At 41.9% G+C, this 62,770-nt stretch overlaps 3 protein-coding genes across 3 annotated transcripts; 1 reads left to right on the forward strand and 2 right to left on the reverse strand.

Annotated features, from left to right (window-relative positions):
* Positions 1–1,447: 1,447 nt before the first annotated feature.
* On the reverse strand, positions 1,448–8,223 carry LOC110519734 (protein ANKUB1-like). Its single transcript, XM_090182725.1, has 5 exons — positions 8,155–8,223; positions 6,005–6,148; positions 2,788–3,017; positions 1,876–2,173; positions 1,448–1,549 (listed from the first exon to the last, which is right to left on the reverse strand). The coding sequence occupies exons 1-5, from the start codon at positions 8,221–8,223 to the stop codon at positions 1,448–1,450; spliced, it is 843 nt and encodes a 280-aa protein (XP_090038851.1).
* Positions 8,224–19,268: 11,045 nt separating this feature from the next.
* On the reverse strand, positions 19,269–46,033 carry LOC110515169 (protein ANKUB1-like). The gene is made up of 8 exons (XM_090182731.1): positions 46,010–46,033; positions 45,383–45,526; positions 32,371–32,898; positions 31,997–32,082; positions 26,626–26,812; positions 20,996–21,206; positions 20,738–20,852; positions 19,269–20,290 (listed from the first exon to the last, which is right to left on the reverse strand). The coding sequence occupies exons 1-8, from the start codon at positions 46,031–46,033 to the stop codon at positions 19,351–19,353; spliced, it is 2,235 nt and encodes a 744-aa protein (XP_090038857.1). The 3' UTR covers positions 19,269–19,350.
* A 3,832-nt stretch (positions 46,034–49,865) lies between these two features.
* LOC118936861 (uncharacterized) lies at positions 49,866–56,646 on the forward strand. The gene is made up of 6 exons (XM_090239364.1): positions 49,866–49,979; positions 50,208–50,244; positions 50,376–50,776; positions 52,225–55,864; positions 56,025–56,112; positions 56,453–56,646. The coding sequence occupies exons 1-6, from the start codon at positions 49,900–49,902 to the stop codon at positions 56,626–56,628; spliced, it is 4,422 nt and encodes a 1,473-aa protein (XP_090095490.1). The 5' UTR covers positions 49,866–49,899; the 3' UTR covers positions 56,629–56,646.
* The last annotated feature ends 6,124 nt before the right edge of the window (positions 56,647–62,770 follow it).

A 62,770-nucleotide genomic window follows, 5' to 3' on the forward strand; every position in this document is an offset into this window, starting at 1 on the left:
TAAACTTTCTGCACACAAATCAAACACAGTACTGACTATATCTATAAGCCTCATCCAAAGGAACAAAATTCTAAGTCGTCCGCATTGTTTCAGGCATCATCCGTTCCAAAGTCTCATCTTGTTCACTGTAAAAAATAAAAACTCAAATAAGAGTTCCTTTTTGGACAATTCCAGGTTGTCCCTCCTTGTTTCAGTATGTTTAATCTGCCTAATGACCAGGATCCTGGTGTCTACCCAATGTGCTGAGCACTCCTCCTGGACAGAGTCCGCGCTACATTCAGCTGCTGCAACCATGGTCTCTGTGTGAAGGCACTGTTAGAGAGTCAATCAACCAGAACAAGGTTAGGAGACCAAATCTGTGTCCTAGCATTGTGAAATACTGTATATGTAATGGCCTCAATACATTAATGAAGCGCCCTTACATTCTATCCTCTCCCCATACTGAAACAACTTGTTAGGGTGAACCAATAAGACTGACACTATATACCTTCTAAGCATGATAGTTGGCTCATTTTTTTATTTATTTTTATTTTATTTAACTAGGCAAGTCAGTTAAGAACAAATTCTTATTTTCAATGACAGCCTAGGAACAGTGGGTTAACTGCCTGTTCAGGGGCAGAACGACAGATTTGTACCTTGTCAGCTCGGGATTTGAACTTGCAACCTTCCGGTTACTAGTCCAACGCTCTAACCCTGCCGCCCCATGATTTGTTTCAGGACTTGTTAGGGTAAACCTATAACAGCTTCTAACCCCAAGTCATAAGACTGCTGAACAGCTTCTACCCCCAAGTCATAAGACTGACACTATATACCTTCTAAGCATGATAGTTGGCTCATGATTTGTTTCAGGACTTGTTAGGGTAAACCTATAACAGCTTCTAACCCCAAGTCATAAGACTGCTGAACAATTAATCAAATGGCCACTGGACAAGTTCAACTGTTTTATTATTTGTTACTTTAGTTTATTGGGTAAATATTCTCTTCAACTCCTCTTGAACTGCACTGTTTGTTAAGGGCTTGTAAGTAAAGTATTTCACGGAAAGATCTACACTTGTTGTATTCAGCGCATGTGACAAATAATGTTTGATTTGATTTGATTTGACTATATACCTTCGAAGCATGATGGTTGGCTCATGATTTGTTTGTACTGAAATCTATTCAGGGAGGATAAGGGTATATCATAGGCAGTGATGTAGTGGTAAAACCATTGACTGGTAAATGCTGATTGCCGTTCAGGATTAAAGAAGTAACGCTCCCTCTACTTTCAATGCATCTTCCACAAAAGGTGGGTAAATGCTTGAACAAAATAAAATAAAAAGTGTGTAAACAGCTTTTACATGTGTTCCCCCCCCCCACCACCACTGATTATAGGAGGCTTCTTCTGACAGTATTCACACCTTTCATAAGAAACCTCCAGAGAAATATTCATATTCACCGTAGCTGTCATTTAAACTTGGACTAACCTGGCCAAGGCCAAACAGTATATGGCGTTTTCTCTGGGTGTGCGGTCGCAGTGGGGAGAAAAGGCCTCCAGTGAGGTGGTGAGTATCTGGGCGGAATTTGGCGAGGCAAACACAGGTCTGAGATTGGTGTCTCTGGAAATGGGCGGGAGCGGGACTCTGCTCCTCCATTGGTTGCTGTTCTGATCCCCACTCTCATCCTCCTCACATCCCTTCCCATCCCCTCTTCTCTCTTTCATCCCTCGTGGCCACAGGGTGTAACTTCGGTAGTTGAAGAGGTTTATCCTGGGATGCCAGGGCGCGGAGCGGGCAGGATACATGAGATGGGCAGTTGATGGGGGTCAAACGTCGAGAGGCTTTGGACATCACCCTGATACCTTTATCTGGAGGTATGTCCGCATGGGCAGGGCCATACCTGGGAGGACCACCACAGAGCACAGCTTGGTGGCCAGGTGACGCACACACTTCCCCGACAGGCAAGGGTCAGAACGCTGATGGCGAAAAAGAGTTTGAGGATGGTGAGCTGGCCGCGCTCGATGGAGGCAACAGCGGGACACTTGGCGACGTCGGGGTGGGCCGTCTGGTGGCACCACTCACGGTAAGGGTGAACCCCCACCGGCTCAATGACACGCACCCCCCTCTCCAGCAGCCAGCCGGCCAGGTCCAAGTGGCCCAGAGAAGCAGCGATGTAGAGTGCCACCCGGAGCTGGAACCTGGAATAATACAGAATCAATGTATTTATAACACGTTTCAAGTTTTTTTTGTCAAGTTCACAAGATACAGTGGGTTATAAAACAGTACAGTAAAATGCTTTCTTGCAAGCTCTTTCCCACAATGCAGTTTTAAATATCAGGGTAAGAGAAAAATTGTATGAAGGAAAAAAACACGAGAATATAAGCTATATACAGGGTCAGTACTATCATTATAAGCTATCATACTATCATTGTAAGCTAAATACAAGGTCAGTACTATCATTGTAAGCTATATACAGGGTCAGTACTATCATTGTAAGCTATATAAAGGTTCAGTACCATCACTGTTGATAGTAAGTCTATCATACAGTTCAGTGTGTAGATGTGTATTCTGATCTCATCACAGGTCTCTCCCTAGACAGGTGTCGTTGGACGGTCAGTCTGTGTCCAAGGAAGCAGCCTCTGAGGAACTCCGCCCACCCATCCCAGGTGTCCAACCGTAGAGTAGCCCCTGGGAGACAGAGACACATGCAGGTTGTCCTCCTGGTTTCCATGAACCAAGAATGTGTTCCATACAGTCCATTTGTCTCTATGTTACATCCATAAGGTGTTGAGCCAGAGGACCATTGATCTACTGCACAAGGAAGGCCATACCCAGGTCAATGGCGTAGTCGTGCAGCCGGTTGCAGTCGTAGAGTTGCAGGCCGGTGGGAGAGCTCAGTCTGAAGGAGCTGACGGGAAGCCCACACTGCTGGGACACCAGGGTCATGAGCCTGGCCACAGACGTACTCAGGAGAAACACAGTGCCCAAGACTGAGAGGGTCTCCCCCGTCACGGCACTGAACACACGCACCACCGGCTCCCGCTGAAGTATAAGACCATGGACATTCAGTAAATTCACTTGTTTTACATAAATACCTATGTTGTGTTTATACACCGAGTAAACAAAACATTATGAACACCTGTTCTTTCCATGACAAAGACTGACCAGGTGAATCCAGGTGAAAGCTATGATCCCTTAATGATGTCACTTGTTAAATCCACTTCAGTGTAGATGAAGGGGAGCAGACAGGTTAAAGAATAATTTTTAAGCCTTGAGACAATTGAGGCATAGATTGTGTATGTGTGCCATTCAGAGGGTGAATGGGCAAGACAAAATATTTAAGTGCCTTTGAACGGGGTAGTAGTTGCCAGGTGCACCGGTTTGTGTCAAGACCTGCAATGCTGCTGGGGTTTTTCACACTCAACAGTTTCCTGTGTGTATCATGAATGGTCCACCACCCAAAGAACATCCAGCCAACTCGGCACAACTGTTCGAAGCATTGGAGTCAACATGGGCCAGCATCCCTGGGGAACGCTTTCAAACACCTTGTAGAGTCCATGCCCCAACAAATTGAGGCTGTTCTGATGGCAGAAGGCGGGGTGCAACTCAATATTAGGAAGGTGTTTCTAATGTTTGGTACACTCAGTATATATAAGTTAGGAGTCATATAATTACAGGGGTAAGATGAAGTGGCTCCTTTGCACTAATCTTAGGTCTGGTTTGTGTTTTTACTGCTAATGGTAAAGGTTAGGATTTGGTGAGAGTAAACTGATCCTAGATCTGTGCCCAAGGGCAATTTCTATCCAGAGACAAATCAAAGGTCCATGCTATTTAAATTTATAATCTACCACCATCTCGTGGCTCAAACTTGTAACAACATTTTCTAATTAATGTGCTGTACTGAGTTTTGTTCTATCACATCGAACACTAATCTGGGTGCAGATTAAATTGAACACTAATCTGGGTGAAAATGAAATTGAACACTAATCTGGGTGCAGATTAAATTGAACACTAATCTGGGTGAAAATGAAATTGAACACTAATCTGGGTGAAAATTAAATTGAACACTAATCTGGGTGAAAATGAAATTGAACACTAATCTGGGTGAAAATGAAATTGAACACTAATCTGGGTGAAAATTAAATTGAACACTAATCTGGGTGAAAATTAAATTGAACACTAATCTGGGTGAAAATTAAATTGAACACTAATCTGGGTGAAAATTAAATTGAACACTAATCTGGGTGAAAATTAAATTGAACACTAATCTGGGTGAAAATTTAATTGAACACTAATCTGGGTGAAAATTTAATTGAACACTAATCTGGGTGAAAATTAAATTGAACACTAATCTGGGTGAAAATTAAATTGAACACTAATCTGGGTGCAGATTAAATTGAACACTAATCTGGGTGTAAATTAAATTGAACACTAATCTGGGTGAAAATTAAATTGAACACTAATCTGGGTGCAGATTAAATTGAACACTAATCTGGGTGCAGATTAAATTGAACACTAATCTGGGTGTAAATTAAATTGAACACTAATCTGGGTGAAAATTAAATTGAAGACTAATCTGGGTGCAGATTAAATTGTTAACAGAAATATTATGAATATGTATTTCAATGAACCCAAAGGGCCTCTTCTTCTCCTACTATACGGCCTGCTGTGCTCTGTAGTCTGCTGTACTCTGCTGTGCTCTACTGTACTCTGCTGTACTCTGCTGTACTCTGCTGTAGTCTGCTGTGCTCTACTGTAGTCTGCTGTGCTCTACTGTACTATACTGTGCTCTGCTGTACTCTGCTGTACTATACACCACTGGGTAAACAGACTCTTCAGATACTGTTAGCGAACACCAGACTGAGGTCGAGGCGATTACATGGGGAAAAGGTTTATGACTGTAAGGGTGTTTGGTACAAAGGCAACACTACATCGGGCCACATTTCAGCTCTATCCCAGGTCAACCATACAATACTATAGATTTCCACTCTAGTCAACCAGCAAGAAGGAGAGACAGACAGAAGGTCTGGCTTTGACTATGTCAATGATGGAATGTGTAAGTAAGGAGTAAGGAACACAAATAAACATTATTCTGATGGTTACATTTGTACTTAGATACATAACCACTCTCCTCTGTTAGCAAATCTTCCACAGAACTTTGTGGAACAGAGTGAGTTCTGTCCCTGTCTGGCTCTGGACATGTACCCAGGGAGCTCTGTACAACAACACTTCACACTCACAAAGCAGTGTCCTTACTAACCAATCACTACCATAACCATGGTCTTGGTTGAGCAAGGGCAATATTACTTTAAGTCTCAAGCAGGGTGACCTCAACATACTATATATCACCATACTATATACCACCACACTATACAGTGGGGCAAAAAAGTATTTAGTCAGCCACCAATTGTGCAAGTTCTCCTACTTAAAAAGATGAGAGAGGCCTGTAATTTTCATCATAGGTACACTTCAACTATGACAGACAAAATTAGAAAAAAAAATCCAGAAAAATCACATTGTAGGATTTTTAATGAATTTATTTGCAAATTATGGTGGAAAATAAGTATTTGGTCACCTACAACTATTTTATTTTACCTTTCGGCAAGTCAGTTAAGAACAAATTCTTATTTTCAATGACGGCCAAGGAACAGTGGGCCTGTTCAGGGGCAGAACGACAGAACGACCTTGTCTGTTCAGGGATTTGAACTTGCAACCTTCCGGTTACTAGTCCACCGCTCTAACCACTAGGCTACCCTGCCGCCCCATATAACCATACTATATAATCATACTATATAACCATACTATATATTACCACACTCTATATCACCATAATATATATAATCATACTATATAATCATACTATATAACCATACTATTTAACCATACTATATAACCATACTATATATTACCACACTATATCTGAAACACTTTATGTTAATGATAGTATGAAGCTGTTTCAAGCAATAGCCAGCTCACTTTGATATGCATTTTCAAGCACGGGTAGAAACAGCTAGGTGTTCGGCTGGTACCTTCAGCAGGCAGCAGATGGCACTGCTAGGGGTGATGCCAACGTCTGTCAGGACCCAGCTGTCCCGAAGGATGGCACCAGCATAGCTCAGCTCCAGGAAGTGCCTCACCTGCTTGTCGTCTGACAGTTGCACGTGGAAGTAATCCTGCCAGAGGAAGAAAATTGGAAACACAAGGAGCCGTAATTGAGTGTCCCATACAATAAGAATGAGAGGGCTCAACACTGATGGAGCCGTAATGGAGGGTGTCCCACACAGACACCCATTATGGAAGGTGTTCCACCCAGACAGATGTCAATGTTTACCATACAATAATTGTAAGTGTCCAATTGTGTACAATTAAGAAAATAGGCCCAAGGAGGTGTGGTATATGGCCAATATACCACGGCCAAGGGCTGTTCTTAGGCACAACGCAACGCGGAGGTATATTGGCCATATACCACAAACCCCCAAGGTGACTTCTTTTTTCTTCTTCTCCAATTTAGTGGTATCCAATTGGTAGTTACAGTCTTGTCCCATTGCTACAACTCCCATATGGACTTGGGTGCACACATATAGAAGGTGCACACATGGGGAACATTTTTAGTAGCCTAGGGTCCGGGAAAGTGTTGGCCTTTTTAAAACCGCATTTCGTGCAATTCTACATCCTTTTACATGACTGGAGACTTTGGCATTATCTTTTTTTAATCCGCACAAATGATCGAAATGGCAGGCTACTTTGACACTGACAAACTTAGTATCTGAGATCAATAAAAACGACCTTGTCTTGAATCCATCAATAGCCTATAGGCCTAGGTTTGTGGAGAAACATATAGTAGGCTACAATATGAGGAGGAAATTAGTCCTAAAAATGCTTTCCAGTTTCACTGACTCACCCAATGATGCGCAGCTCACTCGCTGGAGATTGTCGATGCGCTCGTGTCAAAAGCCTATCTCTCCCTCTCTCTGTTTTGTAAAACAATGTTTGGGAGTTGATCAAATATTTTGGTAGTCTACAGCATAGTCTTATCTTTTCAGCAAGAGTCATTGCTTTTCAACCTGTGTTTTCCCTCGATTGTATTTGAAATATTGCAAAAGGCCTGTTTTGTCTGCCTGCTGTTTTTTCACTGACAGATTTGCCTCGCGTTCCCGACTGTAGGCTATTCTTTGTTATTGGGCTACAATCCGCAGCTAGGCTATTTAAAAAAGAAGCTATTGGTCCTCTGTAGCTAAATTATAGGGTTTCTCATGACGTATTAGGCTATTCTGAATGATTTAATTTATTTCTGAACAGACAGCAGTATTTCCTTAACTTGACTCAGTAAATTGCTAGCTAGTACTGGCGGGAATTCTCTACAACAAAATGCACAACAAATATTCTCCAAAAACCGCTGCATCTTATGTGTGATGTTCGAATAACATTTACAAACAATTTGATATAAATTTAACATTTAAATCACCTGAAAGTATAAAAATCACTTTTGATGTACAGTGCTTTGCAACCAACAACTTACCGCTGGTTTGGTGCTTGTTCACTGGGACGATTTTAACTGGAACATCACCCCTCGTAAGCAGCTATTCAAACCAGCCAATAAGATGCCACGTTGAGTAGGTGAAGGCAAGACAAACTCAAACCAAAAACCCATTGGCTTAACAATAAAGTGGCAAGGGGAATCACCAATATAACCCTGTTACAGAGGCAACTCGAATGAACATTGATCGCTTTTATTATAATTGTTAAATAGCAAAAAGTGAAAATGATTTTTCATGGCACGAGAGGTACCGGATTCGGCCAAATAGGTTCCGGAACAAAACAGTCCAGAACGGAACGGTGCCGGATCCTGTTCTGGCATGATCCTGCTCAAATTAAGCACTGATTTGAAGTACCTAGGCCTCTACCTGCTGAGTATAAAGATTATTAAACTAGATTCAGTGGGCTTGTCATTCACAGTACTGATGAAAAATCAAGTACAGTTGATCTAAATGTGGATATACGAGGACATCTAGTGGTCACCGGATTTTTTAAAAATCCATGCAAGCTATCTTTGCACTAGCATGCGATGCCATATATTTGACACAGGTATTTATTTTTCAACATGTATTGTCATTGACTGGAACAAAATATAATTGTATGAGCTATGCCTCTGTGTCCCGGCGTTGTTGCACCCCTCTACTATCTGGCTTGGTGGGGCGATCTCGTTCTGCATGCCTGCTTCACTGAGATACAAAGTGTCGTCATGCATTTGTGCATGCACGCTGTTAACGGTCATACCCGTCTTGCTAGCTAATTTAGCTAGCTCATCAACCAGTATTTTATTCGCTTTTTCTACATGAAGACAGTGGTTAGATTCTGCCATTGGGACTGCTCTGATGTTTCCATTCTCTCCTGGTTATGACCATAGAGCCTTGTCCCAGTCTCTAGACCTGCCTGTCTGTGTGATGGATGACCACCTAACCTCTGAAGCTGTCAATGAGATGGTAAGTTGACCTTGTCATTTCATATTACAACATTAATCCAATAAAATGTTATAGTGATGCTATCATTGGCAATGTTGACGTACCACAACCATCTCTGTTGTGTTGCAGTTGTTTAATTGGCCCAACGTTGCCAATGCTCCTCCACTCTTTAACAGTTAATAATTATTTCAGTATGATATTTGTTGTTTATTAAGTTTGATTATTTGCAATATAATTACATCTCTACCAGGAGCAGAGCAATTGTACCAGGAGCAGAGCAACCTCAGTGATGGAAACCACAGAAGAGGGAAAGCTCAACAATGTGGAACATCTGACACTTATGGACTTCCTTCAAAACCTAACTGAGAAGTATGTTCTGTTTTCTTTGGTACTATCACACCTTCAAGAAAATAGGATCAAATTAGAAACTGATCAATCTGAAAAAAATGTTCAGTGCTAGAAAAGTTGTCACATTGCAATTTTGCCAAAACAACTGACACAAAGCAGGTATAACTTCACGATCAGGCAAATAATTAAATAAAAACAATTCTGCCACGCATCCTGATATGACAACATTTATAACAATATTGTTTTCAGGCAATGGAGGGGGATTCGTGAGGGCATGTTTGACCCGGTAAGATCATGTTACTGACAATTTAATCAGATTACCATGAAAACTCTGCCTAATGTTTAACCTTGTTCATAAGCTTTTGAAAGACGCACTATGCAACATTTTAAAACACTTCTTCTGTTTCTGGAATACAGCTGACAAAACAACAGCTTGCCGGCTTGTGTCTGAGGATTGTCCAGTTTTTATCGGACAAGCTGATGCAGATCATCATCCCAGGTCTTTACGAACTACTGGGCATCCAAGATGCTGCCTCTTCTCCATTGTCACAGAGATCTCTCACAGCGTCACTCACCAGTCTGTTAGACGATAAGACTAACACCAAGTCCCGCGTGAGATTCACTGAGGCTGGTGTACCTAAGAGGCCAGGCAGTCGAAAGTCTTACAATAGCTTTCGCATCCCGACTCCCTACCCTTCCTCCAACTGTATGGAGCAGGAAGAGGAAGAAGAGCAGGAATCACAACTTAAGTTCAAGGAGATTTACCTGACTAAGGGCAGTCTGGGCAGTGGAAGCTACCTGCCCAAGGGGGCCATGAGGTATGTTCTTAAAGGGAAATTTAACCACTTCATATTCATCTCCAGCATCACCATATGTGAAAATTACACATTTCCATGCTTTGTAGTAAAAAAAATATAGAGGGACGTAACTGTTTTCAATAGTGCTGAGAAATTAGTGCTTTTTGAGGTTGGTTTGGTTTCCATTCAAATATTTAAAAAATAATCACGGTTTTGGATTTCAATACTTTTTTTAGACATTGAATGCACTATGGATTATGTGTGTTGAATGCTGTAACAACACATAATAAAACAATGAATAAAAGTCCCATGATGGTAGTGACTGTCCATTACTGTTTATGACTTATCAACCATCATTTACTTTCTCATATAAAATATTTATTTGATGACTTTATTATTTCATTCCAAGTCATCAACTCATCTCTATAGAGCTGCTGCTTATCCTGTCTGACAAAATCACTATTTTAGTAGTTCTTCTAAGTAAATAAGACCTACTTTTATGACCGCTGAACACCAACTGTCAATCACTTAGATCATGTATTTCCAGGTAGAGGATCCTCGCAACGCAACTGCTTTTTATCTCTCTCATGCATTCTCTTGTCTCTCCGTCTCAGTCAATGAGGTTTCCGTATCTGCTCCACACAGAGTGGACAAGCAAGTGGGCGTGCAATGGATTATGGGAATTAATTGCCGTATTTTCTGTGCTAAACTATGTAGAATATTGGCCTGTTGGAAACTACAACTCCCTACTACATTGCATAGTTCGTGCTTGATCTGATTTATCTCTACAGAAACTGAGCATCGAGCTCACAGAAGAAGAAAAAAATTAACTATATGGAATTCAAATAATTGAGCCGACGTCGGTCTAGTTAAATGCTCAGCTCTAGATTCTAATGACATCATCAGTGTGCATCGTGTGATTTTAACCAATTATGAGTAGGCATTGCCTACTAATTGGTTGATGATGTCATAGAAAACACTTATCTTCCTCTTTCTTTTTTTACTACAAAACATAGAAATTACAATTTTTCACATATGCTGATGTTGGGGTGGTGCTGGAGATGATGAATATGAAGTTGAAACATTTAGAAATTTCCCTTTAACATTTCTTCAAACTGCCTTGTATTTATGATTGTCCTTGAAGTTATTAGAAGTTACAGTATTTGAAGTTTATAGCAATTTGGATTTTTGTAGAGGATAGATATTGCCAGGATAGATAGATATCTACAGGCCAGTTTCAATACAAATGACTTATACAAAATACACTTTATTGGGCTTTAGAAATTAAGCAGTTAGGCTGACATCACACTAAGGTTTTTTCTCAGAGAAACAGCAGCGTTTTCCTCATTGTTTTCAATGGTGCAGATGTATTTGACACACTGAATGTGCATCACAGCCTTACATATTATTTGTTTGACTTTGATGATTTCTGCGTTTTTTTCCCCAAGGACTCTAACCTCTCTGTCTGATGTGCAGAAGAAAACAACCAACTCTGAGACGCTACAAGTCCTCTTAGGTGTCTCAGAGGACACCCTTGTCACCTGTGTACAGGACAGCCTGCAAGGTTCTCTCTCCAAACTTGCATGCATGTCCAATTCTCCATCTGGAAGTGCAGGCTCTATGATGCTAACCCCTGCTGTAATGGCAGAGTTGGCTAAAGATGTCAAGTCGGCCTTATCAGTGGTCGTTAAGAGTGCCTCCGCTAGCCAAACCTCTGTAGTGACACCGGTAAGGGGAGACTCACAGACCAAGGTGACTGAGAGCATGGTGAGAGAGCTGGCTGCTAAACTTGAAAAAGTTGACCAAGAGAGCAAGAGTCTAACAGGGCAAGTCATGACCATGATCTCTGACACAATGGTGGCTTTTGTTGACGAGAACAAACAGAATTTGCTGGAAGATCTGAAGGACAAGATCACGTTTTTGGCATCGCATGTTGGCTTCATTGAAGATCTTGATGCCCTGATAAGCAAATACGAGAGCAGCTACAATATTAGTCAATCTGGTTCCTCCTGCACGCTCACATCTAAGAGCATCCAAAAACTCTCTAGCCGGGAGTTTCAAACATCAGCAATACAAGCAGTGAGTGGAGTTCTTGACAAAAAAGTCAGTAGTTTGAGCTTTCCTAGTTCAGTCATTCAGTCTGAGTTAACAGGTGCTGTATCAGGTCAAACATTGTCTGGCATTGTAAAGACAGAGTCAATTCACCCAGTGGGCTCAGCAGCGTCAGTAGTTGTTAAGACTTTCGTGTCAGATATGAAGTCCTTGGCTGAATCTGAAGAGAGTCCCCAACAGAAGAGTGCCTGGTCTGCTGCTGTTCACATTTACCACAGCATCCAAAACAACTTGAAAGATTATTTCAGCAAGCTTCAGCGATGTGCCTTAAAGAGCATTGTCACATCTGATGACAACATCACAAATGCTGAGTTTAAGGAGACAGTTCCACTTCCTTGCTTAAACATGAAATATAGGCCCAGTAAGAGTGAGCCTCAGTTGCCAGAGTCCACTGGTGCAGTTACTTTACAAAGAGGCCTAAGTGAGAGCTCAAAACTTATTTGGGCAAAAACTGAGTCAGAAGAAAGCAAGCTCCTTCTGACAACTTGCACCAAAGAAGTCATCTCAGAGCTTCTGGTCTTGTACAAGACTGAAATGTCAAAGGAGGACGCCCTGTACACTGTTGGAGAAAAAGGATCAGGCTTCTCTATTGAGAGAGAGAAATTTGTAGAGGGTGTTCTGGCTCAGCTTGGGGATATTGCCCATTCCAGGGCCTCATCACCAATAGTATGTGAGTTCCCCTGTCAAATTGAGGACAGCAGAAGTAAGGCCACAGCTTCTTTGACCAGTCTGTTAGATTGTATTAGAAAACTCTCAAGTGAGGAATTTAAGAGAAATGCCACTCAAGCAGTGAGTGAGTTCCTAGTTAAAAAGTCCACCAGTAGCTTAACTAGTGCACAGCCTGCTTATTCTGTAGCATCCAGGTCTTGTTCCATTCAAAACCAGTACACATGGTCAAAGGATATTTGTGCGGATTCTGCTGCCTTTGGCATCATTGAAACATTTGTGGAAGACCTGCAGAGCTTGGCGCAACCTGCAGAAGTAGAGGAGAGAGAACCTGACCTCCAGGAAAATGCACAAAAGCTACAGAGCAGGATCTGGTCTGCTACCACTAGTTTATATAACAATATTCAGAAGACATTAAAGGACTTCATTATTCATCAGCGGAGGTCAGACATGCTGAGCAGAATGTCTAGTCATATACCCACAGAGGACTCTGGACATCTTGGGACTAAGGAGCACATTTGTTTGGCAAGCCAGGACTTGAGGCAAGCTAGTAAGAGTGTGCCTCACTTGCACAGTTTGAACCTTGAAGTGGCTCTACACAGGGGTGTCAGCGAGAGTTCAAAACTTCTCTGGACTGAAACAGACGAGGCTCTACTGACCAATAGTACCAAAGAGGTCATTTCAACAATCTTGACCTCATGCGAGGATCAGGCATCAAATGCACCTTGCTTCTCCACAGTAGGAAAGAAAATATCTGATATGTCCCTTGAGGTCAACATGTTGGTAGGTGGTGTTCTGTCTCAGCTGAAGGACATCTCCTTGTCAAGGTCCCCAACACCATGTGAAGACATGTTTGAACGTCTCCAAGGTTCTCCTGAGCGAACCTCTCCAGTAAGTCTAGATTGCAGCACGGCTGCCTCCAAAGGCATTGCATCTTCCCACAGTCTTTCAACAAAGAGCCTCCAAAAACGCTCTAGTCATGAGTTCCAAACCAAAGCTGAGAAAGGAGTGAGTGAGGTCCTCTCTAGATCATTTAACATTGTGGAGGAAGGTACAACAGATAAGTACCTCCAGTCTGTATCTACATCCACCACATCTACTGATATTATACAAACCATGGTGAAAGACCAGCAGGAGCTCACCCAGACCACCCAATCATCTGACATGGTATCTGGAACCTCCCTGCTCACCACTGGACAGGTTTCTGAGAAAAGAATCTGGTCTGTTGCTCGTAACATCTACAACAGTCTGCAAAGTAAGATTATGGAGTTTCTCAGAAAAGATCTTCAAAGATCAGACACAACACTTGGTTCAATCCAAATATTTACATATCAAAGCAGTCCTGCTTCACAAAGAGCAAGTCTCGGCCATCTTGAGGTCAACCAGAGCAGTGTTACACCTGGTGGAAACGATGCCTGTGTGGACATTCCTCACAAATTACTACCTAAAACCACTGAGCTCTCAGGATCCATGCTGGAGGATACTGACACGATCCGTTGTAGGAGTGCTGACAGCCAAAATACAAGAAATACCTCTTCTTCACGCTCCTCCATCTCTCTAACACCTACTTCAAAATTAAGGCAGTCGAAATGGCACTTTGCTTTACCCGGGACTCCCATCCCCACTGAGTTTCCTGCTCAGATTGACTTTCCCATTGTTAGAAACACAATCATTGAGGACTTCTTTCACACAGAGGACTTACTTCCTGTAACCTTTGTGGACAAAGTCAGGCAAGCTGCTGGGGTGGTAGTGGACATTATGGTGGAAAGTGTTGAGAACACACAGGAAGATGGACAGGGTGCTTCACATCTTGACGACCTCCGATCTGCTGTTAGGAAATTGAGAAAAATCATTTCCACTTGGACCATCCACATTTTCAGCCATGAATTGGTGGATAAAGTGATAGCCCTTCAGGACAGCCACAGCACTCCACAGGTCTTAACATTGGCAGCAGCCAGAAGTGCTTCAGACTCCATTCTTTCAAGGCTGAAATGGGGAAAGGAACAATGTGCCATATCCAAGGAGCTCTCCTCTCAGCTTCTCCAGATATTTGCTGAAGAGACAGTGAAGGGCTTCCTGAGACAGTGGTCAGATGAGTATGAAAACATAAACTTTGATGTTTCAGTCCAGAACGATCCAAAGACTTCTACTTGCATGGTCATTCTTCAAATGATCACCAAAGCCACTGCTAAATGTTATTTTGAGTCCGCTACCAGCGTGGCCACCAGTGACATTGTAGAAGGCGTGTTTGATTTGGAAAGGGATACCATCAGCAGTACTGGAGAGCAGGTCCTCACCTTCAATACAAAGGTATAGTACACATACATCTTTCATGAATAACACTGCTGTTGACCTTTTATATGATTCTTTGTGTCATGGCATTGCACTGCTTCTTTGCAGTTGATATGCTGTACTTTAAGATATCGAAAACATTTCAGTTTGCTTTAATGTGCCTTTTCCCACCAACCAGGGTTCCAAGAATGTTAGTAAGAACCTCTGTCCTCAAGAGTCTCTGGAGTACCAGCCTCAGAACATTTCCCCTACTGTGTACTTTACAGGTAAGCCCTGCTGCTGTTTAGGCTGCTGCTCAGTCAAGACTGAGACATTATCCCTTTACCATTCCACTAATTCATTTGGAAAGATGTTGTACTCCTCTGAGTTGTTACCTATGACATACTGTACTGTGGGCTGGGTGGTAGCCTAGTGGGTTAAGAGGTTGGGCCAGTAACCGATAGGTTGCTGGTTCAGAATCCCTGAGTTCACGAGGCAAAATCTGTCAATGTGCTCTTGAGCTAGGCACTTCATCCTAATTGCTCCTTGTAAGTCTCTCTGGATAAGAGTGTCTGATAAATGAGTTAAAATGTAAATTGATGGCATGCTGGATGGTCTTTCGTTGCAGAGACGATGACAACATCTCATGGCTCCTTTTCTCCAGAGGGAATTTATGATATCGCATCGTCCTTCCCACTTGAAGAGAAGAGTCGCAAACCCTCCCTTTTCACCAGATTGTCTAGATCCATCACGAAAGGCTTTCTCAGCCCATTCAAATCTTCAAGGAAAACCAAATTATTTAAATAAATTCCTCATTATAACAACGAGAGCATTCATTTGTTCAGTTGAGAATCTAATCGTATTGGTCACATACGCCGAAAACAACTGTGAGATGCTTTATTACGAGCCCATTCCCAACAATGCAGAGTTAAAAATTAAGAAAATATTTTCTAAATAGTAACACAATAACAATAACAAGGCTATATACAAGGAGTACCAGTACCGAGTCAATGTGCATGGGTGCGAGGTAGTTGAGGTAATACAGTATGTACATCTAGGTAAGGGTAAAAGTGACTAGGCAATCAGGATAGATAATAAACACAGTAGCAGCAGCTAGTGTGAAAGTCGGTCAGTGTCACAGTGAATGTGTGGGTAGAGTGTAGTGAGTGTGCATCGAGCCAATTCAAGAGAGTCAGTGGAAAACAATTAGAAAAATACATCAATAACAAAGGGGGTCAATGCAAATAGTGCAGGTGGCCATTTAATTAACGTTCATCAGTCTGATGACTTGGGGGTAGAAGCTGTTCAGCAGTCTAATGACTTGGGGGTAGAAGCTGTTCAGCAGTCTAATGACTTGGGGGTAGAAGCTGTTCAGCAGTCTAATGACTTGGGGGTAGAAGCTGTTCAGCAGTCTAATGACTTGGGGGTAGAAGCTGTTCAGCAGTCTAATGACTTGGGGGTAGAAGCTGTTCAGCAGTCTAATGACTTGGGGGTAGAAGCTGTTCAGCAGTCTAATGAGTTGGGGGTGGAAGCTGTTCAGCAGTCTAATGACTTGGGGGTAGAAGCTGTTCAGCAGTCTAATGACTTGGGGGTAGAAGCTGTTCAGCAGTCTAATGACTTGGGGGTAGAAGCTGTTCAGCAGTCTAATGACTTGAGGGTAGAAGCTGTTCAGCAGTCTAATGACTTGGGGTAGAAGCTGTTCAGCAGTCTAATGACTTGGGGGTAGAAGCTGTTCAGCAGTCTAATGACTTGGGGGTAGAAGCTGTTCAGCAGTCTAATGACTTTGGGGTAAAAGCTGTTCAGCAGTCTAATGACTTGGGGGTAAAAGCTGTTCAGCAGTCTAATGACTTGGGTGGAAGCTGTTCAGCAGTCTAATGACTTGGGGGTAGAAGCTGTTCAGCAGTCTTATGGCTTTGGGGTAGAAGCTGTTCAGCAGTCTAATGACTTGGGGGTAGAAGCTGTTCATCAGTCTGGTGGCTTGGGGGTAGAAGCTGTTCAGCAGTCTAATGGCTTGGAGGTAGAAGCTGTTCAGCAGTCTAATGGCTTGGGTGTAGAAGCTGTTGAGGAGCCTTTTGTCCCAGACTTCGTGCTCTCGTATCGCTTGCCATGTGGTAGCAGAGTGAACAGTCTATGATTTGGGTGGTTGTAGCCTTTTGCCAATCATTTACATATCACTTATTTTATTTTTATTTGATTTGATGTCATATTGTAAACGTATGTATCTGTTTTGCTGAAAATATGATTTTGAAAACAATGAATGTCTACAAGTGCTTCATAAAACAGTTATATTTATTTTTGTATTTTCAAAAGACAGCAAATAGCCAATCAAGTATCAACATAAGTGAAATGAAAGACAGATTTAATTTTCAGTGAATAATTGTCTTGTCCAGTGAGCAACTCAATGACAGCGATTCAATGACATCATTAGATCACCTCCAAGAAGCATTTTCAACGTTCACCTGACAACCCATTGGATAAGACACATACACTAACCAAGTGTTTCTTACCTGTCAAGAAGGTTGAGATCAGAAGCTTCTTCAATACCCCAGAAATGGAAAGGCTTTGAGACAAAGACAATCAACTGTCCAGATAATGCACATACACTAACCCGGACGTTCTACTTGCCCCACTGAGTTACAGTAAAGTTATCATTTATGCATGGGTCCACGATCCACTCATAGCTCTCACAGCTATCTGACAGTTCTCAGAATACTAAGGAAGAAGTGTGTGATATTGGATTTGGTATCCTTCCCACTCCCAAGTGATTGGGAGTCCCATATTGTGCCGCATAATTGGCCCAGCGTCGTCCGGGTTTGGCCATCATTGTAAATAAGAATTTGTTCTTAACTGACTTGTCTAGTGAAATAAAGGTTAAATAAAAATAAACTATTTAAGCTGTCTGCTATGTTGCTGTGTAAATCCACACACTGCAGGGGAATGATGACACATGCTGTGCTAACACATCGTCACAGTAGTTGTCAGTTTTGTAACGTAAATAAAGAGTTTGTCAAATACTCTATGTGAAATACAGTATGTATTATTTTCCCATAATGCCATTATTTCATGTCTTGTGGTATTTTTAGCATTTTTTCCCCCCTTATGTATCAGGTGTATTATTTTGACACTGCACAGACTCATTTAAATGAGCAATAATGATCCACATCTTAATAAAAGAGTTTTAAGGCAGCAGTGTTCATACTGTATTTTACATTGATTTCAACCACTATAGGTCTTCATCAGCAAGTGAGGATTTCTATGGATAAAAACTAGTGTTAAGTGTGGGGGGGGGCCTCAATTAGACCCATGTCAAACACTTACAATCACGTATAGTACAACCACATTCAGTACAATCACATAGTCACATTCAGTACAATCACATACAGCACAACCACATAGTCACATTCAGTACAACCACATAGTCACATACAGCACAACCACATAGTCACATACAGCACAACCACAGTCACATTCAGTCAACTGAATGATTCTAGAATAATAATAATTCCATTCACATTTGGCTACTACAAATAGCCAGTGAAATATGATACGTTTTTTGTTCCTTGAGAGGAATGACTGAGAATCCACTGCCTGCCGTTGTAAACTTTCTGCACACAAATCAAACACAGTACTGACTATATCTATAAGCCTCATCCAAAGGAACGAAATTCTAAGTTGTCCGCATTGTTTCAGGCATCATCCGTTCCAAAGTCTCATCTTGTTCACTGTAAAAAATAAAAATAAAAACTCAAATAAGAGTTCCTTTTTGGACAATTCCAAGTTGTCCCTCCTTGTTTCAGTATGTTTAATCTGCCTAATGACCAGGATCCTGGTGTCTACCCAATGTGCTGAGCACTCCTCCTGGACAGAGTCCGCGCTACATTCAGCTGCTGCAACCATGGTCTCTGTGTGAAGGCACTGTTAGAGAGTCAATCAACCAGAACAAGGTTAGGAGACCAAATCTGTGTCCTAGCATTGTGAAATACTGTATATGTAATGGCCTCAATACATTAATGAAGCGCCCTTACATCCTATCCTCTCCCCATACTGAAACAACTTGTTAGGGTGAACCAATAAGACTGACACTATATACCTTCTAAGCATGATAGTTGGCTCATGATTTGTTTCAGGACTTGTTAGGGTAAACCTATAACAGCTTCTAACCCCAAGTCATAAGACTGCTGAACAATTAATCAAATGGCCACCGGACAAGTTCAAATGTTTTATTATTTGTTACTTTAGTTTATTGGGTAAATATTCTCTTCAACTCTTCTTGAACTGCACTGTTTGTTAAGGGCCTGTAAGTAAAGTATTTCACGGAAAGATCTACACTTGTTGTATTCAGCGCATGTGACAAATAAAGTTTGAGTTGATTTGATTATGTACCTTCTAAGCATGATGGTTGGCTCATGATTTGTTTGTACTGAAATCTATTCAGGGAGGATAAGGGTATATCATAGGCAGTGATGTAGTGGTAAAACCATTGACTGGTAAATGCTGATTGCCGTTCAGGATTAAAGAAGTAACGCTCCCTCTACTTTCAATGCATCTTCCACAAAAGGTGGGTAAATGCTTGCACAAAATAAAATAAAAAGTGTGTAAACAGCTTTTACATGTGTTCCCCCCCCCCCCCCCACTGATTATAGGAGGCTTCTTCTGACAGTATTCACACCTTTCATAAGAAACCTCCAGAGAAATATTCATATTCACCGTAGCTGTCATTTAAACTTGGACTAACCTGGCCAAGGCCAAACAGTATATGGCGTTTTCTCTGGGTGTGCGGTCGCAGTGGAGAGAAAAGGCCTCCAGTGAGGTGGTGAGTATCTGGGCGGAGTTTGGCGAGGCAAACACAGGTCTGAGATTGGTGTCTCTGGAAATGGGCGGGAGCGGGACTCTGCTCCTCCATTGGTTGCTGTTCTGATCCCCACTCTCATCCTCCTCACATCCCTTCCCTCCACATCCCCTCTTCTTCTCTCTTTCATCACTCGTGGCCACAGGGTGTTGCTTCGGTAGTTGAAGAGGTTTATCCTGGGATGCCAGGGCGCGGAGCTGGCAGGTTACATGAGATGGGCAGTTGATGGGGGTCAAACTTTGAGAGGCTGTGGACATCACCCTGATACCCGCCTTGGCCTCACTCCTCCTGGGCTTGGAAGACATCTTGGGGAGGGTGAAGCCGTCCACCAGGACCGTGTCGCCCACCCTGGTCCTGAACGGAGCCCTGTTGAGGCCCATGCAGTGCCTGGATGCTGCCCTCCTCTGCCCCAGCCTCACCCAGCCCTTTATCTGGAGGTATGTCCGCATGGGCAGGGCCATACCTGGGAGGACCACCACAGAGCACAGCTTGGTGGCCAGGTGACTCACACACTCCCTGTGGCCGTACTGAAGGGCGATCCTCAGGGGGTCACGACCCTGGGGATCCTGACAGGCAAGGGTCAGAACGCTGCTGGCGATACAGAGTTTGAGGATGGTGAGCTGGCCGAGCTCGATGGAGGCGACAGCGGGACACTTGGCGACGTCGGGGTGGGCCGTCTGGTGGCACCACTCACGGTAAGGGTGAACCCCCACCGGCTCAATGACACGCACCCCCCTCTCCAGCAGCCAGCCGGCCAGGTCCAGGTGGCCCAGAGAAGCAGCGATGTAGAGTGCCACCCGGAGCTGGAACCTGGAATAATACAGAATCAATGTATTTATAACACGTTTCAAGTTTTTTTTGTCAAGTTCACAAGATACAGTGGGTTATAAAACAGTACAGTAAAATGCTTACTTGCAAGCTCTTTCCCACAATGCAGTATTAAATATCAGGGTAAGAGAAAAAACATATGAAGGAAAAAAACACGAGAATATAAGCTATATACAGGGTCAGTACTATCATTATAAGCTATATACAGGGTCAGTACTATCATTGTAAGCTAAATACAGGGTCAGTACCATTATTGTAAGCTATATACAGGGTCAGTACTATCATTGTAAGCTATATACAGGGTCAGTACTATCATTGTAAGCTATATACAGGGTCAGTACTATTATTGTAAGCTATATAAAGGTTCAGTACCATCACTGTTGATAGTAAGTCTATCATACAGTTCAGTGTGTAGATGTGTATTCTGACCTCATCACAGGTCTCTCCCTAGACAGGTGTCGTTGGACTGTCAGTCTGTGTCCCAGGAAGCAGCCTCTGAGGAACTCCGCCCACCCATCCCAGGTGTCCAACCGTAGAGTAGCCCCTGAGAGACAGAGACACATGCAGGTTGTCCTCCTGGTTTCCATGAACCAAGAATGTGTTCCATACAGTCCATTTGTCTCTGTGTTACATCCATAAGGTGTTGAGCCAGAGGACCATTGATCTACTGCACAAGGAAGGCCATACCCAGGTCAATGGCGTAGTCGTGCAGCCAGTTGCAGTCGTAGAGTTGCAGGCTGGTGGGAGAGCTCAGTCTGAAGGAGCTGACGGGAAGCCCACACTGCTGGGACACCAGGGTCATGAGCCTGGCCACAGACGTACTCAGGAGAAACACAGTGCCCAAGACTGAGAGGGTCTCCCCCGTCACGGCACTGAACACACGCACCACCGGCTCCCGCTGAAGTATAAGACCATGGACATTCAGTAAATTCACTTGTTTTACATAAATACCTATGTTGTGTTTATACACCGAGTAAACAAAACATTATGAACACCGGTTCTTTCCATGACAAAGACTGACCAGGTGAATCCAGGTGAAAGCTATGATCCCTTAATGATGTCACTTGTTAAATCCACTTCAGTGTAGATGAAGGGGAGCGGACAGGTTAAAGAAGGATTTTTAAGCCTTGAGACAATTGAGACATGGATTGTGTATGTGTGCCATTCAGAGGGTGAATGGGCAAGACAAAATATTTAAGTGCCTTTGAACGGGGTAGTAGGTGCCAGATGCACCGGTTTGTGTCAAGAACTGCAATGCTGCTGGGGTTTTTCACACTCAACAGTTTCCTGTGTGGTCCACCACCCAAAGAACATCCAGCCAACTTGGCACAACTGTTGGAAGCATTGGAGTCAACATGGGCCAGCATCCCTGTGGAACGCTTTCAAACACCTTGTAGAGTCCATGCCCCAACGAATTGAGGCTGTTCTGATGGCAAAAGGCGGGGTGCAACTCAATATTAGGAAGGTGTTTCTAATGTTTGGTACACTCAGTATATATAAGTTAGGAGTCATATAATTACAGGGTTAAGATGAACTGGCTCCTTTGCACTGCTCTTAGGTCTGGTTTGTGTTTTTACTGTTAATGGTAAAGGTTAGGATTTGGTGAGAGTATGCTGATCCTAGATCTGTGCCCAAGGGCAATTTCTATCCAGAGACAAATCAAAGGTCCATGCTATTTAAACTTATAATCTACCACCATCTCGTGGCTCAAACTTGTAACAACATTTTCTAATTCATGTGCTGTACTGAGTTTTGTTCTATCACATTGAACACTAATCTGGGTGCAGATTAAATTGTTAACAGAAATATTATGAATATGTATTTCAATGAACCCTAAGGGCCTCTTCTTCTCCTACTATACGGCCTGCTGTGCTCTACTGTACTCTGCTGTACTTTGCTGTACTCTGTCTGCTGTACTCTACTGTACTCTGCTGTGCTCTACTGTACTCTGCTGTACTCTGCTGTGCTCTACTGTACTCTGCTGTGCTCTACTGTACTATAAACCACTGGGTATACAGACTCTTCAGATACTGTTAGCGAACACCAGACTGAGGTCGAGGCGATTACATGGGGAAAAGGTTTATGACTGTACGGGTGTTTGGTACAAAGGCAACACTACATCGGGCCACATTTCAGCTCTATCCCAGGTCAACCATACAATACTATAGATTTCCACTCTAGTCAACCAGCAAGAAGGAGAGACAGACAGAAGGTCTGGCTTTGACTATGTCAATGATGGGATGTGTAAGTAAGGAGTAAGGAACACAAATAAACATTATTCTGATGGTTAAATTTGTACTTAGATACATAACCACTCTCCTCTGTTAGCAAATCTTCCACAGAACTTTGTGGAACAGAGTGAGTTCTGTCCCTGTCTGGCTCTGGACATGTACCCAGGGACCTCTGTACAACAACACTTCACACTCACGAAGCAGTGTTCTTACTAATCAATCACTCTACCATAACCATGGTCTCGGTATAAAGCAGTGTCCTTACTAACCAAATACTCTACCATGACCATGGTCTTGGGTGAGCAAGGGCAATATTACTTTAAGTCTCAAGCAGGGTGACCTCAACATACTATATATCGCCATACTATATACCACCACACTATACAGTGGGGCAAAAAGGTATTTAGTCAGCCACCAATTGTGCAAGTTCTCCCACTTAAAAAGATGAGAGAGGCCTGTAATTTTCATCATAGGTACACTTCAACTATGACAGACAAAATGAGAAAGAAAAAAAATCCAGAAAAATCACATTGTAGGATTTTTAATGAATTTATTTGCAAATTATGGTGGAAAATAAGTATTTGGTCACCTACAAACAAGCAAGATTTCTGGCTCTCACAGACCTGTAACTTCTTCTTTAAGAGGCTCCTCTGTCCTCCACTCGTTACCTGTATTAATGGCACCTGTTTGAATGAACTAAATCACCTAATCATACTATATATAACCATACTATATAATCATACTATATAACCATACTATATCACCATACTATATATTACCACACTCTATATCACCACACTCTATATCACCATACTATATATCACCATACTATATCACCATACTATATATCACCATAATATATATAATCATACTATATAACCATACTATATCACCATACTATATATTACCACACTCTATATCACCATACTATATATATAACCATACTATATAATCATACAATATAACCATACTATATAATCATACTATATCACCATACTATATATCACCATACTATATAACCATACTACATATCACCACGCTATATATCACCATACTATATAATCATACTATATAAACATACTATATCACCATACTATATATCACCATACTATATATCACCATACTATATATCACCACACTATATATCACCATAATACATATATAATCATACTATATTACCATACTATATATAACCATACTATATATAACCATACTATATATAATCATACTATATATCACCATGCTATATATCACCATACTATATATCACCACACTATATATCACCATGCTATATATCACCATACTATATATAACCATGCTATATATAACCATAATATATATAATCATACTATATAACCATACTATATAATCATACTATTTAACCATACTATATATAACCATACTATATATCACCATACTATATATCACCATAATACATATATAATCATACTATATAACACCATACTATATATAACCATACTATATATAACCATACTATATATCACCATACTATATATCACTATACTATATATTACCACACTATATATCACCATACTATATCACCATACTATATATCACCACACTATATATCACCATACTATATATCACCATACTATATATCACCATACTATATCACCATACTATATCACCATACTATATATTACCACACTATATATCACCATACTATATCACCATACTATATATCACCATACTATATATCACCATACTATATCACCATACTATATATCACCACACTATATATCACCATACTATATATCACCATACTATATATCACCATACTATATCACCATACTATATCACCATACTATATATTACCACACTATATATCACCATACTATATCACCATACTATATATCACCATACTATATCACCATACTATATCACCATACTATATATCACTATACTATATATTACCACACTATATATCACCATACTATATCACCATACTATATAATCATACTATATCACCATACTAAATATCACCATGCTATATATATAACCATACTTTATCACCATACTATATTACCATACTATATATTACCACACTATAAATCACCATACTATATATCACCATACTATATATAACCATAATATATATATAATCATACTATATAACCATACTATATAAGCATACTATATAATCATACTATATCACCATACTATATATTACCACACTATATATCACCACACTATATATCACCATTCTATAGATTACCATACTATATATAACCATGCTATATATAACCATAATATATATAATCATACTATATAACCATACTATATAATCATACAATTTAACCATACTATATAATCATACAATTTAACCATACTATATATTACCACACTATATATAACCATACTATATATAACCATACTATATATCACACTATACTATATATCACCACACTATATCACCATACTATATCACCATACTATATAATCATACTATATATCACCATACTATATATTACCATACTATATATTACCATTCTATATATCACCATACTATATATTACCATACTATATATTACCATTATATTTATCACCATACTATATATTACCATACTATATATCACCATTCTATATATCACCATACTATATATTACCATACTATATATCACCATACTATATATCACCATGCTATATATCACCATACTATATAACCATACTATATATCACCATGCTATATATCACCATACTATATAACCATACTATATCACCATACTATATCACCACACTATATCACCATACTATATAACCATACTATATCACCACACTATATCACCACACTATATAACCATACTATATAACCATACTATATCACCATACTATATCACCATACTATATATCACCATGCTATATATAACCATAATATATATAATCATACTATATCACCATACTATATCACCATACTATATAATCATACTATTTAACCATACTATATATCACCATACTATATATTACCACACTCTATATCACCATACTATATAATCATACTATATCACCATACTATATATTACCATTCTATATATCACCATGCTATATAATCATACTATATCACCATACTATATATTACCATTCTATATATCACCATACTATATAATCATACTATATCACCATACTATATATTACCATACTATATATCACCATGCTATATAATCATATCACCATACTATATAATCACACTATATCACCATACTATATCACCATACTATATATCACCATGCTATATATATAACCATACTATATAACCATACTATATAACCATACTATATCACCATACTATATCACCATACTATATATCACCATGCTATATATATAACCATACTATATAATCATACTATATAACCATACTATATAACCATATTATATAACCATACTATATCACCATACTATATCACCATACTATATCACCATACTATATATTACCACACTCTATATCACCATAATATATATAATCATACTATTTAACCATACTATATAACCATACTATTTATCACCACACTATATATCACCTTACTATATATAACCATAATATATATAATCATACTATATATATACTATTATAACCATACTATATAATCATACAATTTAACCATACTACATAATCATACAATATAACCATACTATATAATCATACTATATAACCATACTATATAATCATACTATATAACCATACTATATAATCATACTATATAACCATACTATATAATCATACTATATAATCATACTATATCACCATACTATATATTACCACAATATATATAATCATACTATTTAAACATACTATATATATCACCATACTATATAACCATACTATATCACCATACTATATATTACCACACTCTATATCACCATTACATATATAATCATACTATATAACCATACTATTTAACCATACTATATATCACCACACTATATATATATCACCATACTATATATTACCACACTATATCTGAAACACTTTATGTTAATGATAGTATGAAGCTGTTTCAAGCAATAGCCAGCTCACTTTGATATGCATTTTCAAGCACGGGTAGAAACAGCTAGGTGTTCGGCTGGTACCTTCAGCAGGCAGCAGATGGCACTGCTAGGGGTGATGCCAACGTCTGTCAGGACCCAGCTGTCCCGAAGGATGGCACCAGCATAGCTCAGCTCCAGGAAGTGCCTCACCTGCTTGTCGTCTGACAGCAGGAAGTAATCCTGCGAGTGTCCTATACAATCAGAGTGAGAGGGCTCAAAACTGATGGAGCTGTAATGGAGGGTGTCCCACACAATAATTGTAAAAGTGTCCAATTGTGTACAATTAAGAAATAAGGCGGTGTGGTCAATATATGGCCAATATACCACGGCAAAGGGCTGTTCTCCGCAACGCGGAGGTATATTGGCCATATACCACAAACCCATCATGTGACTTTTTTTTTTTTTCAATTTAGTTGTATCCAATTGGTAGTTACAGTCTTGTCCCATTGCTACAACTCCCATATGGATCTGCTGTTAGGAAATTGAGAAAAATCATTTCCACTTGGACCATCCACATTTTCAGCCATGAATTGGTGGATAAAGTGATAGCCCTTCAGGACAGCCACAGCACTCCACAGGTCTTAACATTGGAAGCAGCCAAAAGTGCTTCAGACTCCATTCTTTCAAGGCTGAAATGGGGAAAGGAACAATGTGCCATATCCAAGGAGCTCTCCTCTCAGCTTCTCCAGATATTTGCTGAAGAGACAGTGAAGTGCTTCCTGAGACAGTGGTCAGATGAGTATGAAAACATAAACTTTGATGTTTCAGTCCAGAACGATCCAAAGACTTCTACTTGCATGGTCATTCTTCAAATGATCACCAAAGCCACTGCTAAATGTTATTTTGAGTCCGCTACCAGCGTGGCCACCAGTGACATTGTAGAAGGCGTGTTTGATTTGGAAAGGGATACCATCAGCAGTACTGGAGAGCAGGTCCTCACCTTCAATACAAAGGTATAGTACACATACATCTTTCATAAATAACACTGCTGTTGACCTTTTATATGATTCTTTGTGTCATGGCATTGCACTGCTTCTTTGCAGTTGATATGCTGTACTTTAAGATATCGAAAACATTTCAGTTTGTTTTAATGTGCCTTTTCCTACCAACCAGGGTTCCAAGAAAGTTAGTAAGAACCTCTGTCCTCAAGAGTCTCTGGAGTACCAGCCTCAGAACATTTCCCCTACTGTGTACTTTACAGGTAAGCCCTGCTGCTGTTTAGACTGCTGCTCAGTCAAGACTGAGACATTATCCCTTTACCATTCCACTAATTCATTTGGAAAGACGTTGTACTCCTCTGAGTTGTTACCTATGACATACTGTACTGTGGGCTGGGTGGTAGCCTAGTGGGTTAAGAGGTTGGGCCAGTAACCGATTGGTTGCTGGTTCAGAATCCCTGAGTTCACGAGGCAAAATCTGTCAATGTGCTCTTGAGCAAGGCACTTAATCCTAATTGCTCCTTGTAAGTCTCTCTGGATAAGAGTGTCTGATAAATGAGTAAAAATGTAAATTGATGGCATGCTGGATGGTCTTTCGTTGCAGAGACGATGACAACATCTCATGGCTCCTTTTCTCCAGAGGGAATTTATGATATCGCATCGTCCTTCCCACTTGAAGAGAAGAGTCGCAAACCCTCCCTTTTCACCAGATTGTCTAGATCCATCACGAAAGGCTTTCTCAGCACATTCAAATCTTCAAGGAAAACCAAATTATTTAAATAAATTCCTCATTATAACAACGAGAGCATTCATTTGTTCAGATGAAAATCTAATCGTATTGGTCACATACGCCGAAAACAACTGTGAGATGCTTTATTACGAGCCCATTCCCAACAATGCAGAGTTAAAAATTAAGAAAATATTTTCTAAATAGTAACACAATAACAATAACAAGGCTATATACAAGGAGTACCAGTACCGAGTCAATGTGCATGGGTGCGAGGTAGTTGAGGTAATACAGTATGTACATGTAGGTAAGGGTAAAAGTGACTAGGCAATCAGGATAGATAATAAACACAGTAGCAGCAGCTAGTGTGAAAGTCGGTCAGTGTCACAGTGAATGTGTGGGTAGAGTGTAGTGAGTGTGCATCGAGCCAATTCAAGAGAGTCAGTGGAAAACAATTAGAAAAATACATCAATAACAAAGGGGGTCAATGCAAATAGTGCAGGTGGCCATTTAATTAACGTTCAGCAGTCTGATGGCTTGGGGGTAGAAGCTGTTCAGCAGTCTAATGGCTTGGGGGTAGAAGCTGTTCAGCAGTCTAATGGCTTGGGGGTAGAAGCTGTTCAGCAGTCTTATGGCTTGGGGGTAGAAGCTGTTCAGCAGTCTAATGACTTGGGGGTAGAAGCTGTTCAGCAGTCTAATGACTTGGGGGTAGAAGCTGTTCAGCAGTCTAATGAGTTGGGGGTGGAAGCTGTTCAGCAGTCTAATTAATGACTTGGGGGTAGAAGCTGTTCAGCAGTCTAATGACTTGGGGGTAGAAGCTGTTCAGCAGTCTAATGACTTGGGGGTAGAAGCTGTTCAGCAGTCTAATGACTTGAGGGTAAAAGCTGTTCAGCAGTCTAATGACTTGGGGGTAGAAGCTGTTCAGCAGTCTAATGACTTGGGGGTAGAAGCTGTTCAGCAGTCTAATGAGTTGGGGGTGGAAGCTGTTCAGCAGTCTAATGACTTGGGGGTAGAAGCTGTTCAGCAGTCTAATGACTTGGGGGTAGAAGCTGTTCAGCAGTCTAATGACTTGAGGGTGGAAGCTGTTCAGCAGTCTAATGACTTGGGGGTAGAAGCTGTTCAGCAGTCTAATGACTTGAGGGTAGAAGCTGTTCAGCAGTCTAATGACTTGGGGGTAGAAGCTGTTCAGCGGTCTAATGACTTGGGGGTAGAAGCTGTTCAGCAGTCTAATGAGTTGGGGGTGGAAGCTGTTCAGCAGTCTAATGACTTGGGGGTAGAAGCTGTTCAGCAGTCTAATGACTTGGGGGTAGAAGCTGTTCAGCAGTCTAATGACTTGAGGGTGGAAGCTGTTCAGCAGTCTAATGACTTGGAGGTAGAAGCTGTTCAGCAGTCTAATGACTTGGGGGTAGAAGCTGTTCAGCAGTCTAATGACTTGGGGGTAGAAGCTGTTCAGCAGTCTAATGACTTGGGGGTAGAAGCTGTTCAGCAGTCTAATGACTTGGGGGTAGAAGCTGTTAAGGAGGCTTTTGTCCCAGACTTTGTGCTCTCGTATCGCTTGCCGCGTGGTAGCAGAGTGAACAGTCTATGACTTTGGTGGTTCGAGCCTTTTACCAATCATTTACATACCACTTGCTTTATTTTTATTTGATTTGATGTCATATTGTAAACGTATGTATCTGTTTTGCTGAAAATTTTGATTTTGAAAACAATGAATGTCTACAAGTGCTTCATAAAACAGGTATATTTATTTAAGTATTTTCAAAAGACAGCAAATAGCCAATCAAGTATCAACATAAGTGTAATGAAAGACAGATTTAATTTTCAGTGAATAATTGTCTTGTCCAGTGAGCAACTCAATGACAGCGATTCAATGACATCATTAGATCACCTCCAAGAAGCATCTTCAACGTTCACCTGACAACCCATTGGATAAGACACATACACTAACCAAGTGTTTCTTACCTGTCAAGAAGGTTGAGATCAGAAGCTTCTTCAATACCCCAGAAATGGAAAGGCTTTGAGACAAAGACAATCAACTGTCCAGATAATGCACATACACTAACCCGGACGTTCTACTTGCCCCACTGAGTTACAGCAAAGTTATCATTTATGCATGGGTCCACGATCCACTCATAGCTCTCACAGCTATCTGACAGTTCTCAGAATACTAAGGAAGAAGTGTGTGATATTGGATTTGGTATCCTTCCCACTCCCAAGTGATTGGGAGTCCCATAGGGTGCCGCATAATTGGCCCAGCGTCGTCCGGGTTTGGCCATCATTGTAAATAAGAATTTGTTCTTAACTGACTTGTCTAGTGAAATAAAGGTTAAATAAAAATAAACTATTTAAGCTGTCTGCTATATTGCTGTGTAAATCCACACACTGCAGGGGAATGATGACACATGCTGTGCTAACACATCGTTACAGTAGTTGTCAGTTTTGTAACGTAAATAAAGAGTTTGTCAAATACTCTGTGAAATACAGTATGTATTTTCCCATAATGCCATTATTTCATGTCTTGTGGTATTTTTAGCATTTTTTCCCCCCCTTATGTATCAGGTGTATTATTTTGACACTGCAGTTTGACACACAATAGTTTTAAGGCAGCAGTGTTCATACAGTATTTTACATTGATTTCAACCACTATAGGTCTTCATCAGCAAGTGAGGATTTCTATGGATAAAAACTAGTGTTAAGTGTGGGGGGGGGTTGGAGCCTAAATTAGACCCATGTCAAACACTTACAATCACGTACAGTACAACCACATTCAGTACAATCACATAGTCACATTCAGTACAATCTAGTCTAATGGCTTGGGGGTCTAATGACCAGGATCCTGGTGTCTACCCAATGTGCTGAGCACTCCTCCTGGACAGAGTCCGCGCTACATTCAGCTGCTGCAACCATGGTCTCTGTGTGAAGGCACTGTTAGAGAGTCAATCAACCAGAACAAGGTTAGGAGACCAAATCTGTGTCCTAGCATTGTGAAATACTGTATATGTAATGGCCTCAATACATTAATGAAGTGCCCTTACATTCTATCCTCTCCCCATACTGAAACAACTTGTTAGGGTGAACCAATAAGACTGACACTATATACCTTCTAAGCATGATAGTTGGCTCATGATTTGTTTCAGGACTTGTTAGGGTAAACCTATAACAGCTTCTAACCCCAAGTCATAAGACTGCTGAACAATTAATCAAATGGCCACCGGACAAGTTCAACTGTTTTATTATTTGTTACTTTAGTTTATTGGGTAAATATTCTCTTAACTCTTCTTGAACTGCACTGTTTGTTAAGGGCTTGTAAGTAAAGTATTTCACGGAAAGATCTACACTTGTTGTATTCAGCGCATGTGACAAATAAAGTTTGATTTGATTTGATTTGACTATGTACCTTCTAAGCATGATGGTTGGCTCATGATTTGTTTGTACTGAAATCTATTCAGGGAGGATAAGGGTATATCATAGGCAGTGATGTAGTGGTAAAACCATTGACTGGTAAATGCTGATTGCCGTTCAGGATTAAAGAAGTAACGCTCCCTCTACTTTCAATGCATCTTCCACAAAAGGTGGGTAAATGCTTGAACAAAATAAAATAAAAAGTGTGTAAACAGCTTTTACATGTGTCCCCCCCCCCCCCCCACTGATTATAGGAGGCTTCTTCTGACAGTATTCACACCTTTCATAAGAAACCTCCAGAGAAATATTCATATTCACCGTAGCTGTCATTTAAACTTGGACTAACCTGGCCAAGGCCAAACAGTATATGGCGTTTTCTCTGGGTGTGCGGTCGCAGTGGAGAGAAAAGGCCTCCAGTGAGGTGGTGAGGATCTGGGCGGAGTTTGGCGAGGCAAACACAGGTCTGAGATTGGTGTCTCTGGAAATGGGCGGGAGCGGGACTCTGCTCCTCCATTGGTTGCTGTTCTGATCCCCACTCTCATCCTCCTCACATCCCTTCCCTCCACATCCCCTCTTCTTCTCTCTTTCATCCCTCGTGGCCACAGGGTGTTGCTTCGGTAGTTGAAGAGGTTTATCCTGGGATGCCAGGGCGCGGAGCGGGCAGGTTGCATGAGATGGGCAGTTGATGGGGGTCAAACGTCGAGAGGCTGTGGACATCACCCTGATACCTGCCTTGGCCTCACTCCTCCTGGGCTTGGAGGACATCTTGGGGAGGGTGAAGCCGTCCACCAGGACCGTGTCGCCCACCCTGGTCCTGAACGGAGCCCTGTTGAGGCCCATGTAGTGCCTGGATGCTGCCCTCCTCTGCCCCAGCCTCACCCAGCCCTTTATCTGGAGGTATGTCCGCATGGGCAGGGCCATACCTGGGAGGACCACCACAGAGCACAGCTTGGTGGCCAGGTGACTCACACGCTCCCTGTGGCCGTACTGAAGGGCGATCCTCAGGGGATCCTGACAGGCAAGGGTCAGAACGCTGCTGGCGATACAGAGTTTGAGGATGGTGAGCTGGCCTCGCTCGATGGAGGCGACAGCGGGACACTTGGCGACGTCGGGGTGGGCCGTCTGGTGGCACCACTCACGGTAAGGGTGAACCCCCACCGGCTCAATGACACGCACCCCCCTCTCCAGCAGCCAGCCGGCCAGGTCCAGGTGGCCCAGAGAAGCAGCGATGTAGAGTGCCACCCGGAGCTGGAACCTGGAATAATACAGAATCAATGTATTTATAACACGTTTCAAGTTTTTTTTGTCAAGTTCACAAGATACAGTGGGTTATAAAACAGTACAGTAAAATGCTTACTTGCAAGCTCTTTCCCACAATGCAGTATCAAATATCAGGGTAAGAGAAAAAACATATGAAGGAAAAAAACACGAGAATATAAGCTATATACAGGGTCAGTACTATCATTATAAGCTATAATACTATCATTGTAAGCTAAATACAGGGTCAGTACCATTATTGTAAGCTATATACAGGGTCAGTACTATCATTGTAAGCTATATACAGGGTCAGTACTATCATTGTAAGCTATATACAGGGTCAGTACTATCATTGTAAGCTATATAAAGGTTCAGTACCATCACTGTTGATAGTAAGTCTATCATACAGTTCAGTGTGTAGATGTGTATTCTGACCTCATCACAGGTCTCTCCCTAGACAGGTGTCGTTGGACGGTCAGTCTGTGTCCCAGGAAGCAGCCTCTGAGGAACTCCGCCCACCCATCCCAGGTGTCCAACCGTAGAGTAGCCCCTGGGAGACAGAGACACATGCAGGTTGTCCTCCTGGTTTCCATGAACCAAGAATGTGTTCCATACAGTCCATTTGTCTCTATGTTACATCCATAAGGTGTTGAGCCAGAGGACCATTGATCTACTGCACAAGGAAGGCCATACCCAGGTCAATGGCGTGGTACACTCAGTATATATAAGTTAGGAGTCATATAATTACAGGGGTAAGATGAAGTGGCTCCTTTGCACTGATCTTAGGTCTGGTTTGTGTTTTTACTGCTAATGGTAAAGGTTAGGATTTGGTGAGAGTAAACTGATCCTAGATCTGTGCCCAAGGGTCATTTCTATCCAGAGACAAATCAAAGGTCCATGCTATTTAAATTTATAATCTACCACCATCTCGTGGCTCAAATTTGTAACAACATTTTCTAATTCATGTGCTGTACTGAGTTTTGTTCTATCACATTGAACACTAATCTGGGTGCAGATTAAATTAAACACTAATCTGGGTGAAAATTAAATTGAAGACTAATCTGGGTGCTGATTAAATTGTTAACTGAAATATTATGAATATCAAATCAAATCAAATGTATTTATATAGCCCTTCGTACATCAGCTGATATCTCAAAGTGCTGTACAGAAACCCAGCGTAAAACCCCAAACAGCAAGCAATGCAGGTGTAGAAGCATGGTGGCTAGGAAAAACTCCCTAGAAAGGCCAAAACCTAGGAAGAAACCTAGAGAGGAACCAGGCTATGTGGGGTGGCCAGTCCTCTTCCTCTTTATGAACATTTGAACATTTGATTTGAACATCAAGATGTTCAAATGTTCATAAATTACCAGCATGGTCGAATAATAATAAGGCAGAATAGTTGAAACTGGAGCAGCAGCACAGTCAGGTGGACTGGGGACAGCAAGGAGTCATCATGTCAGGTATTCCTGGGGCATGGTCCTAGGGCTCAGGTCCTCCGAGAGAGAGAAAGAAAGAGAGAATTAGAGAGAGCATATGTGGGATGGCCAGTCCTCTTCTGGCTGTGCCGGGTGGAGATTATAACAGAACATGGCCAAGATGTTCAAATGTTCATAAATGACCAGCATGGTCGAATAATAATAAGGCAGAACAGTTGAAACTGGAGCAGCAGCACGGCCAGGTGGACTAGGGACATCAAGGAGTCATCATGTCAGGTAGTCCTGGGGCATGGTCCTAGGGCTCAGGTCCTCCGAGAGAGAGAAAGAGAGAAGGAGAGAATTAGAGAACGCACACTTAGATTCACACAGGACACTGAATAGGACAGGAGAAGTACTCCAGATATAACAAACTGACCCTAGCCCCCCGACACAGAAACTACTGCAGCATAAATACTGGAGGCTGAGACAGGAGGGGTCAGGAGACACTGTGGCCCATTCCGAGGACACCCCCGGACAGGGCCAAACAGGAAGGATATAACCCCACCCACGTTGCCAAAGCACAGCCCCCACACCACTAGAGGGATATCTTCAACCACCAACTTACCATCCTGAGACAAGGCTGAGTATAGCCCACAAAGACCTCCGCCACGGCACAACCCAAGGGGGGGGGGGGGGGGGCGCCAACCCAGACAGGATGACCACATCAGTGACTCAACCCACTCAGGTGACGCACCCCCTCCAGGGACGGCATGAGAGAGCCCCAGTAAAGCCAGTGACTCAGCCCCTGTAATAGGGTTAGAGGCAGAGAATCCCAGTGGAAAGAGGGGAACCGGCCAGGCAGAGACAGCAAGGGCGGTTCGTTGCTCCAGAGCCTTTCCGTTCACCCTCCCACTCCTGGGCCAGACTACACTCAATCATATGACCCACTGAAGAGATGAGTCTTCAGTAGAGACTTAAAGGTTGAGACCGAGTTTGCGTCTCTGACATGGGTAGGCAGACCGTTCCATAAAAATGGAGCTCTATAGGAGAAAGCCCTGCCTCCAGCTGTTTGCTTAAAAATTCTAGGGACAATTAGGAGGCCTGCGTCTTGTGACCGTAGCGTACGTGTAGGTATGTACGGCAGGACCAAATCAGAGAGATAGGTAGGAGCAAGCCCATGTAATGCTTTGTAGGTTAGCAGTAAAACCTTGAAATCAGCCCTTGCTTTGACAGGAAGCCAGTGTAGAGAGGCTAGCACTGGAGTAATATGATCACATTTTTTTTTTTTTTTTGGTTCTAGTCAGGATTCTAGCAGCCGTATTTAGCACTAACTGAAGTTTATTTAGTGCTTTATCCGGGTAGCCGGAAAGTAGAGCATTGCAGTAGTCTAACCTAGAAGTGACAAAAGCATGGATTAATTTTTCTGCATCATTTTTGGACAGAAAGTTTCTGATTTTTGCAATGTTACGTAGATGGAAAAAAGCTGTCCTTGAAATGGTCTTGATATGTTCTTCAAAAGAGAGATCAGGGTCCAGAGTAACGCCGAGGTCCTTCACAGTTTTATTTGAGACGACTGTACAACCATTAAGATTAATTGTCAGATTCAACAGAAGATCTCTTTGTTTCTTGGGACCTAGAACAAGTATCTCTGTTTTGTCCGAGTTTAAAAGTAGAAAGTTTGCAGCCATCCACTTCCTTATGTCTGAAACACATTCTTCTAGCAAGGGCAATTTTGGGGCTTCACCATGTTTAATTGAAATGTACAGCTGTGTGTCATCCGCATAGCAGTGAAAGTTAACATTATGTTTTCGAATAACATCCCCAAGAGGTAAAATATATAGTGAAAACAATAGTGGTCCTAAAACGGAACCTTGAGGAACACCGACATTTACAGTTGATTTGTCAGAGGACAAACCATTCACAGAGACAAACTGATATCTTTCCGACAGATAAGATCTAAACCAGGCCAGAACTTGTCCGTGTAGACCAATTTGGGTTTCCAATCTCTCCAAAAGAATGTGGTGATCGATGGTATCAAAAGCAGCACTAAGGTCTAGGAGCACGAGGACAGATGCAGAGCCTCGGTCCGATGCCATTAAAATGTCATTTACCACCTTCACAAGTGCCGTCTCAGTGCTATGATGGAGTCTAAAACCAGACTGAAGCATTTCGTATACATTGTTTGTCTTCAGGAAGGCAGTGAGTTGTTGCGCAACAGCCTTTTCTAAAATGTTTGAGAGGAATGGAAGATTCGATATAGGCCGATAGTTTTTTATATTTTCTGGGTCAAGAATATATAAATATATGAATATGTATTTCAATGAACCCAAAGGGCCTCTTCTTCTCCTACTATACGGCCTGCTGTGCTCTACTGTACTCTGCTGTACTCTGCTGTACTCTGCTGTGCTCTGTCTGCTGTACTCTGCTGTGCTCTACTGTACTCTACTGCACTCTGTCTGCTGTACTCTGCTGTGCTCTACTGTACTCTACTGTACTCTGTCTGCTGTACTCTGCTGTGCTCTACTGTACTCTGCTGTACTCTGTCTGCTGTACTCTGCTGTGCTCTACTGTACTCTACTGTACTCTGTCTGCTGTACTCTGCTGTGCTCTACTGTACTCTGCTGTACTCTGTCTGCTGTACTCTGCTGCACAAGGAAGGCCATACCCAGGTCAATGGCGTGGTACACTCAGTATATATAAGTTAGGAGTCATATAATTACAGGGGTAAGATGAAGTGGCTCCTTTGCACTGATCTTAGGTCTGGTTTGTGTTTTTACTGCTAATGGTAAAGGTTAGGATTTGGTGAGAGTAAACTGATCCTAGATCTGTGCCCAAGGGTCATTTCTATCCAGAGACAAATCAAAGGTCCATGCTATTTAAATTTATAATCTACCACCATCTCGTGGCTCAAATTTGTAACAACATTTTCTAATTCATGTGCTGTACTGAGTTTTGTTCTATCACATTGAACACTAATCTGGGTGCAGATTAAATTAAACACTAATCTGGGTGAAAATTAAATTGAAGACTAATCTGGGTGCTGATTAAATTGTTAACTGAAATATTATGAATATCAAATCAAATCAAATCAAATGTATTTATATAGCCCTTCGTACATCAGCTGATATCTCAAAGTGCTGTACAGAAACCCAGCGTAAAACCCCAAACAGCAAGCAATGCAGGTGTAGAAGCACGGTGGCTAGGAAAAACTCCCTAGAAAGGCCAAAACCTAGGAAGAAACCTAGAGAGGAACCAGGCTATGTGGGGTGGCCAGTCCTCTTCTGGCTGTGCCGGGTGGAGATTATAACAAAACATGGTCAAGATGTTCAAATGTTCATAAATGACCAGCATGGTCGAATAATAATAAGGCAGAATAGTTGAAACTGGAGCAGCAGCACAGTCAGGTGGACTGGGGACAGCAAGGAGTCATCATGTCAGGTATTCCTGGGGCATGGTCCTAGGGCTCAGGTCCTCCGAGAGAGAGAAAGAAAGAGAGAATTAGAGAGAGCATATGTGGGATGGCCAGTCCTCTTCTGGCTGTGCCGGGTGGAGATTATAACAGAACATGGCCAAGATGTTCAAATGTTCATAAATGACCAGCATGGTCGAATAATAATAAGGCAGAACAGTTGAAACTGGAGCAGCAGCACGGCCAGGTGGACTAGGGACATCAAGGAGTCATCATGTCAGGTAGTCCTGGGGCATGGTCCTAGGGCTCAGGTCCTCCGAGAGAGAGAAAGAGAGAAGGAGAGAATTAGAGAACGCACACTTAGATTCACACAGGACACTGAATAGGACAGGAGAAGTACTCCAGATATAACAAACTGACCCTAGCCCCCCGACACAGAAACTACTGCAGCATAAATACTGGAGGCTGAGACAGGAGGGGTCAGGAGACACTGTGGCCCATTCCGAGGACACCCCCGGACAGGGCCAAACAGGAAGGATATAACCCCACCCACGTTGCCAAAGCACAGCCCCCACACCACTAGAGGGATATCTTCAACCACCAACTTACCATCCTGAGACAAGGCTGAGTATAGCCCACAAAGACCTCCGCCACGGCACAACCCAAGGGGGGGGGGGGGGGCGCCAACCCAGACAGGATGACCACATCAGTGACTCAACCCACTCAGGTGACGCACCCCCTCCAGGGACGGCATGAGAGAGCCCCAGTAAAGCCAGTGACTCAGCCCCTGTAATAGGGTTAGAGGCAGAGAATCCCAGTGGAAAGAGGGGAACCGGCCAGGCAGAGACAGCAAGGGCGGTTCGTTGCTCCAGAGCCTTTCCGTTCACCCTCCCACTCCTGGGCCAGACTACACTCAATCATATGACCCACTGAAGAGATGAGTCTTCAGTAGAGACTTAAAGGTTGAGACCGAGTTTGCGTCTCTGACATGGGTAGGCAGACCGTTCCATAAAAATGGAGCTCTATAGGAGAAAGCCCTGCCTCCAGCTGTTTGCTTAAAATTTCTAGGGACAATTAGGAGGCCTGCGTCTTGTGACCGTAGCGTACGTGTAGGTATGTACGGCAGGACCAAATCAGAGAGATAGGTAGGAGCAAGCCCATGTAATGCTTTGTAGGTTAGCAGTAAAACCTTGAAATCAGCCCTTGCTTTGACAGGAAGCCAGTGTAGAGAGGCTAGCACTGGAGTAATATGATCACATTTTTTTTTTTTTTTGGTTCTAGTCAGGATTCTAGCAGCCGTATTTAGCACTAACTGAAGTTTATTTAGTGCTTTATCCGGGTAGCCGGAAAGTAGAGCATTGCAGTAGTCTAACCTAGAAGTGACAAAAGCATGGATTAATTTTTCTGCATCATTTTTGGACAGAAAGTTTCTGATTTTTGCAATGTTACGTAGATGGAAAAAAGCTGTCCTTGAAATGGTCTTGATATGTTCTTCAAAAGAGAGATCAGGGTCCAGAGTAACGCCGAGGTCCTTCACAGTTTTATTTGAGACGACTGTACAACCATTAAGATTAATTGTCAGATTCAACAGAAGATCTCTTTGTTTCTTGGGACCTAGAACAAGTATCTCTGTTTTGTCCGAGTTTAAAAGTAGAAAGTTTGCAGCCATCCACTTCCTTATGTCTGAAACACATTCTTCTAGCAAGGGCAATTTTGGGGCTTCACCATGTTTAATTGAAATGTACAGCTGTGTGTCATCCGCATAGCAGTGAAAGTTAACATTATGTTTTCGAATAACATCCCCAAGAGGTAAAATATATAGTGAAAACAATAGTGGTCCTAAAACGGAACCTTGAGGAACACCGACATTTACAGTTGATTTGTCAGAGGACAAACCATTCACAGAGACAAACTGATATCTTTCCGACAGATAAGATCTAAACCAGGCCAGAACTTGTCCGTGTAGACCAATTTGGGTTTCCAATCTCTCCAAAAGAATGTGGTGATCGATGGTATCAAAAGCAGCACTAAGGTCTAGGAGCACGAGGACAGATGCAGAGCCTCGGTCCGATGCCATTAAAATGTCATTTACCACCTTCACAAGTACCGTCTCAGTGCTATGATGGAGTCTAAAACCAGACTGAAGCATTTCGTATACATTGTTTGTCTTCAGGAAGGCAGTGAGTTGTTGCGCAACAGCCTTTTCTAAAATGTTTGAGAGGAATGGAAGATTCGATATAGGCCGATAGTTTTTTATATTTTCTGGGTCAAGAATATATAAATATATGAATATGTATTTCAATGAACCCAAAGGGCCTCTTCTTCTCCTACTATACGGCCTGCTGTGCTCTACTGTACTCTGCTGTACTCTGCTGTACTCTGCTGTGCTCTGTCTGCTGTACTCTGCTGTGCTCTACTGTACTCTACTGCACTCTGTCTGCTGTACTCTGCTGTGCTCTACTGTACTCTACTGTACTCTGTCTGCTGTACTCTGCTGTGCTCTACTGTACTCTGCTGTACTCTGTCTGCTGTACTCTGCTGTGCTCTACTGTACTCTACTGTACTCTGTCTGCTGTACTCTGCTGTGCTCTACTGTACTCTGCTGTACTCTGTCTGCTGTACTCTGCTGCACAAGGAAGGCCATACCCAGGTCAATGGCGTGGTACACTCAGTATATATAAGTTAGGAGTCATATAATTACAGGGGTAAGATGAAGTGGCTCCTTTGCACTGATCTTAGGTCTGGTTTGTGTTTTTACTGCTAATGGTAAAGGTTAGGATTTGGTGAGAGTAAACTGATCCTAGATCTGTGCCCAAGGGTCATTTCTATCCAGAGACAAATCAAAGGTCCATGCTATTTAAATTTATAATCTACCACCATCTCGTGGCTCAAATTTGTAACAACATTTTCTAATTCATGTGCTGTACTGAGTTTTGTTCGATCACATTGAACACTAATCTGGGTGCAGATTAAATTAAACACTAATCTGGGTGAAAATTAAATTGAAGACTAATCTGGGTGCTGATTAAATTGTTAACTGAAATATTATGAATATCAAATCAAATCAAATCAAATGTATTTATATAGCCCTTCGTACATCAGCTGATATCTCAAAGTGCTGTACAGAAACCCAGCGTAAAACCCCAAACAGCAAGCAATGCAGGTGTAGAAGCACGGTGGCTAGGAAAAACTCCCTAGAAAGGCCAAAACCTAGGAAGAAACCTAGAGAGGAACCAGGCTATGTGGGGTGGCCAGTCCTCTTCTGGCTGTGCCGGGTGGAGATTATAACAAAACATGGTCAAGATGTTCAAATGTTCATAAATGACCAGCATGGTCGAATAATAATAAGGCAGAATAGTTGAAACTGGAGCAGCAGCACAGTCAGGTGGACTGGGGACAGCAAGGAGTCATCATGTCAGGTATTCCTGGGGCATGGTCCTAGGGCTCAGGTCCTCCGAGAGAGAGAAAGAAAGAGAGAATTAGAGAGAGCATATGTGGGATGGCCAGTCCTCTTCTGGCTGTGCCGGGTGGAGATTATAACAGAACATGGCCAAGATGTTCAAATGTTCATAAATGACCAGCATGGTCGAATAATAATAAGGCAGAACAGTTGAAACTGGAGCAGCAGCACGGCCAGGTGGACTAGGGACATCAAGGAGTCATCATGTCAGGTAGTCCTGGGGCATGGTCCTAGGGCTCAGGTCCTCCGAGAGAGAGAAAGAGAGAAGGAGAGAATTAGAGAACGCACACTTAGATTCACACAGGACACTGAATAGGACAGGAGAAGTACTCCAGATATAACAAACTGACCCTAGCCCCCCGACACAGAAACTACTGCAGCATAAATACTGGAGGCTGAGACAGGAGGGGTCAGGAGACACTGTGGCCCATTCCGAGGACACCCCCGGACAGGGCCAAACAGGAAGGATATAACCCCACCCACGTTGCCAAAGCACAGCCCCCACACCACTAGAGGGATATCTTCAACCACCAACTTACCATCCTGAGACAAGGCTGAGTATAGCCCACAAAGACCTCCGCCACGGCACAACCCAAGGGGGGGGGGGGGGCGCCAACCCAGACAGGATGACCACATCAGTGACTCAACCCACTCAGGTGACGCACCCCCTCCAGGGACGGCATGAGAGAGCCCCAGTAAAGCCAGTGACTCAGCCCCTGTAATAGGGTTAGAGGCAGAGAATCCCAGTGGAAAGAGGGGAACCGGCCAGGCAGAGACAGCAAGGGCGGTTCGTTGCTCCAGAGCCTTTCCGTTCACCCTCCCACTCCTGGGCCAGACTACACTCAATCATATGACCCACTGAAGAGATGAGTCTTCAGTAGAGACTTAAAGGTTGAGACCGAGTTTGCGTCTCTGACATGGGTAGGCAGACCGTTCCATAAAAATGGAGCTCTATAGGAGAAAGCCCTGCCTCCAGCTGTTTGCTTAAAAATTCTAGGGACAATTAGGAGGCCTGCGTCTTGTGACCGTAGCGTACGTGTAGGTATGTACGGCAGGACCAAATCAGAGAGATAGGTAGGAGCAAGCCCATGTAATGCTTTGTAGGTTAGCAGTAAAACCTTGAAATCAGCCCTTGCTTTGACAGGAAGCCAGTGTAGAGAGGCTAGCACTGGAGTAATATGATCACATTTTTTTTTTTTTTTGGTTCTAGTCAGGATTCTAGCAGCCGTATTTAGCACTAACTGAAGTTTATTTAGTGCTTTATCCGGGTAGCCGGAAAGTAGAGCATTGCAGTAGTCTAACCTAGAAGTGACAAAAGCATGGATTAATTTTTCTGCATCATTTTTGGACAGAAAGTTTCTGATTTTTGCAATGTTACGTAGATGGAAAAAAGCTGTCCTTGAAATGGTCTTGATATGTTCTTCAAAAGAGAGATCAGGGTCCAGAGTAACGCCGAGGTCCTTCACAGTTTTATTTGAGACGACTGTACAACCATTAAGATTAATTGTCAGATTCAACAGAAGATCTCTTTGTTTCTTGGGACCTAGAACAAGTATCTCTGTTTTGTCCGAGTTTAAAAGTAGAAAGTTTGCAGCCATCCACTTCCTTATGTCTGAAACACATTCTTCTAGCAAGGGCAATTTTGGGGCTTCACCATGTTTAATTGAAATGTACAGCTGTGTGTCATCCGCATAGCAGTGAAAGTTAACATTATGTTTTCGAATAACATCCCCAAGAGGTAAAATATATAGTGAAAACAATAGTGGTCCTAAAACGGAACCTTGAGGAACACCGACATTTACAGTTGATTTGTCAGAGGACAAACCATTCACAGAGACAAACTGATATCTTTCCGACAGATAAGATCTAAACCAGGCCAGAACTTGTCCGTGTAGACCAATTTGGGTTTCCAATCTCTCCAAAAGAATGTGGTGATCGATGGTATCAAAAGCAGCACTAAGGTCTAGGAGCACGAGGACAGATGCAGCGCCTCGGTCCGATGCCATTAAAATGTCATTTACCACCTTCACAAGTGCCGTCTCAGTGCTATGATGGAGTCTAAAACCAGACTGAAGCATTTCGTATACATTGTTTGTCTTCAGGAAGGCAGTGAGTTGTTGCGCAACAGCCTTTTCTAAAATGTTTGAGAGGAATGGAAGATTCGATATAGGCCGATAGTTTTTTATATTTTCTGGGTCAAGAATATATAAATATATGAATATGTATTTCAATGAACCCAAAGGGCCTCTTCTTCTCCTACTATACGGCCTGCTGTGCTCTACTGTACTCTGCTGTACTCTGCTGTACTCTGCTGTGCTCTGTCTGCTGTACTCTGCTGTGCTCTACTGTACTCTACTGCACTCTGTCTGCTGTACTCTGCTGTGCTCTACTGTACTCTACTGTACTCTGTCTGCTGTACTCTGCTGTGCTCTACTGTACTCTGCTGTACTCTGTCTGCTGTACTCTGCTGTACTCTGCTGTGCTCTACTGTACTCTACTGTACTCTGCTGTGCTCTACTGTACTCTACTGTAGTCTGCTGTGCTCTACTGTACTCTACTGTACTCTGCTGTACTCTGTCTGCTGTACTTTACTGTAGTCTGCTGTGCTCTACTGTACTCTACTGTACTCTGCTGTACTCTGTCTGCTGTACTTTACTGTACTCTGCTGTGCTCTACTGTAGTCTGCTGTGCTCTACTGTAGTCTGCTGTACTCTGCTGTGCTCTACTGTACTATACACCACTGGGTATACAGACTCTTCAGATACTGTTAGCGAACACCAGACTGAGGTCGAGGCGATTACATGGGGAAAAGGTTTATGACTGTAAGGGTGTTTGGTACAAAGGCAACACTACATCGGGCCACATTTCAGCTCTATCCCAGGTCAACCATACAATACTATAGATTTCCACTCTAGTCAACCAGCAAGAAGGAGAGACAGACAGAAGGTCTGGCTTTGACTATGTCAATGATGGGATGTGTAAGTAAGGAGTAAGGAACACAAATAAACATTATTCTGATGGTTAAATTTGTACTTAGATACATAACCACTCTCCTCTGTTAGCAAATCTTCCACAGAACTTTGTGGAACAGAGTGAGTTCTGTCCCTGTCTGGCTCTGGACATGTACCCAGGGACCTCTGTACAACAACACTTCACACTCACGAAGCAGTGTTCTTACTAATCAATCACTCTACCATAACCATGGTCTCGGTATAAAGCAGTGTCCTTACTAACCAAATACTCTACCATGACCATGGTCTTGGGTGAGCAAGGGCAATATTACTTTAAGTCTCAAGCAGGGTGACCTCAACATACTATATATCGCCATACTATATACCACCACACTATACAGTGGGGCAAAAAGGTATTTAGTCAGCCACCAATTGTGCAAGTTCTCCCACTTAAAAAGATGAGAGAGGCCTGTAATTTTCATCATAGGTACACTTCAACTATGACAGACAAAATGAGAAAGAAAAAAAATCCAGAAAAATCACATTGTAGGATTTTTAATGAATTTATTTGCAAATTATGGTGGAAAATAAGTATTTGGTCACCTACAAACAAGCAACATTTCTGGCTCTCACAGACCTGTAACTTCTTCTTTAAGAGGCTCCTCTGTCCTCCACTCGTTACCTGTATTAATGGCACCTGTTTGAATGAACTAAATCACCTAATCATACCTAATCATACTATATAATCATACTATATAATCATACTATATAACCATACTATATATTACCACACTCTATATCACCATAATATATATAATCATACTATATAACCATACTATATAACCATACTATATATTACCACACTCTATATCACCATAATATATATAATCATACTATATAACCATACTATTTAACCATACTATATAACCATACTATATATTACCACACTCTATATCACCATAATATATATAATCATACTATATAACCATACTATTTAACCATACTATATAACCATACTATATATTACCACACTCTATATCACCATAATATATATAATCATACTATATAACCATACTATTTAACCATACTATATAACCAATACTATATATTACCACACTATATATTACCACACTAAACACTTTATGCTAATGATAGTATGAAGCTGTTTCAAGCAATAGCCAGCTCACTTTGATATGCATTTTCAAGCACGGGTAGAAACAGCTAGGTGTTCGGCTGGTACCTTCAGCAGGCAGCAGATGGCACTGCTAGGGGTGATGCCAACGTCTGTCAGGACCCAGCTGTCCCGAAGGATGGCACCAGCATAGCTCAGCTCCAGGAAGTGCCTCACCTGCTTGTCGTCTGACAGTTGCACGTGGAAGTAATCCTGCCAGAGGAAGAAGATTGGAAACACAAGGAGCCGTAATTGAGTGTCCCATACAATCAGAGTGAGAGGGCTCAGCACTGATGGAGCCGTAATGGAGGGTGTCCCACACAGACACCCATTATGGAGGGTGTTCCACCCAGGCAGATGTCAATGTTTACCATACAATAATTGTAAAAGTGTCCAAATGTGTACAATTAAGAAATAAGGCCCAAGGAGGTGTGGTATATGGCCAATATACCACGGCCAAGGGCTGTTCTTAGGCACAACGCAACGTGGAGGTATATTGGCCATATACCACAAACCCCCAAGGTGACTTCTTTTTTTTTCTTCTCCAATTTAGTGGTATCCAATTGGTAGTTACAGTCTTGTCCCATTGCTACAACTCCCATATGGACTTGGGAGAGGCGAGAGCCAAGAGCCGTGCGTCCTCCGAAACACAACCCAGCCAAGCCACACTGCTTCATGACACCATGCCCGCTTAACCTGGAAGCCAGCCGTGTCGACCATGTCAGCGGGCACTGCTGCGTGCACTGCGCCTGGCCCGCCACAGGAGTCACTAGTGCGTGATGGGACAATGTTGACAAAGCACTGCTGGCGTGGCTGTCTCCTACTGTAAGTACTATCGCCCTATCACATGTCTCCTACTGTAAGTACTATCGCCCCATCACATGTCTCCTACTGTAAGTACTATCGCCCCATCACACGTCTCCTACTGTAAGTACTATCGCCCCATCACATAACCATGTCTCCTACTGTAAGTACTATCGCCCCATCACATGTCTCCTACTGTAAGTACTATCGCCCCATCACATAACCATATCTCCTACTGTAGGTACTATCACCCCATCACATAACCATGTCTCCTACTGTAAGTACCATCGCCCCATCACGTCTCCTACTGTAAGTACGATCGCCCCATCACGTCTCCTACTGTAAGTACTATCACCCCATCACATAACCATGTCTCCTATTGTAAGTACTAGTCACATACTTTACTTGACACCAGCCAAATGAACAAATTGCTTCTTAGAATCATCTTCCTTTCCCATGGAGCTGTTGGCCGAGGTTGGAGAAGCCAGGAGGAAGGCATGGCCAGCCGTTGAGAAATGCTTGTTGAAGTTTTTGGTTATCATGGATTTATCTGTGGTGACTGTGTTACCTAGCCTCAATGCAGTGGGCAGCTGGGAGGGATGCAAACAGGCTCACATAAACCCTTCATGAAGACAAGTAGCCTAGTGGTTAGAGTGTTGGACTGGTAACCGAAAGGTTGCAAGTTCAAATCCCTGAACTGACAAGGTACAAATCTGTCATTCTGCCCCTGAACAGGCAGTTAACCCACTGTTCCTTTTCCTAATGAAAATAAGAATTTGTTTTTAACTGACTTGCCTTGTAAAATAAAAATTTGAAGCAGAGCTTGATTTGTAAATTGGGAGGTGCCAGAGGGGGGGCTCTGTGGTACCAGAACTCATGAGAAAAAAGATCACCTATTATAATAGAGCATTGAACGCATATCATCACATTTGGGTAGAGCAGTAGAGTAGAGCCATTTACAGTAGGTGAACACATGGGGAACATTTTTAGTAGCCTAGGGTCCGGGAAAGTGTTGGCCTTTTTAAAACCGCATTTCGTGCAATTCTACATCCTTTTACATGACTGGAGACTTTGGCATTATCTTTTTTTAATCCGCACAAATGATCGAAATGGCAGGCTACTTTGACACTGACAAACTTAGTATCTGAGATCAATAAAAACGACCTTGTCTTGAATCCATCAATAGCCTATAGGCCTAGGTTTGTGGAGAAACATATAGTAGGCTACAATATGAGGAGGAAATTAGTCCTAAAAATGCTTTCCAGTTTCACTGACTCACCCAATGATGCGCAGCTCACTCGCTGGAGATTGTCGATGCGCTCGTGTCAAAAGGCTATCTCTCCCTCTCTCTGTTTTGTAAAACAATGTTTGGGTTTTGATCAAATATTTTGGTAGTCTACAGCATAGTCTTATCTTTTCAGCAAGAGTCATTGCTTTTCAATCTGTGTTTTCCCTCGATTGTATTTGAAATATTGCAAAAGGCCTGTTTTGTCTGCCTGCTGTTTTTTCACTGACAGATTTGCCTCGCGTTCCCGACTGTAGGCTATTCTTTGTTATTGGGCTACAATCCGCAGCTAGGCTATTTAAAAACAGGGGCCATTGGTCCTCTGTAGCTAAATTATAGGGCTTCTCATGACGTATTAGGCTATTCTGAATGATTTAATTTATTTCTGAACAGACAGCAGTAATTCCGTAACTTTAGAAAATTCCTCCAGAACCCTTCATGCAGCTATGATTCTATAAGGAAACAAATGATGAAGTGCAACTCTGGAGAGATGAGGGGGCAGGATAATTGACGAAGAGGCAACTCGAATGAACTTTGATCGCTTTTATTATAATTGTTACATAGCAAAAAGTGAAAATTATTTTTCATGGCACGAGAGGTACCGGATTCGGCCAAGTAGGTTCCGGAACAAAACAGTCCAGAACGGAACGGTGCCGGATCCTGTTCTGGCATGATCCTGCTCAAATTAAGCACTGATTTGAAGTACCTATGCCTCTACCTGCTGAGTCTAAAGATTATTAAACTAGATTCAGTGGGCTTGTCATTCACAGCACTGATGAAAAATCAAGTACAGTTGATCTAAATGTGGATATACGAGGACATCTAGTGGTCACCGGATTTAAAAAAAAATTCATGCAAGCTATCTTTGCACTAGCATGCGATGCCATATATTTCACGCAGGTATTTATTTTTCAACATGTATTGTCATTGACTGGAACAAAATATAATTGTATGAGCTATGCCTCTGTGTCCCGGCGTTGTTGTACCCCTCTACTATCTGGCTTGGTGGGGCGATCTCGTTCTGCATGCCTGCTTCACTGAGATACAATGTGTCGTCATGCATTTGTGCATGCACGCTGTTAACAGTCATACCCGTCTTGCTAACTTAGCTAGCTCATCAACCAGTATTTTATTCGCTTTTTCTGCACGATAGCACTTATTAAAGCGTTGAAACTCATGGGGACCTCACTGTGTTACCTAGCCTCAATGCAGTGGGCAGCTGGGAGGGATGCAAACAGGCTCACATGAAACCCTTCATGAAGACAAGTAGCCTAGTGGTTAGAGTGTCATCGAGTCATCGAGCTAGCCCTTATTTGGCAGCAGGGTTGCATCGGTTTCCATTGGATTTGACAGTTTGTTAGGCTGGCTAGCTAGGTAGCTAATTCGCTAACGCGAACTGTATATCACGTAGCAGCCTATGCTGACTAGCATCGCTAGCAACTAGCTAACATAGATAAAGTCTAGTCGTGGGTCCACAAAATCATGTTTAGAAATTGTAGTAGCTATTTATGTTTTTGTTGTTGTTGTTGCTTAATGACATTGCGAATATCATATTTTTTGTCATTTAACTACCGGTATGTATTTAATCCGGTTTCGGCATGAGAAAAGTATTAATCGCAAATTCACGAATGCGGAGCCACGCCCTAAAATAACATGTGACCACAAGGCGTTTGACGCATTTATGCGTTCCAATTTTGTCATAATTGTCTGTAGGTTCTAAATTGCTTATGAGCTTGGCTGCCCTTCAGAAAGTAGCTGATTCTTGTACTTTACAGCTGTATTTTCCTACAGTTACTAATAATACTAGCAACAAAACAGATTTCATTCCTTAAAATGATATTGCCAGATGGAAGAAAATAATAAGGTAGGCCTAAACTGTAATAAGATATACCTTAAAGACTGCTTGTGTTTAATCCTGAATCCAGTTGCCCCTCTTGTACTGGGATAAAACAAAAGGCAAGCCATGAACCTTATGGAGGAGTACATGTGTTTTGTAGACACACCTGGGTTCTAGACTGGCTGAGGTAAACATTTTAGGAAAGCCTGGGTTTTTAATATCGAAGTCATTCTAAGGGGTAGGTTTGACAAAGCAAATGAGTGAGTGAGTCTTTGACATGAAGACAGTGGTTAGATTCTGCCATTGGGACTGCTCTGATGTTTCCATTCTCTCCTGGTTATGACCATAGAGCCTTGTCCCAGTCTCTAGACCTGCCTGTCTGTGATGGATGACCACCTGACCTCTGAAGCTGTCAATGAGATGGTAAGTTGACCTTGTCATTTCAGTGATGCTATCATTGGCAATGTTGACGTACCACAACCATCTCTGTTGTGTTGCAGTTGTTTAATTGGCCCAACGTTGCCAATGCTCCTCCCCTCTTTAACAGTTAATAATTATTTCAGTATGATATTTGTTGTTAATTAAGTTTGATTATTTGCAATATAATTACATTTCTACCAGGAGCAGAGCAATTCTACCAGGAGCAGAGCAACCTCAGTGATGGAAACCACAGAAGAGGGAAAGCTCAACAATGTGGAACATCTGACACTTATGGACTTCCTTCAAAACCTAACTGAGAAGTATGTTCTGTTTTCTTTGGTACTATCACACCTTCAAGGAAATAGGATCAAATTAGAAACTGATCAATCTGAAAAAAATGTTCAGTGCTAGAAAAGTTGTCACATTGCAATTTTGCCAAAACAACTGACACAAAGCAAGTATAACTTCACGATCAGGCAAATAATTAAATAAAAACAATTCTGTCACGCATCCTGATATGACAACATTTATAACAATATTGTTTTCAGGCAATGGAGGGGGATTCGTGAGGGCATGTTTGACCCGGTAAGATCATGTTACTGACAATTTAATCAGATTACCATGAAAACTCTGCCTAATGTTTAACCTTGTTCATAAGCTTTTGAAAGACGCACTATGCAACATTTTAAAACACTTCTTCTGTTTCTGGAATACAGCTGACAAAACAACAGCTTGCCGGCTTGTGTCTGAGGATTGTCCAGTTTTTATCGGACAAGCTGATGCAGATCATCATCCCAGGTCTTTACGAACTACTGGGCATCCAAGATGCTGCCTCTTCTCCATTGTCACAGAGGTCTCTCACAGCGTCACTCACCAGTCTGTTAGACGATAAGACTAACACCAAGTCCCGCGTGAGATTTACTGAGGCTGGTGTACCTAAGAGGCCAGGCAGTCGAAAGTCTTACAATAGCTTTCGTATCCCGACTCCCTACCCTTCCTCCAACTGTATGGAGGAGGAAGAGGAAGAAGAACAGGAATCACAACTTAAGTTCAAGGAGATTTACCTGACTAAGGGCAGTCTGGGCAGTGGAAGCTACCTGCCCAAGGGGGCCATGAGGTATGTTCTTAAAGGGAAATTTAACAACTTCGTATTCATCTCCAGCATCACCATATGTGAAAATTACACATTTCCATGCTTTGTAGTAAAAAAAATATAGAGGGACGTAACTGTTTCCAATAGTGCTGAGAAATTAGTGCTTTTTGAGGTTGGTTTGGTTTCGATTCAAATATTTAAAAAATAATCACGGTTTTGGATTTCAATACTTTTTTTAGACATTGAATGCACTATGGATTATGTGTGTTGAATGCTGTAACAACACATAATAAAACAATGAATAAAAGTCCCATGATGGTAGTGACTGTCCATTAGTGTTTATGACTTATCAACCATCATTTACTTTCTCATATAAAATATTTATTTGATGACTTTATTATTTCATTCCAAGTCATCAACTCATCTCTATAGAGCTGCTGCTTATCCTGTCTGACAAAATCACTATTTTAGTAGTTCTTCTAAGTAAATAAGACCTACTTTTATGACCGCTGAACACCAACTGTCAATCACTTAGGTCATGTATTTCCAGGTAGAGAATCCTCGCAACGCAACTGCTTTTTATCTCTCTCATGCATTCTCTCGTCTCTCCGTCTCAGTCAATGAGGTTTCCGTATCTGCTCCACACAGAGTGGACAAGCAAGTGGGCGTGCAATGGATTATGGGAATTAATTGCCATATTTTCTGTGCTAAACTATGTAGAATATTGGCCTGTTGGAAACTACAACTCCCTACTACATTGCATAGTTCGTGCTTGATCTGATTTATCTCTACAGAAACTGAGCATCGAGCTCACAGAAGAAGAAAAAAATTAACTATATGGAATTCAAATAATTGAGACGACGTCGGTCAATTAATTGTTTAAAAACCGAAAAATAACAAAAATGTTGGTTAAATGCTCAGCTGTAGATTATAATGACATCATCAGTGTGCATCGTGTGATTTTAACCAATTATGAGTAGGCATTGCCTACTAATTGGTTGATGATGTCATAGAAAACACTTATCTTCCTCTTTCTTTTTTTACTACAAAACATAGAAATGCCCGTTTTTCACATATGCTGATGTTGGGGTGGTGCTGGAGATGATGAATATGAAGTTGAAACATTTAGAAATTTCCCTTTAACATTTCTTCAAACTGTCCTTGAAGTTATTAGAAGTTACAGTACTTGAAGTTTATAGCAATTTTGATTTTTGTAGAGGATAGATGTTGCCAGGATAGATAGATATCTACAGGCCAGTTTCAATGCAAATGACTTATACAAAATACATTTTATTGGGCTTTAGAAATTAAGCAGTTAGGCTGACATCACACTAAGGTTTTTTCTCAGAGAAACAGCAGCGTTTTCCTCATTGTTTTCAATGGTGCAGATGTATTTGACACACTGAATGTGCATCACAGCCTTACATATTATTTGTTTGACTTTGATGATTTCTGCGGGTTTTTTTCCCAAGGACTCTAACCTCTCTGTCTGATGTGCAGAAGAAAACAACCAATTCTGAGACGCTACAAGTCCTCTTAGGTGTCTCAGAGGACACCCTTGTCACCTGTGTGCAGGACAGCCTGCAATGTTCTCTCTCCAAACTTGCATGCATGTCCAATTCTCCATCTGGAAGTGCAGGCTCTATGATGCTAACCCCTGCTGTAATGGCAGAGTTGGCTAAAGATGTCAAGTCGGCCTTATCAGTGGTCGTTAAGAGTGCCTCCGCAAGTCAAACCTCTCTAGTGACACCGGTAAGGGGAGACTCACAGACCAAGGTGACTGACAGCATGGTGAGAGAGCTGGCTTTTAAACTTGAAAAAGTTGACCAAGAGAGCAAGAGTCTAACAGGGCAAGTCATGACCACCATCTCTGACACAATGGTGGCTTTTGTTGACGAGAACGAACAGAATTTGCTGGAAGATCTGAAGGACAAGATCACGTTTTTGGCATCGCATGTTGGCTTCATTGAGGATCTTGATGCCCTGATTAGGAAATACGAGAGCAGCTACAATATTAGTGAATCTGGTTCCTCCTGCACGCTCACATCTAAGAGCATCCAAAAACTCTCTAGCCGGGAGTTTCAAACATCAGCAATACAAGCAGTGAGTGGAGTTCTTGACAAAAAAGTCAGTAGTTTGAGCTTTCCTAGTTCAGTCATTCAGTCTGAGTTAACAGGTGCTGTATCAGGTCAAACATTGTCTGGCATTGTAAAGACAGAGTCAATTCACCCAGTGGGCTCAGCAGCGTCAGTAGTTGTTAAGACTTTCGTGTCAGATATGAAGTCCTTGGCTGAATCTGAAGAGAGTCCCCAACAGAAGAGTGCCTGGTCTGCTGCTGTTCACATTTACCACAGCATCCAAAACAACTTGAAAGATTATTTCGACAAGCTTCAGAGATTTGCCCTAAAGAGCATTGTCACATCTGATGACAACATCACAAATTCTGAGTTTAAGGAGACAGTTCCACTTCCTTGCTTAGACATGAAATATAGGCCCAGTAAGAGTGAGCCTCAGTTGCCAGAGTCCACTGGTGAAGTTACTTTACAAAGAGGCCTAAGTGAGAGCTCAAAACTTCTTTGGGCAAAAACTGAGTCAGAAGAAAGCAAGCTCCTTCTGACAACTTGCACTAAAGAAGTAATCTCAGAGCTTCTGGTCTTGTACAACACTGAGATGTCAAAGGAGGACCCCCTGTACACTGTTGGAGAAAAAGGATCAGGCTTCTCTATTGAGAGAGAGAAATTTGTAGAGGGTGTTCTGGCTCAGCTTGGGGATATTGCCCATTCCAGGGCCTCATCACCAATAGTATGTGAGTTCCCCTGTCAAATTGAGGACAGCAGAAGTAAGGCCACAGCTTCTTTGACCAGTCTGTTAGATTGTATTAGAAAACTCTCAAGTGAGGAATTTAAGAGAAATGCCACTCAAGCAGTGAGTGAGTTCCTAGTTAAAAAGTCCACCAGTAGCTTAACTAGTGCAAAGCCTGCTTATTCTGTAGCATCCAGGTCTTGTTCCATTCAAAACCAGTACACATGGTCAAAGGATATTTGTGCGGATTCTGCTGCCTTTGGCATCATTGAAACATTTGTGGAAGACCTGCAGAGCTCGGCGCAACCTGCAGAAGTAGAGGAGAGAGAACCTGACCTCCAGGAAAATGCACAAAAGCTACAGAGCAGGATCTGGTCTGCTACCACTAGTTTATATAACAATATTCAGAAGACATTAAAGGACTTCATCATTCATCAGCGGAGGTCAGACATGCTGAGCAGAATGTCTAGTCATATACCCACAGAGGACTCTGGACATCTTGGGACTAAGGAGCACATTTGTTTGGCAAGCCAGGACTTGAGGCAAGCTAGTAAGAGTGTGCCTCACTTGCACAGTTTGAACCTTGAAGTGGCTCTACACAGGGGTGTCAGCGAGAGTTCAAAACTTCTCTGGACTGAAACAGACGAGGCTCTACTGACCAATAGTACCAAAGAGGTCATTTCAACAATCTTGACCTCATGCGAGGATCAGGCATCAAATGCACCTTGCTTCTCCACAGTAGGAAAGAAAATATCTGATATGTCCCTTGAGGTCAACATATTGGTAGGTGGTGTTCTGTCTCAGCTGAAGGACATCTCCTTGTCAAGGTCCCCAACACCATGTGAAGACATGTTTGAACGTCTCCAAGGTTCTTCTGAGCGAACCTCTCCAGTAAGTCTAGATTGCAGCACGGCTGCCTCCAAAGGCATTGCATCTTCCCACAGTCTTTCAACAAAGAACCTCCAAAAACGTTCTAGTCATGAGTTCCAAACCAAAGCTGAGAAAGGAGTGAGTGAGGTAATCTCTAGATCATTTAACATTGCGGAGGAAGGTACAACAGATAAGTACATCCAGTCTGTATCTACATCCACCACATCTACTGATATTATACAAACCATGGTGAAAGACCAGCAGGAGCTCACCCAGACCACCCAATCATCTGACATGGTATCTGGAACCTCCCTGCTCACCACTGGACAGGTTTCTGAGAAAAGAATCTGGTCTGTTGCTCGTAACATCTACTACAGTCTGCAAAGTAAGATTACGGAGTTTCTCAGAAAAGATCTTCAAAGATCAGACACAACACTTGGTTCAATCCAAATATTTACATATCAAAGCAGTCCTGCTTCACAAAGAGCAAGTCTCTGCCATCTTGAGGTCAACCAGAGCAGTGTTACACCTGGTGGAAACAATGCCTGTGTGGACATTCCGCACAAATTACTACCTAAAACCACTGAGCTCTCAGGATCCATGCTGGAGGATATTGGCACGATCCGTTGTAGGAGTGCTGACAGCCAAAATACAAGAAATACCTCTTCTTCACGCTCTTCTATCTCTCTAACACCTACTTCAAAATTAAGGCAGTCGAAATGGCACTTTGCTTTACCCGGGACTCCCATCCCCACTGAGTTTCCTGCTCAGATTGACTTTCCCATTGTTAGAAACACAATCATTGAGGACTTCTTTCACACAGAGGACTTACTTCCTGTAACCTTTGTGGACAAAGTCAGGCAAGCTGCTGGGGTGGTTGTGGACATTATGGTGGAAAGTGTTGAGAACACACAGGAAAATGGACAGGGTGCTTCACATCTTGACGACCTCCGATCTGCTGTTAGGAAATTGAAAAAAATCATTTCCACTTGGACCATCCACATTTTCAGTCATGAATTGGTGGATAAAGTGATAGCCCTTCAGGACAGCCACAGCACTCCACAGGTCTTAACATTGGAAGCAGCCAAAAGTGCTTCAGACTCCATTCTTTCAAGGCTGAAATGGGGAAATGAACAATGTGCCATATCCAAGGAGCTCTCCTCTCAGCTTCTCCAGATATTTGCTGAAGAGACAGTGAAGTGCTTCCTGAGACAGTGGTCAGATGAGTATGAAAACATAAACTTTGATGTTTCAGTCCAGAACGATCCAAAGACTTCTACTTGCATGGTCATTCTTCAAATGATCACCAAAGCCACTGCTAAATGTTATTTTGAGTCCGCTACCAGCGTGGCCACCAGTGACATTGTAGAAGGCGTGTTTGATTTGGAAAGGGATACCATCAGCAGTACTGGAGAGCAGGTCCTCACCTTCAATACAAAGGTATAGTACACATACATCTTTCATGAATAACACTGCTGTTGACCTTTTATATGATTCTTTGTGTCATGGCATTGCACTGCTTCTTTGCAGTTGATATGCTGTACTTTAAGATATCGAAAACATTTCTGTTTGTTTTAATGTGCCTTTTCCCACCAACCAGGGTTCCAAGAAAGTTAGTAAGAACCTCTGTCCTCAAGAGTCTCTGGAGTACCAGCCTCAGAACATTTCCCCTACTGTGTACTTTACAGGTAAGCCCTGCTGCTGTTTAGGCTGCTGCTCAGTCAAGACTGAGACATTATCCCTTTACCATTCCACTAATTCATTTAGAAAGACATTGTACTCCTCTGAGTTGTTACCTATGACATACTGTACTGTGGGCTGGGTGGTAGCCTAGTGGGTTAAGAGGTTGGGCCAGTAACCGATAGGTTGCTGGTTCAGAATCCCTGAGTTCACGAGGCAAAATCTGTCAATGTGCTCTTGAGCAAGGCACCAAATCCTAATTGCTCCTTGTAGTCTCTCTGGATAAGAGTGTCTGATAAATGAGTAAAAATGTAAATTGATGGCATGCTGGATGGTCTTTCGTTGCAGAAACGATGACAACATCGCATGGCTCCTTTTCTCCAGAGGGAATTTATGATATCGCATCGTCCTTCCCACTTGAAGAGAAGAGTCGCAAACCCTCCCTTTTCACCAGATTGTCTAGATCCATCACGAAAGGCTTTCTCAGCCCATTCAAATCTTCAAGGAAAACCAAATTTATTTAATTAAATTCCTCATGATAAACAACGAGAGCATTCATTTGTTCAGATGAGAATCTAATCGTATTGGTCACATACGCCGAAAACAACTGTGAGATGCTTTATTACGAGCCCATTCCCAACAATGCAGAGTTAAAAAGTAAGAAAATATTTTCTAAATAGTAACACAATAACAATAACAAGGCTATATACAAGGAGTACCAGTACCGAGTCAATGTGCATGGGTGGGAGGTAGTTGAGGTAATACAGTATGTACATGTAGGTAAGGGTAAAAGTGACTAGGCAATCAGGATAGATAATAAACACAGTAGCAGCAGCTAGTGTGAAAGTCGGTCAGTGTCACAGTGAATGTGTGGGTAGAGTGTAGTGAGTGTGCATCGAGCCAATTCAAGAGAGTCAGTGGAAAACAATTAGAAAAATACATCAATAACCAAGGGGGTCAATGCAAATAGTGCAGGTGGCCATTTAATTAACGTTCATCAGTCTGATGGCTTGGGGGTAGAAGCTGTTCAGCAGTCTAATGACTTGGGGGTAGAAGCTGTTCAGCAGTCTAATGGCTTGGGGGTAGAAGCTGTTCAGCAGTCTAATGACTTGGGGGTAGAAGCTGTTCAGCAGTCTAATGACTTGGGGGTAGAAGCTGTTCAGCAGTCTAATGAGTTGGGGGTGGAAGCTGTTCAGCAGTCTAATGACTTGGAGGTAGAAGCTGTTCAGCAGTCTAATGACTTGGGGGTAGAAGCTGTTCAGCAGTCTAATGACTTGGGGGTAGAAGCTGTTCAGCAGTCTAACGAGTTGGGGGTGGAAGCTGTTCAGCAGTCTAATGACTTGGGGGTAGAAGCTGTTCAGCAGTCTAATGCCTTGGGGGTAGAAGCTGTTCAGCAGTCTAATGACTTGGGGGTAGAAGCTGTTCAGCAGTCTAATGACTTGGGGGTGGAAGCTGTTCAGCAGTCTAATGGCTTGGAGGTAGAAGCTGTTCAGCAGTCTAATGACTTGGGGGTAGAAGCTGTTCAGCAGTCTAATGACTTGGGGGTGGAAGCTGTTCAGCAGTCTTATGACTTGGGGGTAGAAGCTGTTAAGGAGCCTTTTGTCCCAGACTTGGTGTTCTCATATCGCTTGCCGTGTGGTAGCAGAGTGAACAGTCTATGACTTGGGTGGTTGGAGCCTTTTGCCAATCATTTACATATCACTTACTTTATTTTATTTTGATTTGATGTCATATTGTAAACGTATGTATCTGTTTTGCTGAAAATATGATTTTGAAAACAATGAATGTCTACAAGTGCTTCATAAAACAGTTATATTTATTTTTGTATTTTCAAAAGACAGCAAATAGCCAATCAAGTATCAACATAAGTGAAATGAAAGACAGATTTAATTTTCAGTGAATAATTGTCTTGTCCAGTGAGCAACTCAATGACAGCGATTCAATGACATCATTAGATCACCTCCAAGAAGCATCTTCAACGTTCACCTGACAACCCATTGGATAAGACACATACACTAACCAAGTGTTTCTTACCTGTCAACAAGGTTGAGATCAGAATATAAGGTCCATAAACAAACTGAAAATGGCATACTGAAGATGGAGTCAAAAGGAACTCAGCCTTTCACCCTTTTCATAGCAATGGAATATGTGACACGGTTCGTTATAGTTCATGTTTTCTACAAAGAATGATAAAGGCAGATTCGATTATCCAGTTTATAAAAAAACGTTTTTTTTAATCGACAGAACTACCGTCCTTGGGTGTTCCTGAGCTCACAGTAAAGACATGTTATTGTGAGTTCTGGAGGGAGCAGATGCTGTTGGTGGTCGATCAAGGGCACTTCCTGTCTACGCACTGCTTCCCGCCCTCTTCGTACTCCTGTTTTGAGATCCACATTTGCTGGAAAGTTCCCTAGAGTAAGACAACATGATGCTTATCAGTACAAATCCCAAACAATACAACCACCATCATTGATGAAGTGCATTAGGTCAAAGTAGTAGGTTATTATCAAACTATTTCAAAACAGGCCAACACACAAATCCCAAAACAAATAGACAAATCATAGTGTGCAAGAGACCAGAAGCATTGCAATACAGTATAAGTATATATCAATGGAGGCTGCTGAGGCTGCTGAGCTGCTCAGTGGAGGCTGCTGCCTCTCTGTGGTGAGAGCACTAACACACTGAACATGATGGACAAGGATGCTATATATAGCCATCCATCACTGTCCAGGCACAGCCTGGGTGTATGTAATACAATATGACCAGATATGGTTTGATATCTCTTCTGAAACTGGGGTGGGGTTATTGAGTTCAGGGTTGTGTAATGGTTGCTTCCATGTCAGTCCTCAAAGATGAAATTGCATAGAATCGAATGAATCACATCCAATGATTTCCCGTTTTGGGCATTGTTTTGAAAATGATTCTCCATAGCTGCCATACCTTTGATGTCATAACCTGTTACAGAATTCCCCTTCCTTATTATAAACTCTGATTAAAACTATGGAGTTCATTGGCCTATAACACGTGTGTAATAATAATAATAATAATAAGATGTACTTTAAAGATACTATAAATAGCAGGAGACATACCTGGGTTCTAGACTGGTTATCAGGGCAAGCATTTTAGGATTATACATATGGTTAGTGTCAACTTCTACTTACACGTTAAAGCTCAGCCATGTTGCTACATGTTTACTCATTGACTTCAAGTAGAGCATTGTTTGTGAATCTGAATAAAAGCCTAATAAAAGTGTATTGCCCCCAGCTTGGGCAGCACTGCTACACTGCTTTTTTGGGCTAAAGGTGTTTGTGACACGTGCATGTGTTCCAATGATGTCATAATTGTCTGTAGGTTCTATGTTGCCTATCAACTTGGCTGTCCTTCAGAAAGTAGATAATACTTGTGTTTTCAAACAATTAATAAAAATACTAGCAACAAAACAAACTAAATAGATTTAATCCATTAATATGATATTGCCAGATGGAATAAAATAACAAGGTAGGCCTAAACTGTAATAAGATATATCTTATAGACTGCTTCAGTGCATTTGGAAAGTATTCAGACCCCTTGACTTTTTTACACATTTCATTTTTTACATTACAGCCTTATTCTAAAATGGATTACATACAACATTTTCCTCATCAATCTACACACAATATCCTATAATGACAAAGCAAAAACAGTTTTTTAGACGTTTTTGCAATTTAAAACGGAAAAAAACAGAAATACCTTATTTACATAAGTATTCAAACCCTTTGCTATGAGACTCGAAATTGAGCTCCGGTGCATCCTGTTTCCCTTGATCATCCTTGAGGTATTTCTACAACATGATTGGAGTCCACCTGTGGTAAATTCAATTGATTGGACATGATTTGGAAAGGCACATACCTAAGGTCCCACAGTTGACAGTGCAAAAATCTATTTTAATTCCAGGTTATAAGGCAACAAAATAGGGAAAATGCCAAGGGGGGTGAATACTTTCGCAAGCCACTGTAAATGGTTCAGTTCACATAAACAGTCATTATTTTCAGTTTGAGAGATCATCCCGGGCTTTGCCCCGTCTGCTGTAGCTGAGATGTCCCTGGAGGACATAGAACAACAAGACTATGATGTTTCTGACACTGAGAGAGTCAGGTAAGGCCACTTACACTCTGTCCAGTTAGATATTTGTGTGGAGATTAAGAGAGAGAGACTACTAAGAAAGAACTTGTTATGGGGCAGGTCAGGCGTCATTCATGGAGTCATTTGTAGTGTCAACTCCCCAGCCGATCTATTTGAACCGCTCATTATTTGTGGCCATGTATTAACTACTAAGTGAGTCTTTGACATGAAGACAGTGGTTAGATTCTGCCATTGGGACTGCTCTGATGTTGTTTCCATTCTCTCCTGCTTATGACCATAGAGCCTTGTCCCAGTCTCTAGACCTGCCTGTCTGTGTGATGGATGACCACCTGACCTCTGAAGCTGTCAATGAGATGGTAAATTGACCTTGTCATTTCATATTACAACATTAATCCAATAAAATGTTATAGTGATGCTATCGTTGGCAATGTTGACGTACCACAACCATCTCTGTTGTGTTTCAGTTGTTTAAATTTGTCCAACGTTGCCAATGCTCCTCCACTCTCTAACGGTTCATAAGTTCTTTCAGTATGATATATGTTAAGTTTGACTCTGTTGGTGCCATTATTTTAGACTCATAATGTTTATTTCTACCAGAAGCAAAGCAGCACTGTGGAAACCACAGAAGAAGAGAGCCTCAACAGTGCGACACATCTTGAGTCTTTTTCACTGATTATCAACTTCCTGCAGAACCTAACTGAGGAGTATGTTCTATTTTCTTTGGTACAGTACTACTATCAAACCTGTAAAGGATTGTATGAAAGCAGATTCATCAACTACATTTCCATTGCGGAAAAAGTTACATCACACTACAATGTTGTCAAAACAATTGCTACAAAGCATGTGTAAAATACTGTTTAATCTGATGACTCTACTGACCGACATTTCTGACAATATTAATACTATTAATATGAATAATTCATATTAATCATTTTCAGGCAATGGAGTAGGATTCGTAATGGCATTTCTGACCCGGTAAGATCTGAAAGCTTATTTAGAATACAATGATCACTGAATGTTTAGCCTTGTTCATAAGCTTTTGAAAGACGCACTATGCAACATTTTAAAACACTTCTTCTGTTTCTGGAATACAGCTGACAAAACAACAGCTTGCCGGCTTGTGTCTGAGGATTGTCCAGTTTTTATCGGACAAGCTGATGCAGATCATCATCCCAGGTCTTTACGAACTACTGGGCATCCAAGATGCTGCCTCCTCTCCATTGTCACAGAGATCTCTCACAGCGTCACTCACCAGTCTGTTAGACGATAAGGTTAACACCAAGTCCCGCGTGAGATTTACTGAGGCTGGTGTACCTAAGAGGCCAGGCAGTCGAAAGTCTTACAATAGCTTTCGCATCCCGACTCCCTACCCTTCCTCCAACTGTATGGATCAGGAAGAGGAAGAAGAGCAGGAATCACAACAACCTAAGTTCAAGGAGATGTACCTGACTAAGGAGATGGGCAGTCTGGGCAGTGGAAGCTACTGCCCAAAACCATTGCCCAAGCCAGCCATGAGGTATGTCTGTAACCATTCTTCAATACTGCCTTTTATTTATGATTGTCCTTCAACAGTATTTGATGTTTATAGCAATTTCACTTTTTTTTTTAGAGGATAGATATGGCCATATAAAGTTGAATTCGGAGTTTACATACACCTTAGCCAAGTACATTTAAACTCAGTTTTTCACAATTCCTGACATTTAATCCTAGTAAAATGTCCCTGTTTTAGGTCAGTTAAAATCACCACTTTATTTTAAGAATGTGAAATGTCAGAATAATAGAAGAAGAAAGAATAATTTATTTCAGCTTTTATTTCTTTCTTCACATTCCCAGTGGGTCAGAAGTTTACATACACTCAAATAGTATTTGGTAGCATTGCCTATAAATTGTTTAACTTGGGTCAAATGTTTTGGGTAGCCTTCCACAAGCTTCCCACAATAAGTTGGGAGAATTTTCGCCCATTCCTCCTGACAGAGCTGGTATGACTGAGTCAGGTTTGTAGGCCTCCTTGCTTGCACAAGCTTTTTCAGTTCTGCCCACAAATGTTCTATAGGATTGAGGTCAGGGCTTTGTGTTGGCCACTCCAATACCTTGACTTTGTTGTTCTTAAGTCATTTTGCCACAACTTTGGAAGTATGCTTGGGGTCATGTCCATTTGGAAGACCCATTTGCGACCAAGCTTTAACTTCCTGACTGAAGTCTTGAGATGTTGCTTCAATATATCCACATAATTTTCCAGCCTCATGATGCTATCTATTTTGTGAAGTGCACTAGACCCTCCTGCAGCAAAGCACCCCCACAACATGATTCTGCTACCCCCGTGCTTCACGGTTGGGAGGTGTTCTTTAGCTTGCAAGCGTCACCCTTTTTCCTCCAAACATAATGATGGTCATTATGCCCAAACAGTTCTATTTTGGTTTCATCAGACCAGAGGACATTTCTCCAAAAAGTACGATCTTTGTCCCCATGTGCAGTTGCAAACCGTAGTCTGGGTTTTTTATGGCGGCTTCCGGAGCAGTGGCTTCTTCCCTGCTGAGCGGCCTT

The sequence above is a fragment of the Oncorhynchus mykiss genome, chromosome 1 (genome assembly GCF_057628025.1).
Source record: "Oncorhynchus mykiss isolate SJ-2025 chromosome 1, ASM5762802v1, whole genome shotgun sequence".
NCBI lineage: Eukaryota > Metazoa > Chordata > Actinopteri > Salmoniformes > Salmonidae > Oncorhynchus > Oncorhynchus mykiss.

Coding starts and splice junctions, on each gene's coding strand:
- LOC110515169 (XM_090182731.1), bottom strand. CDS start 46,033: ATGGTCGACACGGCTGGCTTCCAG. Junction 32,899..45,382: donor CCATCTGCTGCCTGCTGAAG/GTACCAGCCGAA, acceptor TCCAGGTTCCAG/CTCCGGGTGGCACTCTACAT. Junction 20,853..20,995: donor CGACTACGCCATTGACCTGG/GTATGGCCTTCC, acceptor TCTGTCTCTCAG/GGGCTACTCTACGGTTGGAC.
- LOC118936861 (XM_090239364.1), top strand. CDS start 49,900: ATGGAAACCACAGAAGAGGGAAAGCTCAACAATGTGGAACATCTGACA. Junction 49,980..50,207: donor CTTCAAAACCTAACTGAGAA/GTATGTTCTGTT, acceptor TATTGTTTTCAG/GCAATGGAGGGGGATTCGTG. Junction 55,865..56,024: donor TCCTCACCTTCAATACAAAG/GTATAGTACACA, acceptor CCCACCAACCAG/GGTTCCAAGAAAGTTAGTAA.
- LOC110519734 (XM_090182725.1), bottom strand. CDS start 8,223: ATGCATGACGACACTTTGTATCTCAGTGAAGCAGGCATGCAGAACGAG. Junction 6,149..8,154: donor TCGCCCCACCAAGCCAGATA/GTAGAGGGGTGC, acceptor TTCCTCTGGCAG/GATTACTTCCACGTGCAACT. Junction 3,018..6,004: donor CCATCTGCTGCCTGCTGAAG/GTACCAGCCGAA, acceptor CTTATACTTCAG/CGGGAGCCGGTGGTGCGTGT.